Source organism: Arachis hypogaea, chromosome 14 (genome assembly GCF_003086295.3).
Source record: "Arachis hypogaea cultivar Tifrunner chromosome 14, arahy.Tifrunner.gnm2.J5K5, whole genome shotgun sequence".
In the NCBI taxonomy this organism is placed as follows: Eukaryota; Viridiplantae; Streptophyta; class Magnoliopsida; order Fabales; family Fabaceae; genus Arachis; species Arachis hypogaea.
In genome coordinates, this window is record NC_092049.1 from 22,635,803 (window position 1) to 22,706,801 (window position 70,999).

Consider the following 70,999-nt stretch of genomic DNA (forward strand, 5'->3'; position numbering starts at 1 on the left):
TCCTGAATGGATGCATTCCCCCACTTCATAACCTCTGATCTGTGCCTTCTGGACTTGGATTTGGGCCAAAAAAGGCTTCAGAAATCGCTGGGAGCATTTTCTATAATTTCTGGTGTGTGGCCTCTGTCACGCGACCGCATGGGTGACGCGGTCGCGTCAATTGGAGTTTTCCTTGTCGCGCGCTCGCGTCAAGCACGCGGTCGCGTCGCTGTTAATTCGCGCTGGCATGCGGCCGCGTCGTCCATGTGATCGCGTCGCTACCTGTTTCTTCAAAAACTCTATTTTATGCTTTCCTTCCAATTTTGTATGTTTCCTTTCCATCCTTTAAGTCATTCCTGCCTTAGAAGATCTGAAATTACTCAATACACGAATCACGGCATCGAATCGAAATAAAGGGTAATAAAAAATAATTATTTTTAAGCATAGGAAACATGTTTTTCACATACATCACATAATAAGGAAGGGAAAGTAAAACCATGCAATTAATATGAATAAGTGGGTGAAGGGTTGAATAAATCACTCAACTTAAGCACAAAATATATCATAAAATATGGGTTTATCAACCTCCCCACACTTAAACAATAGCATGTCCTCATGCTAAGTCCAAGATAAAGAGTAAGGTAAGGTTAAAGTGGTGGAATCTCATGCAATGCAATCTACTCTAAATGCAACTACCTACATGCATCATGCAATTCTTAATTGTTATTTACTTGTATATAAAGCTTACATGTAGTTGAATTAATTCACATTCTCAAGGAATCACATATATATAGCCAAACCTTAGATAATGATAAAGCACTTTTACAATTGAGATGGGAGAGAAAAACATTTTATAAACTTGCAAGACAATTAGTAATTCAAGCAGAGATATATGTTAATGAGCTATTGAACCCTCACTGGATTTTGTGTTTACTCTCTAGTCACTCAGTGTTTATTGGGTTAATCACTCTATTCTTCTTTTTATCCTTTCTTTCTACAACTTTGTTCTTCATCTAACCAATCAACAATTATAGAATATAGACATACCAAAAATCATGAGGTCTTTAATTAAGGTTGTAATGAGGGCCAAGGTAAAGGTAAGGGTATATGTATAAGGCTAAGTGAGCTAATTAAGCGAATTCTTGATTAGTCTAAGATCTCACCTAACATACATAACTTTGTAAAGCAGAGCTTCTTTACCTATTTTCCCATATTTTTCCCACTTTTGATACATGCTCATATTTTAATTTTTATCTTGTCCCATGTGCATTGTTTTATTTTGCATGTGGGGAATTCTTTTGTATCCCCTTTATTTAAATACTGAAAAATAAATATTTTTTTTTTGCACATGGTAATTCAATTATTTTGATTTCATATGGGCGTGCTTCCCAAAAATTTTTATTTTGAATTATTTTATTCTTTTCAACTTTCTACCCTTTGTTTTTATCATCCATGTTCCCAATAGGTTTCCCACACTTAAACAATTACACACTTTCTATCTTAAGCTAACCAAGGATTCAACTTGGGATTTTTATTTTGTTTTTCTGCTTAAGGCTAGTATTGTGGTTTGTAGAATAAGAGGGGATTTAAAGGCTCAAGGGGGCTAACAAGGGTGATGTAAAAGGTAGGCTAATTTGGGATAAGTGAGCTAAAATCAAACAATGGCCTCAATCACTCTCTTGGTATGTATTTCTATTCTATAATCGGACATATAGATTAAAACAAAGTAAAGAACACCAGAATAAATAAGAAGGGTGGAACACACAGGAATAAAAATTATGGTTTGAATGTAACCATACAATTAAGCTCAAAACTTACAGGCTGTATGTTTTCTAACTCAGAAATCATATATCAGTTATATATGTCATGCAAGTAAAAATCAAGAGTTCCCATTTCAATGTAAAATTTACTTTGAGTGGCTTTAAAGTTTGTGTCTCTCCTTGATGAAATGTTGTTAACTAACTAACATGGAATGCTATATATACAAGGTGTGGGTTGTTTCTATTATGTTCAAGTCTCTAGTTTACTTCCTTTTTATATTTTCAAATTAAACTAAGTTATCTTATGCTAAAAAAAGGGTAAACTATACTAATCAATCCACAATTTCTATAACTAATAAGTTAGAATTGCAACTAAACTAAATAGCTAAAATATGAACTAAGGTGCAACATGCAGAAATAGGGTAAAAATATATGAAAATAGCAATGTATAAGTGCTGGGAAAATAAAAATAAAAATAAAAGAGAAAAATACAGAAAAATAGCAAAATAAAATGAAAGAGTCTGTAGTGGTTCACCAAAAAAAATGCCAGAGATGGCGACCTCCCCACACTTAAAATGAAGCATCGTCCCTGATGCTCACTCAAGCAGGGTGTGAAGGGGTGTCATCACTGGAAGGGTGGGTAGCTAGAGTCTCTGTGGTGGTGGTCTGAGGGTCTGCCTGCTGCAGAGGAGGTGCTGACTGAATAGGGATCTCAGGGTCGGAAACCTGAATCTGATGTGGGGCCTCTTGCTGTGATGCATCCTGCTCTGTGCCTGCCTGCTCAGCCTCTCTCTGGGGGTGGGTATCTGCCTCGTGATCATCCGCCTCCTCCTCAGATGGCTCTGATGGTGTGTCAGGCTCGGAGGGGATATCGCCAGATCGTATCATTAGCTTCAGGTGCTCCTAGCATCGCTTGCTGCGACGCTCAGCTCTCTCATATCGGCGCCGGTTGCGGCGCTCCATCTGGTCTAGCTGTCGAAACAGGTGGTGCACTAGGTGATAAACCGGCTCTGAGGCAGGTGGAGGTGCAGTGGTGGTATCAGGGGTAGCTGTGGAGGAAGAGGGGCCGGCAGATGGTGTGGCTGTCTCATCAGTAGGAGTGAGGAATGGAGGTATGTAGCCCAAAGCCAGAAAGTTCCTGCTGTGAGGACTGATTTTCTTACATTCTGCAGCAGGTGGCCTCTCATCAGCATCCTCCCAAGGCACGTCAGCTCGACGGCCTAGCTGTGTAATCAGATATGGGAAGGAGAAAGTGCCTCAGACGTGGACCCTGACCATGTAGTACCGAATGAAGCGTGGCAGGTACAGGTCCTTACCCTCCATCACACACCATATGAGGGTGATCAAAGCGGCAGGTAGCTCCGTCTCGTGAGTACTCGGCATAATAAAGTTGCTTAGGATCTGATGCCATAGCCGAGCCTCATCGTTCAAGTATGCCCGCTTGATTCCCTCAGACATGGTGGTGTTCTGACCCATGACCCATGGAACAGTCGGGTCAAGGGCTATCCTAGCCTTGACTGCATCCCAGTCAAATTTCATGAAGCGCATGTCCTCCTCAGTCTTTTGATATCCATCTGGCTGATCGGATTTAGGCAGAAGCTTCAAAACATCCTCTATAGCCTCTTCAGTAACCAGAATCTGCTTCCCCCTTAGGTTCACTGCATCTAGGGAGGTTTTGAAGTAATTGCAGTAGAATTCCCTTACCCAAGATGCATTAACCTCAGTCAGGTTTCTCTCCAGGAAGAACCAGCCTCTTTGTTTGATCTAATCAGAGGTGTATTGCTGGAGTTCTTCTGGGATCTTCAGAGTCCTTTCCAGGTACAGGTTCCTGGAGTTTGCAAACACCGGATACTTCAGCTCGCAGTATCGGTTTGCAAATTTAATGGGATCAGTAGCAGAGAGTAGTTGGTCAGCCTTCTCCTGCGGGGTAAAGTGTTTCTCCCGCCAGGAGTCATCATGCATGAGGTCCAGGATGGACATGGAGGCTTCTCCTCTTTTCCATTTGCCAGTTGTTGCCTTGCCTTTTCGTTTTCTTTGGGTGTCAAACATCCTGAAAAACAGAAAACCAGGATATAATAAAAATAGGAAAGCAGGTCGACAAATAATCGAAAGAAGCATATAATAGCAAAGGAGCAATAGAATAAGGAAAATGAGTTAAGTAAATGTGCATTAAGGATTGTATAGGAGTGAAAAGTCCGAGAATAAAAATTCACAATCCACAATGTAAAAGGAGTCATGTTAAGTAGGAAAAACATCCGTCATGCCTTGGTTAGAATGTTAGAGAGAATAGTGAAAAACTAGAAGAGATGTTTTGAAAGGTAAGTGGGTTAGGAATGAAAAAGAGGTTAGGCAGTGAAAATTGGTGAATTAGTAAAAAGTGGATTTGAGTAAGTGGCATGAAGAGCATTTCCTAAATAACGAGAATTCACAAATTAAAGCAACAGATAACTCAAATTCAAACAAGAAAGTTAAGGATGAATCAAATGAATATAGCAAAGAGTGGAATTGAATCATCCAAGATGCAATTTATAAACCAGGAAATGAAAAAGAATAAGGAAGCTTGCCCTGTCATTCAAGAATTGGTTTGGTAAAAGCTGAGTAAAACAGAGTGCAAGTTTGCCAAAACCAAAACAGGAATGAAAATCAAAACAGTTTACAGAAATTTGGACAGCATTCCGGCTAAAATTGGATTGTCCCGAAAAATAAACAGCAGTCATGAGAGTTCATATGAGTTAAAAATATAGGTGCAATTACATATAAGGAATATGAACATGGAAAAGCAGTGTAAAGAGCAGCATGAAACAAGAAATTACAGCATATGAACAATAACAACATCACAGCAGCAGCAGAATTGCGAATTGAATAAAATAGGTAGCAAGAACAGCGCAATTAATCAGGCCTAAATCCACTAACCACATCCTAGGCTACCTAACAACCTGGAATCCACTACAACATGCATATCTAACTAGCCTAATGATGAACAGAAATAGAAAAATAGAAAATTAACGATGAATGGAAAGAAGGGTGACGTTCAGCAAAACCTGGAAGGCGAAGGAAAGAAAGTAGGGCAGAGAGGTGGCTGGGGGATGGCGGTAGTGGCGGCAGACGCGGCGGTTGAGGGTGGCACGGCGGCGGTGGCGGCTGTTCGAAGGTAGGGTGTCGGTAGGTAATGGGGGAAAAAGGGGAAGGGAGGGAAGAGGGTCTGGGTGGTGGTGGGTGGCGCGGCTGGGACAGAGCGGCGGCGGTGGCAGTGCGGCGGAGGGGGCTGCGGTGGTGGAGGGAAGAGAAAGAGAGAAGAAGGAGAAAGAGGGGGAGAATGGGGGAGGGGGTGGTGGTACGGTGAGGTCCGGGGGGTGGTTGGCGGTGCAACGGCGGCGTAGGGTGGCTGGGTGGTGGCTAAAAGTTGTGGGTGGTGGTTGTGGAGAGAAGAGAGGAAGGAGAGGGGGCTGGGGGGCGCGAATGGGTAGGGTTTCGCATGGCTGGGGGTTATTAATTTGAATCCACGCGATCGAGTGGGGCACGCGGTCGCGTGTCTGGGGTGAAATTGGGGTCGACGCGATCGCATGGGTGGCGCAATCGCATGGAATGGTTAAAAGAGTGAATGACGCGATCGCCTGGGACATGCGATCGCGTCGCTGGAAATTGTGCTAAACGCACGATTCCAGCGTCGTTTCAGCACAACTCTCTGTCTTCTCTGGGGTGGTGGTGCAATCCATGAGACGCGATCGCGTCGCTCACGCTGTCGCGTGGGATTGGTGTTGTGCAAGTGACGCGATCGCGTCAGGGACGCGACCGCGTGGGTCGTTTTGTGTGAAACGCACAATGGCCGCACGATTCCAGCCTAACTCTCTGGACGTTGGGGATTTACGCCGATCTCCAGATCACGCGGCCGCGTGAATGACGCGGACGCGTGTGTAGTATTTTTCGTAAGTGACGCGATCGCATGAGTGATGCGGTCGCGTCGCGCACCCTCTCTTTTTTTTTATATGCAGGTATGCAAGTATGTAGTATGCAATGCGAATGAATAATATTCAGGTTCAATTGAAAAATGAAATAAAAATAAAAATAAATAACACGAAATAAAACTGAAAAAGAAACGACCATACCATGGTGGGTTGTCTCCCACCTAGCACTTTTAGTTAAAGTCCTTAAGTTGGACATTGGATGAGCTTCCTGTTATGGTGGCTTGCGCTTAAATTCATCCAAAAATCTCCACCAATGCTTGGAATGCCAATAGCCTCCGAGGTCCCAAACTAGGCATGTGAAGCTTCTGAGCAGCTTCAAACATATTCTCAGGCTCCCGAGGTGACGAATGTCAGAATAGATTCCAGGATCCCAAACCTTGCTTTTAAATTCGTCTTCGTCTTGATCTATATTTTTCCATTCGGGCGGTTTAGAAAGTAGATTTTCACCAAGGTGACCAAACGTTTTCCGAGATCTATTCGATAGATCATGATGCCAATCCGCACACTTCAAGTTGAAGCATGGAACCTTATTGAACCTTGTGCACCATCTCTGAGGACGAGCCACTTCCCTCTTACTCTTAAAGCCGCAGAGAGCTCTAAGCTGGCCATCTGTTTCAAGCAAACCATATTCAAGCGGAAAAGTAAAGATAAAGGTTAAGGATTGTACCCACTTGAAGCTTGTATTAGGTGGTAATGGCCTTGGGATAGGCGTTTCCAGTGGTTCTGTGAGTTCTACTCCCTTATGCTCTTCTGTGAATTTCTTCACTGCCTTGCAGACTTCTTCAATTGCATCCATGTCCTGATCAAAGCCTTCTATGTCTTCCTCGTCACTTAAGTCATAAACGGGAGGTTGAGAGAAATCTACCTCTGCATCATCTTCGTATTCACTTGGGGAAGATTCTGTGATCTCAAAGAATTCACTTGCAGGTGCAAGTTCACTACTGGGAGAACTTGACTTGAGATCATCATCATCAAGGAAACTTGCTTCTTGGATTATTCCATCCAGTTCTTCATAAAAGACTTGCCTTGGGGGCTGTGTACTATCCTCCTCAGCATCAATTGTAACGTCCTTGACAGAATTCTCTACAACTCTGGATTCCCATGGAGGCTCAGCATCTCCTAGGTCTTCAACCAACTATTCTTCTTGCGTAATGACAGCTTCCTCTACTTGCTCCAGTACGAAGTCATGCTCTGTTCTGTCCACTGGAGTTTCTAGTATCTCCTTCATGCTACGCTCATCATTAGATTGTCCACACAGAGTTGTGGGAGGTCCTAGAATGTTCGAACGTCTAGAAGATAATTGACTTATTGCTTGCTCCAGTTGATGAAGGGTGGTTTGAAGTTGATCTACTGTTTCCTTAAGGCGAACCTCTGATTCTCGGGGTGCTGGATTTGCACGTGGTACATTGGGAAATGGTGGTGTTTGGGAGTAATTGGATTGGAATCGGGGTAAATGAGGATCATATGGTAGCGAAGGGTGAAAAGAAGCTTGTGAGTGTGGTGGTTCGAAGTTATGTTGAGAGGATGGCCTATAAGCACAGGGTGGGACTTGTTGGTAACTACAAGGTTGTCCACCATGTCTATTTGCTTGGTATGCATTGTAAAATGGTCTTTGTCCATGATATCTTGGAGGGTGTTGTTGCCTAAAGGGTTGATCAGATCCTCTTGGCTCCATCCATCTTTGATTGCTCTGACCTTGATGCATGTTCCTGTTATAACTTTCACTCCTTTCAACAATATTAGAACCAAACTCGAAGCGAGAGGGGTGAGAATTCATAGTAGCTAATGGAAATAAAAAGGGAAAATAAAGACAAATAAACAAGTAAAAGAAAAATATTTACAATAACCAATAATAAGGCACACAATTGCAGTTCTCCGGCAACGGCGCCATTTTTTTGACGTTAGGATTTTTGCCAGTAAAGAATTTTATAAAAACAGTCGCGTTGTAGGTATAGTTTCTAAACCAACAGAAATCCCTTCGTACAAACATTTTGGTTGTCACAAGTAACAAACCCCTAAATAAATTGATAACCGAAGTATTTAAACCTCGGGTCGTCTTCTCAAGGAACTGCAGGAAAGTATGTTCTTATTATCGGTTATGGAGATTGTAAATCGGGGTTTTGAAGATGAGGAGCAAGTAATTTAAATTGCAATTGAAATAAGTAAAAGACTGTAAAGTAAATAAATAACTATAAAATAAACTTTTGGTAAGGTATGAGAAATTAGAAGTCCTATCCTAGTTATCCTTATCAATGATGATGAAGATTGAATCTTAATTCCACTCAGTTAGTCTTTACTTAAAGTAAAGAAAAGTCAAGTGACTAATTAGTTAGATCCTCAAATCCTAGTTAATCCCTAAGGAAAGATTGGGATTATTGAAGTTCAATTCAATTAGCAAAGATAACAATTATCAATCATGTTTGAGTTTGATAACTCCTGAGTTACTGATTTCTTAACCAAGACCAAAAGGAAAAAAGTAAATCTACCGGAATAAAAATATCTTCAAATTGGAAGCAACAGTAATATAAATAAAGGAGGGCAATAATAAACTGAAATACCTCAATTAACATTAATTCAAAAGAGTGATCTGTAACATAGAAGAATTCATAAATTAAATTGAAAAGATAAATAAAAAAGAATGTTGAACCTGATAGAAAGAGATAATCCTGAAAGCAAATAAAATCCTAAATCTAAATCCTAATCCTAAAGAGAGAGAGGAGAGAACCTCCCTCAAAACTAAATCTAAATCATGAATAGTAACTAATTGGAGACTCCTCCTGAATGGATGCATTCCCCCACTTCATAACCTCTTATCTATGCCTTCTGGACTTGGATTTGGGCCAAAAAGGGCTTCAGAAATCGCTGGGAGTATTTTCTGTAATTTCTGGTGTGTGGCCTCTGTCACGTGGCCGCGTGGGTCACGCGGTCGTGTCAATTGGAGTTTTCCTTGTCGCGCGACCGCGTCAAGCACGCGGTCGCGTCGCTGTTAATTCGCGCTGGCATGCGGCCGCATTGCCCATGCGATCGCGTCGCTGCCTGTTTCTTCAAAAACTCCGTTTTATGCTTTCCTTCCAATTTTGTATGTTTCCTTTCCATCCTTTAAGTCATTCCTGCCTTAGAAGATCTGAAATTACTCAACACACGAATCACGGCATCGAATGGAAATAAAGGGTAATAAAAAATAATTATTTTTAAGCATAGGAAACATGTTTTTCACATACATCACATAATAAGGAAGGGAAAGTAAAACCATGCAATTAATATGAATAAATGGGTGAAGGGTTGAATAAATCACTCAAATTAAGCACAAAATATATCATAAAATATGGGTTTATCAGATATTCCAAATCAGAATATATTCCACAACAAATTCCACAACAAAATTTAGATTATGTAAGACAAATAAGAAATTCAGTTCACAAAGAAGGGAAGAAGAAGAAGAAGGAGGAGGATGAGGAGGAGGAGGAGGAGGAGGAGGAGAAGAAGAAGAAGAAGAAGAGGATCGTGGAGAGGATGCGGGGAGCAATGATGAGCGGCGAGTAAGGAAGAACAACAGCGAGCGGTGAGGGGAGAGGATCGGCGGCAGTGGCGGCAGCTGCTGCAGTGGAGGACGCAAATCTTTCAGCTCGCGCATCCCTCTCTCCCTTTGGGGTTAGCGACGGTGGCTCAACGGCAGCGACGGTGGCGCATCCCTCTTCCCCCCTTCCCCCTTCCCCCTTCCCCCTTCCCCCTCGTGATCTCTTCCCCTTCCCCTTTCCTCTTTCCTCTTCCCCTGCCCCTTATTCCTTCTCCCATGTAACCCTTTTTCTTTTTCTTTTTTAACAGAAAATTAAAATCCAGCTAAACAAACCCATAATCAAATCAAGGGGCTAGAGGGAGGGTAACAGGAAGTGGTGGCTCTAATTCCTTCTGCGACAGGGACTGAGGGAGGGAAAGCAGGGAGGTTCGCTGGCGGTGGTGAAACAGAGGAGGCTCCACGTTGCTGCGCCATGGTGAAGCAGGAGAGGCTCGCCGGTGGTGAGCTCTGGTTCGAGGTGATCCGAAATAGGGAAGAAGAGAAGGAGGAGAAAGGGTCGCGGTTGATCTGAATAGGAAAAAGGCAGCGGTGACGACGATGGGATGGCGGGATGGCGGCTTCCCTTCCCCCTTCTTCCCTTCCCTCCCCCTCCCCCCTCCCCCCCCCCCCCCGTTTCTCGCGCCCCCACCCCCCTTCTTTCTCCCCCCCTTCTCTCTGTATCCCTTTCTTTCTTTCTTTTTTATTTATTTTATATTTATTTTATTTTATAATTTTTTAATGAGGGGTAATTCGGTAATAAAAAATAAAATTGGTAAAAATGACGATTTTAAAACAAACTGAAACTTTGGGGACAATTTTGTAGCAAAAAACAAAGTTAGGGACGAAACAAATTTTCGACCCCTACGTTAGGGACCAAAATCAAACTTAACCCAAAATAATAGAAGTCAAAAACCAGGCATTAATTTTGAAGGTTTGGCTCAAAGTTAGGCCAAACGGGTTAAAAATGCTAACGGGTTGGATCGGGCCCAAGTTGGGCCCAAGACCAATACTATATAAGTCCATTTAAGTGGCCATTTCAGCCACTTTGACACCACACAACCAGCAGCAACGTGAAAAGAGAAAAGAGACGTAGGGTTCCAAAAGTTTACTATTCATCGTCTTCTTCTTGGAGCCATATCTCACTCTCCGGAGCTCCGATTTGTGTGCCGTCAGTTGCCACGCGAGTTCTCGTCGAGCTCTTCGATTTCATCTTAACAAAGTGGTAAGGAACTTCCAATTTCTTACCCAGTTCTTCATTCTATAACAGATTCAGTTTTTGGCTATGGCGAATGAGTGGTTCTTGTTATTTTGATTAATTAGGTACAATCTAGCATCGGGTACTTAGTGGGGTTTGTCTTAATCAAATGTGGGTAAGGTAAGCTCACCCTTATCCCTTCTGAAATTGAATAATTAAGAACCCTAGGTACTAATTTATTGCACATTAATGTGTATAGCTTGGAATATTGATGGTTGGTGCTTATTGGAGATTAATTGATGGCTTGATTGAGTTTGAGAACTTGTGGAAGCTTGGTTGAGGTCAATTTGGTTATTTTAGCGCATATTGGGAATCGGCCAAGGTATGGTTTCGATTTCCTCTATGTAGTATATAATATTCAGGGGTGTGCGTACGCACAGGTATGTGTGCGTACGCACACTAGGCGGAAAAGGGGTTATGCGCGCGCACATCAGGGTGCGGACGCTGCGAACAGAATGAACATAAGGCCTGTGCGCACGCACAAAGGCGTGTGTGGGCGCACAGAAGGGGAAAAGAGGGGTGTTCCGAAGCACAAGAGGTGCGTGTGCTGCGAGCAGAGGGGGTTCCCAAGGTTGTGCGTGCGCACAGAGCTATGCGCATGCATAGGTGTGGTTTTTTTTTTTTGACATGATCATGTGTGCGCTCGCACACAGATCCGTGCACACGCACAAAAGCATAAGAGGGCAGGGGTTCATACGCACAGGCTGTGCCAACGCTCCCACCAGAAGGGAAGCAAGTTGGCGTGCGAGCGCACAAGCTTGTGCGTTCGCACAAAGAGTGCAAAAAAGGGCATGTGTGCGTACGCATAGGTACGTGCGCATGCACAGGTCGCAGAAAACAGAAGGACGCGCGCACACAAAGCGTGCTGGCGCTGCGAACAGAGGGCATAAAGGCTTGTGTGCGTACGCATAGTTGGGTGCGTACGCACAGAAGGTGAAATTTCGTTGCTGTGTGCGTGCACACGCGAGTATGTGCACGCACATGCCCTGTTTTTCCCAAAAAAATTTCTTTCAAAATCTAAGGCTCTAAGCCTTAACTCAATCAAAATGCAACACCAAAACATGCAAAAACCCATAAATTTATGATCCAAACCAAAATTAACCTATCTAATCTCAAAATTAAATTAATTCTAAGCTAACCAAAACAAGCAAACATGCAATTAAGCCAAAGTATATACAAAAAGAGAAGAGTTAGAACAATGTTATCAAGCACTTTTATTTAATGTCTTTAAGTTAGACAATTGGGAGAGCCCTTGCTATGATGGCTTGTTCTTGACTTCTCCACCAATGGCTTGAATCTCCAATGTCCTCCGGAATCCCAATCCTAACCATAAACAAAGACAACCAACAAGCAAGCTATTTACATATTAACATATTTACAATAGCCAATAACAACACCATTGAAACTCCCCGGCAACGGCACCAAATTTGACAATGCCCAAAAGCATGGGTTTGGATTTTCACACTAAAAATAGGAATGACGTTGCAAGTATAGTCCAAACCCAATAATTGATCATCAATCAAATGTTATCACAATACAAACCCAAATATATAAACCGAGAGTATTTCACTCTCGGGTCGTTCTTCCCTAGGAGTTGCAATGAAATGTCATGTCATTGGCTATGAGGGAGCATGGGGAAATTGGGAATGAAATCAAGAGAGCAAAAAATGTAAATAGCAAGAAAGTAAATGAGCATGCAAGGAATGTAAATGGCAACTCTTGGCAAGAATCGGGGAATTTAGGATTTCTATCCTAGTTATGGACCACAAACATGGCAATTGTGTGAAATCAATCTAAATCAATCAATCCTCCTTGAGAATTAGTCAAAAGGCGTAATTGATCTCAATCCATAAGTCCTAGTTAACTCACTAATTACTTAGTGAAAGACTAGCGTTAATGGAAACCAAACCAATTAACCATTCTCACACAATGCGGAATGGACATTCACAACTCAATTCCATCCAAACACCCAATTTCTCAACCAAGAGTGTGAAAATTAAACATGTAAGAAATTAAACATCAAAGAAATTAAATAAACATGCAAGGAATTAAAAGTCAAAGCAATAAAAGTCAAAGCAATTAAAAGTAAGGAAAGGAAACTTAAAATGCAAGAAAACCTCTTGGCAAGCAATTGAGAGTTAAGGTTACCTATCTTAGCCATTGACCACAAACATATGATGATTATGAAGAGTTAATCTTACTTAGTCAATCTTATATCGAAGATAAGTCAAATAGGCATAGTTAATTTCAATCCCTAAGTCCTATGTCAACACTAAGGGGTCACATAGAGTCAAGGGAGACCAAATCAACTAACTACTCTAATATATCAAACAAGAATGGACATCAATGACTCAAGGATCACCAAAGTCACCAATTTCAAGCCAAGGGTTAAGAAAAACTAAGTAAAATCTAAGCCAAGCATTTTATCAAACACTTGGTATGCATGAAAATAAAATAATATTAAAAATGCATTAAAATAAATTCTAAAGCTACCAAAGCAAGAAAATCATAACAACAACTAAAGAAAATAATAAATAAATATAAAACATAAATTGCATTAAATGTAAATTAAAATAACAAAGAGTTCTCATAACATGAAAAGTGACATAAAAGAGAAATTAACAAAAGAGATGAAGAAGATAAAGACAAGAAAGCATAGACGCATAAATGAAACTACATTAAAACAAGAATTAAAAGTAGAAATTACAAGGAAATTAAACTAAGAAACCCTAATTCTAGAGAGAGGGGGGAGCTTCTCTCTCTAGAATATAACCTACATAATGCTAATCTAACCCTAATTCTCCCCCCCCCCCCCTCACATGGAGTGAGGTCTTCCTTCATATAGCACTCAATCAGCTTCAGAAAGTCCCAAAATTGGGCCATGGAGGCCCAAAAATCGCCCCAGCGATTTGCAATAAATGAGTCACGCGCTGGGACGTGTGCGTGCGCACAGGTGTGTGCGTACGCACACATGCTGATTTTCTTCTTGTGTGTACGCACAGGCGGTTGTGTGCACGCACACTCCAATGTGTGCTTCTCCTTTGTTTTCTTCATGTTTTCTCCCTTTGTTCATGCTTCCTTCCACTTTTGCCTTGCCAAACTTGCCTTTAGGACCTAAAATCACTCATCAAACATGTTATGGCATTGAATGGCATAAAAGTGGGATAAAGTGATTAAAATAAGCACAAAATAGCATGTTTTCACAATTAGGCTCAATTAAGGGAGAGAACACAAAAGTATGCTAGTTAGATGAATAAATGTGGGTTTATGTGATGAAATCCATTCAAATCAAAGCAAAATATATCGTCAAATATGGATTCATCAGTTGGCAGTTGAACCGACAATGTGATATCACAGCCAATAGGGTAGGCATTCATCATATGCATTTTCTATCTGCTTGTATGCTTTGACTACTTGAAATGGCTTGCCTATTTGTATAACATGCCTATTTGCTATGTGAATTATTTGCCTTATATGCTTCTACTTGTGCTTTACTTGTATTGTAATTATCTGTGTTTTCTACTGGGATTGAGGAGGTTTGAAAGGCGGTGACAATGGGATCGCATGGAGGATAGGTTGGTGGAGGCTGTGGGACAGCGGTGTTTGGTTAGAATAGAAATCCCCTAGGATAGAGTACCCTGTTTATTTATGATAAGATTTATATATATTTATGCTTATCTGTTTTAGTATGCCTTAAGATTGAATTCTTGTGATGGATATGAAGTCTAGGATTGCCTTTGGCGTCCCGGGGTCTTATATCCTACATCACTGGGCACTGTTACCATACTTAGAACCTCTGGTTCTCATACCATATTTCTGTTGTGTTTTTCAGATGCAGGTCACAACCCACCTCGGTGAGTTGACAGAAGCGGAGGATCCTGTTACTCTTGGAGTCTTTTGATTTATTTTTATTATACATCTCTCAGTTTTGTATTTTGTTTTTGGCCTAGAGGCATATATTGAGAGAATAAAACTTGTATAAGCTGATTTTACTGTCTGGTTTCTATTTGTCTGTATATATGACTAGCCGGCTTAAACTCCGTGAGTCGTGGCTAGAATTTTATGATATTATACTACTATCTTTTGCTATATCTTATCTATATCTTGTGCTTTAGGTTAGTAGATTCGACGATACATTTTGCGCTTTTCAAATTCTGTCTTTGAGCTATATCCTTCATCAGGCTTCTAGATTATACTATTCTCTCTCTCTCTCTCTCTCTCTCTCTCTCTCTCTCTCTCTCTCTCTCTCTCTCTCTCTCTCTCTCTCTCTCTCTCTCTCTCTCTATATATATATATATATATATATATATATATATATATATATATATATATATTATGAATGAGTTTAGAACTGACGTAATCTCTAATTACCCTTTGCTTTACGACGCGAGGTAAAGCTTAGGCTAATTAGGGTCTTACACCGGTTACCTTTGCAAACCGAGTCTTGAGCTTTGTTATCTGTATTTTGGCACTCTTTGGTATATATATCCGTGTTAGCTTATCTTTTATCCTGTTTCGCTTACGTTATTGAATTCGTGAGCTTTGCGCTTTTCAATTTTAACGATTTTGTTTTATCGTCTTCTTCAAAGGCTCCTAGTTACAAATCTTTTTTACTATTACTATATATATAATTTTACTTTTAGAGGTCGTAATACCTCACCACCTCTATCTTATGACTTAAGCATAAGGCTCTGTGTGTTAGGGTGTTACATAATCAATTAAATCATGTTATTTTTGTCAAAATTAGGCTAGACAAATTAATTTGATTGAAAAAATAGTGAATCAAATCTTGAATTATTATTTTTTATAAAAAATTTCTACAATACTCTTATTATAGAAAATAACTAAAATATTCCTATTATATATATATATATATATATATTTTTAAAAACTCTAAATCATAACCCTATGACCACACAAATTAATTTGATTAAAAAAATAGTGAATCAAATCTTGAATTGGACTAACTTAATATTATTTTTTATAAAAAAATTACTACAATACTTTTATTATAGAAAATTACTAAAATATTTCTATTATATATATTATTTTTGAATATATATTAATTTTAGAAACTCTAAATCCTAACCCTATGACTACAGAAAAATAAAAAGCTAGAATTTAGGATTTTTAAAATTAATATATATAATAGGAGTATTTTAATCATTTTCTATAATAAGGGTATTGTATCAATTTTCATAAAAAATAATATTAATTTAGATCGGTTTAATATTTGATTCACCATTTTTCGGTTAAATTAATTTGTCTGACCTAATTTTGACAAAAATAATATGCTTTAATCAATTATATGTGTTAAATTTTAATTACTAGAAAACATATTTAAAAAGAGACGTTTTAGACTATCTGAGTGACTCTCGTAAAAAAGACACTCGACTAAATTCCCATTTTGGTCCCTAAAATTCACACGATTACCCATTTTGGTCCTCGAAATTCAAAGTTACCTATACTGGTCCTCCAAATTCAAGTCCGGGCACCAATATAGTCCCTTGACTCTTTCCGACAATGACTAGGCAAATGAAATGCTGAAATGGCACCCTCCTTGTCATGCTGGATGACGAGTAAACAACGTCGTTTACCCTTGGCGCCCAAACAAGTCAAAAATGAAGAATAGTGGAGGTAGGGAAGAAGAAGAAGAAGAAGAAAAAGAATACTTTATTCTGGGTCTCTATCGTTTCTTCTCCCTTCATATACAAAGCAACCACGTTTCTTACTTGTTTGGGTGCCAAAGATAAACAACGTAGTTTACTCGTCATCTAGCGTGGCAGTTAGGGAGGGTGTCATCTCAACACTCCGTTTACCTAGTCATCGTCAGAAAGAGTCGAGAGACCACATTAGTGCTTAGACTTGAATTTGAAAGACTAATATAGATCATTTTAAATTTCAAAAACCAAAATAAATAATCACGTAAATCTTCAAAACCAAAATAAAAATTTAGTCAAGATATTCTAATATTCAAATCATGGAATAAGTTAAATACTCCTAACCTTAAATCTAAACCAAATTAGTTTGCCGGGATTGTTAGAAGGCAAACACAGTGACAATTAGTTATAGTTAGTTACGCCAGCTGGCAGTACTGGTAGCCAACTACTAACAGAAACGGTTGTTAGTCTTCACTCTTAGTTCACGTGTAAAACAAACATGGTAATTTTGTGTAAATCAATGGAGTTCAATTCATTCAATTTTCACAATATTAATTTCTCATGCTTCCACGACCATAAGCTTATTTAAGAGCTATTAATGTTATTAATATGCCCTCAAATCACTACCAAAGTTTGATATACAAAGGCAAAACTTATATATGGTCAGCATCGGATTCTTTGGTTAATAATCAAGATTTACAAAACATGAATACGCAATTCCTTTGGCTTCTAATTAAGTATGTAAGATCCCTTGCATTAGTTTAAAGAATGTTCTCTACCTGAAACACTGCCATATGCAAAAATTTACCAATGTCAGCAGCACTAAGACGAATTTGGAAAATTGAAAAATGGGTACACGCCTCCCAAAATTAGTACACAGCAACACCCAACACTACAATTGGGTGTTTTGAGTCATTCAATAAAATACAATATTATTATTACTTTAGCATCTCAATGAAATTAAATGAATAAATATACTAAAAAATAATTCGATGATTAAAAAATAATTTGGAGGGAACAGACCAAACATGATGCTAGTGTTTTGGATAGATACAAATGAGGGAGATTTTGGTCATATCACGAGCCTAGAAACCGAGGAAGAGTTGCAAAAAGAGACAAAACACAACACTACCCACATAACATGATTTTGGTTTGGGAAGTGCTAGGAACTAGGGGTGCACAGACCCGGCCCGGCCCGAAGGCCCGGTCCGGTCCCGAACACTTTAGGGACTAATTTGGTGTGATTTCATCGGGTTTAGGGTCGGGTACGGGTCTTAAAAATAGACCCGGTCATTATTTCGGGTCGGGTCCGGACCATAGCTCGGTCACCCGAAGTCGGCCCGGTGGCCCGGTCATCATACACAATTAATATTTTGTGTTATTAGTGATGGATCATGACTATTCTTATGTGGAATTTAAGTATTGTAAACCTTAATATTTTGTGTTATTAGTTATAAGACTATAAGTTAATGTTTTATGTTTAGAATGCATAAGACTTTAGACTAATACATAAGATTGTGTTATTTGTATTGATTTAAATATTTGGTATTATTAGACAATATTAGTATTGATTGTGGTTATGTTTTAATATTGAAGAAGGGTTGGTTCTTGTTATATTTTTCTAAGTGAATTTTACCATGTTAACTAATGGTTGGAGTCTTGGAAATTTGGATATTTTTACATGCTAGCTTACAAGAAGGTATCAACGTAATGTAATGTTAACGGCTCAGTTTTCATCACCCGGTTTTCACCCGGTATAATTGTGGCCCGAAAGTGTATTAGTTTCATCGGGTCTAGGGCCGAGTTCGGGTCTAATAAATAGACCCGGTGTATATTTCGGGTCGGGTCTAGGTCACATCAAACCCGGCTTCACCCGGCCCATGTGCACCCCTACTAGGAACAATAAAAATTTTGAATAACATGAATAATTATTAATTAAATAAAAATATATTACACTTTAATTTAATACTATTAATTAAATTTATTCTTTTAACTTTATTAATTCACATTATTTATATATTATTTAAAAATATTGTTAGTTACCTATACTTTTACTTTTTGATTTATATCTTGATTGGAAAGATGAGAAATTATGTGAATTATATACGATTTTGGCTGGATGATCGGTTGAATTTGTAAATACTTTAATAGTTTGCAAAGGTGTATATAAATTTTTTTAATATCAACAAAAATTTATACATTCGAGACAAGGAAAAAAATTAGTTATCATTCCTACAGAAAAATAAATAAATTATATTGATTTATTTTGAAATTAGGAAGAAAGATATTATCGGTTACTTCTTTTAGATATTAAATAAATTTTGATATAACACTTAATTATTAAATTTTATGATATTTTTAAATTTTAAAGACAATATAATTCGCAAAAATTATTATACTTTTAAATATGTAATATGTAGAAAAACAGCATATTATATATCTTAATATCGAATACGCAAGATATGTATTGTCAATACATAAAAAACGTATTGTCTCATTTTTTAAATTTTAAAAATATTATAAAATTTAATAATTAAATATTACATTAAAATTAGATTAATATCTACGAAAATTTACTGATATTGTTGGAGTATTATTTAATTTGACATATTTAAACTCATATTCCTAATGTTATAATAAAAGAATTTGAATCTTTTAAATTGTTTAATATCTACAAAGGTTCAGGTCTTGTTGTTTCTTTTTTTTTTTTTTTTTCTTTTTTTCCTTAAGAGAAGTCATTTTCATATTGATCGTGTCCCCTGATGTCTTCTCACTTCTGGAGGAATTTCGTAGTTGGTGTAATGCAATTAATAGAGTAGCATTAATTTGGTTTCCTATGTTGGCGTGGCTATCCTAAATTGTTAAGGGTATGCTTGGTTTGAAAACATAATATTTTATTTTAATATTTTTGCTTTTAAATTTTTACAAAAAAAAAAAAAAAGACAGTAATAATTAATAACATTTACTTCGTTCTTGTTTTCATTTAATAAATTGTTATTTTGTAAAAAGATATTAATTCAATGTAAGATTGACTAAAATTTATGTTATTAACTCTTGTTTTCATTTTACCTTTTTCTATTCAAATTTCTAACTATTTCTGATTCTAATAAAAATACTTATATATTAAATATGAGTAATGTTAAGCAGCTAAAATATTATAGATAATAAATAAAAATATATGAATAATAACATTTGTATTTATAAGAGAGTGTGAATTATTTTTTGGAGTTAATTGACACAAATAATTTTTTTATAATTATTTTCTTTCATTTAATTATACTAAAAGTCAATTCTAAATTTAATGTGAATTAAATCTGATACAAAAAAAAAAGATAAACAAAATGACATAAATTGAAATTGAATAAGAAATATACATCAAAATTGAAATAGAAATAAAAAAATATGTTAAAATTAAATATAAAGATAATTACTCTACTTTCTATTCCATTTTTTTGTTGTAACAAGAAATGGACTCCTCAACCTAATTTATCTACATCATAGTTTAAAAATTAAATTGAACGAACTTCTCAACCTTTTACCCAATTTTCTGTGTAACAAGAGAATGACTGAGGTGTGTTTGGCAAACACATTGTAGAGAATAAAAATGCGTTTAAGTTCTTTAAAAGCTATTTTTTGATGTTTAGTAACTTCTTTATTCTCTGAGAGCAGACATGATTTTGCATCCTAAAAGTGCATTCACTTAAAGTAAGAAATGATAACTTCTATGTTCACTTAACTGCCTTTACGTTTGTTGTTGGTTATTATTGGTTTTCTCCATAACTTTTTAAAAAAATTGTCAATTTTTATATGTTATTTTTAATTTAATAAATAAATATTAATTTTATTATAATAATAAAAAATTATAACATACAAAAAAGAGGACTATAAAAAATATACTAAAAAGAAGTATAAAAAAAATTAAATATATTTAAAAAATAACATTATAATTTAATATTATATTTTTTTATTAATTAACTAATTATCTATTTAAAAGTGATTTTAACTAGTATTATCCAAATAATATTCATTTTATCAAAATCAATTTTAGTATAGAATTGTCAAACATAAATAATGTTGGTAAAAACTCACTTCTATCCAAAATTATATCAATTCTACAAAATCACTTTCATTCGGACTTTAGTTTAACAAAGTCAATCCAAACATGACTACAATAGTTAAAGAGGTATTTATAACCTCTTATTAGGTTAAAACAAAGAAAATCCTAAAATCCACAAACATAAATTAAATAAATTTATAAAATTATAAAAAATACATTTAATTTATAATTAAAAATAATTTTATAATATTATTCATATTAAAAAAATATTATTATTATATACATACTTAAAAATATATTATTATTATATATATACTTTTTTAATTTTTTATTTAATTTTAAATTTTTATTATTTATTTTATAATTTATATTTTTATTTTTTAAAATATTTATTACATATAATTTAGAGAAGATACTAATATTATAATTAATAATTAGAATCAAGATTCAATTGTTAAAAAAAATTAATTTTAAATTAATTTTATAACTATCAATATAATTTTTTGTATTAATATCTAATTATATTTTTATATAAGATAAAATATTGTTTTGGTCTCCAATATTTGGGATAAATTCTATTTTTGTCCCTAACGTTTTAATCATCCTATTTTATCCCAAAACATTTAAAATAATATCATTGTTATTTTACCATCAAATCCTTCACTAACAATTAATATAATTGATGTATTGTTAATAATATTTTTATTAAAATTACATTTGTTCAACTCCTTTCTCCTATCTTCACCTTCTCAACAATCTCAAATCTCATTTTTTTCTATTTTCTTTTTCCTCCTACAATCTTTTGTACTATTAATTCTTCAAGAGAAAGAAAAGAAATAAGAGAATGAGATTTGAGTTTGTTGAGAGTGTAAAAGTAGAAGAGAAAAGTTTAGCATACGTAATTTTAACAAAAATATTATTAACTGTACATCAATTTCGTTAAGTTTTAGAGAGGGATTTGACCATAAGATAATATTAATGCTATTTTAAATATTAGAAACCAAGATAAATTCACTCCAAATATTGAGAATCAAAAGAGTATTTTACCTGCCAATGAGTTATAGCTCAAATGGCATAATCTTTCCATACTCAATTATGAGGTTGCGGATTCGAGTCTTTTATCTTTGGTAAAAAAAAAGTTATTTACCTTTTTATATAAGAGAGAAAAACATATTACTTTTAAATAACAAGTATGAAAATTAATTATTTTTATTTGTACAAATAGACTTAACATTTAATTAAATATAAAAATATATATATTAAATTCTTTTAAATTTTAAATAATTAATGTTAAAATTAATTATTAATAAAAAATTAAATTCTTATATAAAAATAATAACAAAATTTTATTATTTAATTTTTTTATTTATAAAAATTCTGATCTTTTCAACTAATGAAAATTATTATTTTTATTATTTTTTATAAAAGTTATTTAATTATATAAATTTTTTGTATCATAATTTATAATATTAAAAAATACTAATATAATTTTAAAAAATTTATATTTTATTAATATTATTATGCGTTATTATTAATTTAATTTTGTAATCCCAGTATCTTGATAATTTTAAATGATGGATGGATGCATGATACCTTCCAAGGGGAGAATGTGAACTTTTGAAGGCATTGAATAAATATGATTTACAATTTGACCAGCATGATTGATTGGACAGTACAGACCATATTTTGCCAAGATCTTTTGAAAGATCAAACTCAATTTACTGTACATTGGTAAAAAAGAAACTGTACTTGTTTCTTTTTATTTTTCTAAATTAAAAAACTCTAATTCGAACTTCGGAAGCCAATCATTACAACACTGCTCAACAAGGTTTATACTATTCGGTTTGGCCTAGCTAGTTTCAATTGAGCGATTAACTGTATAAAATGTATTACTTCTCAGTTTCTAAACAGGCTATTGTTTTTATATTGAAATGTTATCTGATTTTGGTTAATATTACGCTATAATATAATGAGACAAAAAGCACGTAGGATAAAAATAAGTGTAATAATTTTAAATAAGATAAAAAATTAAAAAAGATAATTAAAAATGATAAATTATGATTTTAAATAAAATAAAAAATAATTAAAAATTGTAAGTCATAATTTAAATCTTTTGATTTAAAAAAATTATAATTTATAAAATCATAAATTATAAATTTTTTTGTTATATAAATTGATACTCGGTATTGTATATTATCTTTGTGGAATACACCAATTTAAATTGATATTAATGTATTACATAATTTCATCACTAATACAAAAAATAATTAACATCCTAAACATGTTATATTATTGTTTGAATATTATAAACAAAATAATAAACAAATATTATAAATAAAATATTTTTAACTTAAAATTAATCAATTGTCTTAATCTAAAGTTTGATATATCTATATCTTGATTTATTTTTATATAATTCATTGCAAATTAGTACGAAATGAGTTTTTAAACTTAATTTGTTAAATTTTATATCATATTATTTAAATCAACAAATCACAAATAATTTTTTAAAGCTAAAAATAATTTAGTAGGGTTATAATTATTAACCACATCCAGTCACAAATTAGTATAGAAGAAAAAGAGTAATCTATGGCAGGCTCCTACTACTTACGTGAAGCTATAATTTCTTTCTACTTTCAACTCACTAACTTGAGAAGGGGTTACATTAATTCACCTAACTTTGTATTAAACTAATAGGAGGACAAAGCTTTAAGTTTATGGTTCTTAGCACGAACTACCATTTCAAGTATTTTCTTTAGAAAAATTTTAAAAGAATTTATACGATTATCGTGTGAAAGTAGGATCTTAAACAAAATAGATCGTCTTTATTGACTAGACGATTTTATTTATTTTAATGGACACATTAATAAGAAGGTTAATTCATTAATTTTTACTTAATTTAAAAAATTTCATGTTAGATTAGAAATGAAAGTATTATTGTTGTTTATTATTAGATTTTGAATAGTAATATTATTTGTTAGAAATAAACTTTAAATGATAATAATATTCTTAATTAATATTGATGAATATAATTTAAAGTAAAATAATAAGAATAATAATGATTAGAATTAGATAAAAATAAATTAAGATATGTGATGGACACTGGATTAAAATAACATTTAAAATAATGAGGGTGTGAATTACAAAAAAAAATTTGCTTGGATTTTTAGAATTTATTATTTAATTATTATTTTTATTTTGATTATATTTTTTTTATTAATTATGTTATTATTTAATTTATATCTATATTTTGTTATGTTTTAAATGTATCAACTCTTTTCTTTTGTGATATAATCCGCTCACTGTATTACTAGTATTATGAGATAATAGATAAAATATATCTTTGCATTATAATATTATTTTGTATCTAAAGGTCACAAATTTATACTATTTAGCCAAGTTAATAATATTAGTTTAAATTAGTTATTGAACCTCTTATTAGCATATTTATTAAAAGGTGATACCAGAAAAAATATACCTTTTATATGTTATTTAGTGAGTACAGTACTGTTATAGTACTGTTACGCTGCAAAGCATAACATACCAATTGGATTTGCCAATTAATGATAAGAAAGTGTTTTAGCAATAATTTTTTTATAAGAATTCAGTGTGGATTTATGGTAAACATAATCTAATGAATAATAATACATAAAAAAATTGTGTCTATAAAAAGAGTACACAATAAAATCTAACAAATAAAATAGGATATCTTATATCTTCAAATTTTATTGTGCCCTAAAATTTGATAAATGAAACAAAGAAATACAAATAGTACATATAAATAATTTTAAAAAAATAGTATTATATTTACAGGATAAAATATGAGACTACAAATTTATAGATATGAATTTAAATTTGGTATAATATTTTAAAATTAGATAAAATACAAAAATTTAGGCTTTTTGCAATTTATGAAAAAATTTTATTTATATTTTTTTTGTTAATCTAAAAGAAGTGTTTTTGGTATTTTATAATTTGTGAGAAGCTGTCTTTTGTTAGTATGTAAAAAAGTTGAAAAAATAAAGGGCAAGTTACTTAAATAAATAGAATAGAAAAAATATTTACCTAAATGTGCAAAACTGGTTCTTGTTACCTGCATGTGCAAAAAGTCATTTCTATGTAATCCGTGGCAACCGACCACGGTTTCAAAACGTGCATAAACCGTGGCAGGTCCCAGCGGATTATGGCCAAAAGATATAGAGTGTAAACCGTGGTAGGTCACCACGGTTTACTAAGGAGAGATGGCGTGCATAAACCGTGGAGAGTCACCACGGTTTATGAAGAAACTTGTTTGCACATAAAACCTTGTGGGTCACCACGGTTTATGTGTGGTAAATAATGGTCAGAAAACCTTGTTAATTTTATGTCTAATAGAAAATGAATTTATTAGCACAATAAATTTATGAGCAGAATCTTAAATTATGTCTTATCAACAACAGCTTTTTATAATAGAAAGAGTACAATAGAAAAAAAAAAATCAGATAATACTAAGAAAATGATTTTTATAGTGCTTAAAAAATTGATGTCTATTTACTAAAAAATAAAAAATTAATATTTAATTTAAAATGATGAAATTTAATAAATTTAAAATATTTAAAATTTTTTATGTAAAATAAATTAGAAAAAAATTAGACTCCAATAATAAACACCATGAAATTTTTGGATTTTTTTCTATTATAAAATAAAAAAATATTTTTAAAAATAAATTACACTAACATTAATGTTTGGAATCTGTGTTTTTATTTTTTATTTTGAATTTTTATGAAGTTTTCAAAATCTTAGGCGAACTAATAAAAACTACTCAAAAGTTCGTTTAAGCTTAAGGTGACCTCTCTCATTATATTCATCTTTATTTTTTCATTTATAAAATAAAGATTCATTACACTATAACATATTAATGAGTACAATAAAATAATTACTTGTTAATATTGGTATATTAATATTCATTAACATGCTTATTGATTAAATCTTTTATATAGATTTAATAAATTCACATATAAGTGTATATTGATACATTAGTATTTGTTAAATTTAAAATAAAAAATATTTATTATATTATAAGAATATTAATGAGTACTCTAAAAATTATTAATAAGTAATTATTTTATTATGTTCATTAATATTTTTTATAGTATAATAAATATTTAAATATAGTGTAAAATGAAAAATAGGGATAAACATAATGAAAAAATAATTGATAATACATGTAAAAATTTTATAGTATATATTAGTCAATAATACATAAAGAGAACGAAAAAATTTTATTATAAATATTCAATAGAAATAGATGATTTTTTTTTCTTTATAAAATGTACTATATAGTGTGTATTTATTAGGCTGTCTTTGTTTTCAACAACAAAATAGGATAAGACACTGAAAATAGGATAGGACAAGACACTGATGGACAGAGACACAAAATTTTGTGTTCTTGAAATTCTGCTTGGTGATAAACTAGAACAAATTATGAAAATCTAATTTATTCTCATTTTTTTATTAAAAAAATTTGAGATGAAAAATATAATAATAAAAAATATAATTATAAAAAATTAACAAGAATAATAAAAAAAATAAAAAATAAGTTGTGTTTCTTGGACATAAAATTAACAAGATTTTCTGGCCATTATTTACCACACATAAACCGTGGTGACCCACAAGGTTTTATGTGCAAACAAGTTTCTTCATAAACCGTGGTGACTCTCCACGGTTTATGCACGTCATCTCTCCTTAATAAACCGTGGTGACCTACCACGGTTTACACTCTATATCTTTTTGCCATAATCCGCTGGGACCTGCCACGGTTTATGCACGTTTTGAAACCGTGGTGGGTTGCCACGGATTACATAGAAATGACTTTTTGCACATGCAGGTAACAAGAACCAATTTTGCACATTTGGGTAAATATTTTCTCTATTCTATTTATTTAAGTAACTTGCCCAAAAATAAACATCCTGCCAAAAGTAGTTATGGTGCGAAGTAGCTGATTTATACTTGCTTAAATAGTTAAATCACTTGTGAGTCTCATTTTAGTACATTATACTACGAAATAATTTCATTTTAAAATTAATTTTTTGATAATATATGTACTCTTACCAACTATATTTTAGATAATTAATATTATATATATTGTTTTTATGTATATTCACATGTAATATATTATTTTTAATATTAAAAATAATTGATAAAAATAAAAACAAATGTTTAAAAAATGATAAATAATACAATATAGTTTTTTTATAGGATTTTTTATATATAAATAAATTAAATATTTTATTTATTAATTTATATTTAATTTAAAAAATATTTACATTTTTATATCATTTTACATATTTCGTTTATAGTACAAATAAAATAAATATACACTTATCATATTTATACTGTAAATAAAAAATATATATTTATTTTGTTTATAGAATAAATAAAATATATATATATATATATATATATTTATAAATACAAAAATATATTTTTTATAAATAATAAAAAATATTTATAATATGATTTAAATATTACACCCTTATTGTATTATTTCTTATAAAAGAATTATTACTCGCTTCATCAATCATCGTTTTGTTTAATTAATTATAGTTTTACGCTAACATCACCACAACATTGTTAAAAAGCTTGAATAATTAGATTGTGTATGAAGGCAACAAAAAGACTATGTAAAGCAATTGCTCTTTAACTTGTATGCATTTTTATCTAGGCAACTTCATGCTCATGATACTGAAATCATTGAGATTTTAAATTGTTACAACCTTTATATGTAAAATTACTGTGTATATAACTAGCTATGACAGTTATAATAATTACATATGTTGTACACAAAATATTTTTAAAATTTATGAATTATGCTCACACTTTTTCGCGCGAAAGCACCAAAAAAAAATATACCACACAGAGCTTTTAGAAAATAGTTATATAAAAAAGTTAAAATTTAACATAGTAATATTAACTGAATTTAAAACCTTTGTGTGGAAACCACTGTATAGTAGATTAGAAATTCAACAAAACTTCCTTAAAAAGAATACCAGTGTTCCACTATTTGATAAACTGCTCACACGTGAAGCCAATATGAAACTTGGCTGAACCTCTGAGCTATGAAAATGGTAGACAAAAACTAACAAAAAAACTGAAGCTGAAATATGAGGATAAAAGAAACAGATCTATAATAGCAATGATTCTATATTTCTATGACAGATCTATATTTCGGATGAAGTACTTTTTACTATTGTTTTTACTTTTTAACAAATAATTATGTGAAAAGTCCAAATAACTAATTAGTCTTTGTTTAAAGATCAATTGTATTCATTATTTTTAATGAATAAAATATCGGTTTTTTTTTTACCAAAGATAAGAGATTCGAATTCACAAACTATGCCATTTGAACTATAATTCATTGGCAATATCGGTCTTTGATAAAAAAAAATATTAACTAAATTTAATTCTAGTATATTAACGGTATAATTTTTTTTATATAAATATCTAATTATATAATATTATAGTACCAACATTTAATTAATTTTTAAATTCAACACTTTAAAAACTATCTAAACTCATAAAATTAAAAAATCCACATAAAATTCTTTATCATGTTAGTATGTCACTATTAAACTTATATTAATTTAGCAACCGAATCTACTATATATATCATCAAATATTATTAATAGTTAAGATGGGGGAACAATTCAAATTAAAACGTTAAGTTGTATATGTATAATATTATTATCTCAAACAAAATAATATATTTTAGTTAAACATCTTACTATTTAAAAATATTTTATTAATTTTAATATTTTTTAAATTAATTATAAAATTTAAAACAGTATAAAATTTAATTAAAAACTTTTAAATTATAAAAATTTTATTATAAATTTAATAAAATTAAAAAAATAGAGTAATTTAACCTATATTTGAAGTTGTACTAATAGATATATAGATATATAGTAGTACAAGGGAATCAAAATGAATAAAAGGTAGCTAAAAAAAAGAAAAAAGAAAAAAGGAGGAAAGGGAAAATGATTTGAGTAGTTGGTAAAGAGGGAGAAGGGGGTGGGGTAAAGACATTTGGTCAAATGTGAAGGTGGGAGACCTTAATAAATGAAGAGAGTGAGTGGGGTGCTCAGATCAGATGACTGATGACGCCAAAAATTGTTAGTATCCACAGACAGTACACATTGGTGGGCTGTCTTCCCCGCCATTAAACACCACCCCTAATTGCATTCCCACACACACTCTCTTCAAATACAATATCAATTTATTATTTATACCTCGTTTTATAAAATTATTTCATTATATATCTATAATCATCTACACATTTCTCTTATTGTTATATAATTAACATATTTAATTATCAAAGTTAATTGTAGGGTGAAGTACTTTTTTTTTTGTTCATAAGTTCGCGTTTGTTTATTTAGGTAGCGTTTGGTGGAGAGACAGAGACGGAAAGACTGAGACCGAGAGACAGAGACTAAGAGACAGGGATTGAAATAAATATCAGTATTCAGTTTGGTACAAAATGGGAGACAGGAATTGAAACAAGAATAAAACTCTAATTTAATTTGCACAAAGGGTAAAATTGGAATTAATTAATTGAAATGAAAGTATTTTCGGTATAAAATGTTATTAAAATTTCAGTCTCCATCTCTAAAAATTTCAGTCCCCAGTGTCCCTACTTTTTGGAGGTACTGAAATACTGAAATTTTAGAGACAGAGACAGAAATTTTAGTACCAGTCTCTGAACTAACAAACACGATACTGAATCTCAGTCTCTCAGTCTCTGTCTCAGTATCTCAAAACAAACGCTACCTTATGAAAACGGGATAAAATAAGATATTCTGTTTATATTTTATCCATTAAATATAATTTTGTGTTTCTGTCAGTATTCTGTCTTTACAAATAAATATAGATCTGAGGTCAAAATTAAAATTATCTTCATCATTTTTTTCGTATTAAAATCATTCTTAACATTATAAAATGTTATAAAATCGTCCTTTTGTCTATAAACAATATTTTTCATTCAATTTTATCCTTAAACAAAAATAAAAAAATCCTCTTCACCCTGGATTTGGATCCTCTAAAGTTTGATTTTACTTTAGAGAGTAAAGTGTGATCACTCACCATTGATTTTATAGATGGGACCAAGAATAAATATGAAAGAGAAACTATTTAAGAGTAGAAGATCACACTTTACTCTCTAAAGTGAAATTCAAACTTTAGAGGATCCAAATCCCTTCACCCTCACCACTAACATCTGCATCATCATCATCGCTACACATCTCTCTTCCTTTTTCTCTTCTTTTTCTCATCGCCATCACCACTGCCACCATAACTATCACACTTTCTCTCTCTCTATTACCCGTTCATATCCTAAATCACTATCACCCACCCACAAACTACCCCCAACCCTTTTCTTTCAGCAATAGCAAATTCAGTAACAGCAACAACCATAAAATAAATCAACAGCAATATCCACAAAATAAATTAACAAAAATTGCAAATTAAACAACAATTCAACAATCATCAACCGCAACTTTAGGTCCAAAATTAGCAACAGAAATTAAAAAAATTCAAAAAACCAAAAAAAAAAGAAAAACAAAAATAGGAACATAAAACTCAAAAGAGGGGTGGTATTGCTGCCGTCTATTGTCGTCGCAGTTGAGGAAAAGAGCAGGAAAAAGCAACGGTGCGGGAAGCTACTGCTGCTGGTGCTGTCGCAGCTGTGACTGAGGATTGGAAGAGATCGAGAAAAGGAGAAGAGTAGATTTCCTCACCACCAGAAGTTCGATGATGATGATAGATCTCGACGCCGACAAAGCAACTCCCACCTCAATCACGACGCAATGGCGGCGGTCACACTGGAATAGGAGACCCAAATCGGCGGCTTGAGTTGAAACGACGTCGTTGAGATCAATGCCGATATGGTTGTCATTGAGGGATAAGGAGGGGTCGGTATCACCGAGGGAGTGGTCGTAGTGGGAGATGAAGAAAGCGAAGCCGACGCTAATAGAGGAAGAGTTGAGATTGGTGATGCAGAGAGAGAAGAAGATAGACAAAGAGATGAGGTCAAAGATGGTAGAATGACAGAAATGGAGAGAAGAAGAATTGAGGTTTTGGGAAAGAGAAAGTTCGAAGAGAGTAGGAAAAAGAAAATTAAGAAAAAAAAGAGTAAAAAAATATAGAGAGTGGGGGTGTTTTGTTTTTGTTTTTTAATATTATTTTTATTAATTGTTAAAAATAATTTGGTCAAAAAATTAAAATTAAAATAAAAAAGAATAATTTTATAACATTAAAGATGATTTTAATACTAAAAAAGATTGAAAACGATTTTAATTTTAATCTTAGACTTTAAAGGCAAAAAAAAAATACTTAACTCTTAATTATATATACACAATCCTTTTTGTTTTTTCACTTTCTTGCTTCGTAGCTACTTTTTATTATTATTATTATTTGTCACAACAAAAATATCTAAATTACTATTTGAATTTTATTTTTCATTTGATAGTTTTCATAATTTCTGTCCAAAACTTTGGCAAAACTATAATATGAAAGTTATTTTTGAGGCATAAGTAAAAATATACGTAAATTTGTCAATGAACTATAATTCAAATGGTATAATCTTTTCATCTTCACTTAAAAATTTTGAATTTAAATTTTACTCCTAATTTAAAAAAAATATATATAAATTTATTTATATAATATCACATTAAAAAAATAATTATATTTTATATTAATTATATAAATAATTATCTAAAAAATAATATAATTAAATAATAGTGTAATTTCTAAATTATATAGAATAAGACAAAAATATATAAATATTAAAAAATTTTATGTATATATAATTAGATATTGTTATATTAATAAAAATAATTATTTTTTATAATTAATATGTAAATAATTATATAAATAATAATAATACTAAGTATATATTAAAATTAAATACTAAAATTAATTATTAACATAAAAAATATATTAAAATATAAATATATATTAAAAATAAAATATATTATTAATAATTGATTTTAATATAATTAAAAATTAAAATTTTTATTATAAATAAATAGAAATGTACAACCGGCAGTGAATAGAAATAAAACTCAAATGTATAATTATTAAAAAGATGGATGTATGGATGTATGTATGTGTAAATTGTAATTATCAGGTTTGTACGGTCACCGCTAGCTTTACCACTTGAGCAAATAAATTTTGAAAGAGCATGTAAAAAATGAAGAATAGAATTATAAAATAAAATAAAATAGTTTTGGTGCTGGAGTCTACTGTGTGTCTGGAAAGGTCCAATGTTCTATAAATAGAGAGGTGCAAAGTCCAAAGCTGTAGCTAGCTAGGGTTAGTTCTCATCATCATCAACAAGAACAGCAGAAGAAAAAGAAGAGTCCGTAAAGGAATAAAAATCAACAACAGAAGAAGAAGAAGAAGAAAAAGAAGAAGATGATGGGGAGATACAGGTGGTCATCATGGGGAGAAGGAGAAGGAGGAGGAGGAGGAGAGGGGAAGGTCGGACCTGCATGGCTTGAAGGGCTGATGAGGGAGACATTCTTTGGTGGGTGTGGGGCCCACCAGAATCAACGCAAGAACGAGAAGAACGTCTTCTGCTTGCACTGTTGCCTTAGCATCTGCCCCCACTGCCTCCCCTTCCACCGCCTTCACCCTCTTCTCCAGGTATCTACTACCTTTTTCTTTCATCACAATTCAACTTAATTAGGATCCTTTTACTTCCTTAAATTCATTATCTCTTTTCAATTCACTCCAAATTCACACAATCTAATTATTCCAAAATTCAATCTTTTAATTCCTTTCTTCTAGATTCTTTTCAGCTATTTTTATTTTGTTTTTTCCAAGACAATTACTAAAATTGAGATTTGAGAGTTCAATTCAATCTCAAAAGCTAGCTCAGGAGACGATGTTACAGACGAGAGATGCGGTACTCGTAATAAAAATTGAATTGAGTAGTTTTGTTATTGTTTTTGTATAATTAAAGAAGCATACATGTAGTTGTTGTCGTTGAGTAAAATACTAAAATGTCCAATTGAACCCACCAAATATGAACACATATATTACTGTCTCATTGTATTTGGGTGTTTCCACATATCTATGTTTATGCATATTTATATATATTTTTTTTCTTCAATTTTTTTTCCTCATGGGTTAACCGTGTCTTCCTGGATTCCCACTTTTGGTTTTGGTCTCTTTCCCATTAATGGAAGATCTCTTTTTTATCCATTTCTCCCTGCAAACGTTTTTCTCAGCTGTTCCTTTCATTGAAAGCGAAAGTTTGACCCATTGCTTCCAAATCCATGCTCTTGTCTCTTTATTTAATTGTTATTTGCATACCAACCCCACCACTTCTCCTAATTTATTCTCCCCTCCTTCCCTCTTCATTTAATTTCCTTCTTCCCTTTCTCTTTGATTTGGTACAAAGGTACACACACCTAAGATTGGTATTCTCATGTCTAGCTGTCTATATGCTCTTTATTTAATTTTCCCTCCCTTTCCTTTTATGTATTTATTTTTCTATATCTTTAATTAATTAAACATTTATTTAATAACATGCCAAAACATATTTTATATTTAAAAATTAATGTATTTTTAATGAATCTAAAAATATAACATGACAAATATTATAAAAGATAAAAAAATTTGTTTACTACCTCAAGGATCAACTCAATTCGCCCTAAAAAAAAAGTAATCACATTTCATTAATTATGGTAGTAAGTAGTACAGTTAAGTTTACCCCAGAAGGAGGGAAAAGATGAATTGTCGATACTATAATTTTGTTGATATATAAATGGAAAGTGGTAGCTTTTTTCACCTGTTTACTCTTAACCTCAATTTTTTGGTGTCTACTCTTAACCTCAATTGTATAAATAAAAATGTTATCTGTACACAAAATAATAGTCATTAAATTAATTTTATATATTTATATTAAAAATATATATTAGTTAATTTATTTTTAATATATATTTTATATTGATATTTTATGTTAATAACTAATTTAATTACTAATTTTTAGCGTATACATGGATGTATAAAATCATATTAGAAATTAACCAATGGTGAGAGTATGTCATCACAGGTGCGAAGGTATGTTTACCACGATGTGGTTCGATTGGATGACTTGGAAAAGCTCATTGATTGTTCCAATATTCAGGTCAGACAAAAGTTCTCTACATAATAATATTAAAAAGGAAAATATATTGGGGTACATTTATATTTTTTTTCTTGGCAAACTGAAATATATTTTTGTGTATGCATGAAAATACGTTATTAAATAAAAGAGGATGAGATCTGAGCTTGATTTTGGTTTTGGGTTTTTCTTGGTCACGTTATATATTCTTTAATTGATTAGTAGTAGTACTAGTTTAACGTACTAGTCATGTAATAAATATCTTATGAAACATCATAATAATGTTACTGGAAAAGATATACGCAATAGTACTCTCTCAATTATTTAGTTTGCCATAGATGTTGCTCTCGCAACTTAGCCAAATAGAACATTTTGGGACTCGATTTTCTGTCTGTTGTTACGAAGAATGCTTGAAGGCTTTTAGAATTTATTATTTTTCGTTGTTAATTAGTTATTAATATTTAAAAATATGAACTAAAAATATAATGTTGAGTTATTATTTATTAGATTAAAAAAATTGAGTTAATAGTTAAAAATAATAAAAAATAAATTTTGATGATATCATCTAATTTGTATATAGAAAAGTATATGAAACCAATAGGTGATTAGTCAAAAAGTAAACAATTTAATTAATTTATAATTATATTTAAATAATTTTATTTGTTTTTAATTTATAATATTTGATATTAATTATTTTTCACCCCAAATTAAAATTCTGAATGATATGTTGGAAAAATAGGGGCGGGGATCATGGAATTTCCAACAATTCCGATTCTTAGTATATACAATTTTTTTTAAAATATATAAAAGAATATCCATTTAGTATGAAAAAGAAACATTCTAATATTTAGTAGAAGAAACATCTTAATGTCTAGTATAAGTACTATTCACGTAGAGATTTTAGATTCGTCCAAAAGTATTTGGCTAGTTTTTGGCTAGTACCCTCTTGGTTCCTAGCATTGTTATAAGCCGCCTAGCCATCGCTTGTTTTCCAGCGTCTTTGACCAGGTGTTATTTCTACATAATAGTAAGAGAAAATATAGAACAATAGACTCTTAATTAGTTAATATTAGTTAATTTTTTTAATTTTATTTTTTAAAAATTTAAGATTTATGATTTAATATTTAAAATTTAAAATAGACAAAATAATTTTAAAAAATTGACTGATGTTAATGGAAAAAAAAGTTAATTTTTTAACGTTATTCTAATAATAAATAATAATAATAGATCAATTATATGTTGCAATGGACCCCGACATTAATCTGCCAACTTACCAAGCCCTAGTGCAAATTATTATGAACGGTCTGTTTGGTGCCAAACAAAATGAGAAGTATAAACAATTATTTATGGTTATCATATCTTACATCTTTATGTAAAGATAATATTGTATTGTAGACCTTTAAATAATTCAGTCAAAAGACGATTAGTTAAATATGTTAAACTATATTTATAATAGATGTCTTGGTGCATCTATCTTGCTTTATATGATGATGATAAGAGTGATGAAGTTGTGGATATTATTATTGGATGTAATGGCAGCCTTACACTATAAACAGTGCGAAGGTGATATTCTTAAATCAGAGGCCACAATCAAGGTCATGCAAAGGGAGTGCCAATGCTTGCTTCACTTGTGATAGGATTCTTCAGGAGCCATTTCACTTTTGTTCTCTTTCATGCAAGGTAATTTCACTTATTCATCCCACAAATTCTTACGTGCTACTTATTTTAGACCACAATTTTTGCATTTACTCGATTTTTATTTATATTAGTAAAAATTATCCAAAATATAAATATTAAAAAATTGGTTGTAGATGTTGTAAGATGTCAAAATACATAATGTGTTCTAACAATATGAAAATATTTAATTTGATGGGGATTTCTAACGTGTTGCGGTATCACTTTGGTTTTTAACGTGTTCTGTCGCCCAAGTTTTTTATTTTTATTTTTTTTGTATTTGTATTTGTGTGAATTTTGTTAAGTTTTTTTTTTATTTTTTTATTTTTATCAATAAGGATTAAATTTTTAAATTTTTAAATCATGAATTCATTTTTTTCAATAGTAAAAAAAGTTACATGAATAATTATATCTTTAATCGTAATAAAAAAAATTTTTTAAGCAAGAAAAAACAACAGATCTTGCTAATCCACTTTGATATTATGCCATAATGCAACATCGTTTTTTTTTTTCGTTTTTGGATTAATATTGAAGTGAGTTAAAAAGTTCTATTGAATCTATTTTTCTTTCAAATGATTTTTTAGTGCACTAAGAATTGGATAAAAGTAGACCAAAGTCTAACAATCAAACGGTCTAAATACCCTATCACATGTTGCACCCTATTCACAAAAACATATTTAAGTATTTAACCATAAACATGTTAGAAACTTGCTAAAAACTTGCTAATTTGATATATGATTAACCTATTATAAAAAAAGTGTAGCACCTAATATGAGTGAAGCACATGTCAAATAGTGAAAAAGTGATATATCGACGTACATGTAGTGATATAGTGCAATAATTGTTCTGTTAAAGTTAACAAACTTTCTTTATTTCACATTTTCTCTTCTACATTGCTTTGGCCTTGATTTACGCTATATAGGTAGCATAATACTGGTCAAGAGTCAAGACCCATGTTATACTGTTAGTAACAATCAAATTTAATTTTGAGAGTAAAAGTGAACTTATTTTGTTTCAATAATATCGTTATCTATAGTTAAATTAAAGCGTGATAATAGGGAACATGATGTGTAAGAGCATCTCTTCTTGAGTTTATCGAGGCATTTCTAATTAATCTTTTGTTAATTTAATTATCATAGGCAATATGTTTATTTAAGTCACCAAAATGTTTCTCTTTTAGATGACAATAATTTATGTTTATATTAGTCGACAGTATTAAACGTAAACGGGACAAAAATTTGGATTGTGTCAATTAAAGGGCATCTGTGACAAGACATACACACAAATTATTCGTCTTTCGGATATCATAATCAAGCTGAAAAGGAACTTCTTTTATTATATTCTTTTATAGAAATAGTAATCTAGGGTAGTAGTGTAGAGTTAATACTCAATTTGATTTTTAAAATTTGAGTTTGAATTCAAATTAACTCTTAAAATTATAATCGACTCAATATGGCCCTAAAATTTATAACAGTAACTCATGTTAGTTTTTGAGTTGATTTTTGTAAATGGCGTATGATTTCTATAAATGGCGTATTGATTTTGCATGTTAACTTAATGAGTTTTGGACTTCTTGCTTAGATTCCATGTATCCAACACCTAATAGATCTTCTAGAAGTTTGATCGGCTCATGAACATCCGTTGTGAAGACGATAATAATAAGTTCAATTTGAAAATAATTTTGCGATTTTGGAAGCAACAATCAAATTTCTGGAGTTTTAATAAATCTTGATCACATGGATCTTGGGTGAGGAATCTAAATCACAAGTTAATATATCAAATTAATACGTCGTCTACGGAGATTATTTCAAGGGTTAATGTGAGTCGTGATTATAAATTTCGGGTTCTAATTTGAGTCCATTGAAATTTTAAGGGTCAAATTGAATCCAACTTCAAATTTTACAAGCCAAATTGAGTATTAAGATAATAGTGTAGCATTGCTTGATTTTGTCATTAAAAAATTTCATGGATTTATTTTTCTTTTGCACATCTTCAAGGTCGTTTTCAAGAACTTTCGTTCCTGAAATTAATTAGATAGTCATTTTTTTTAATTTTTAATTTTAATTTTTTAAAAATTCTAAATTCTTTAAAAAATTATTAAAAAATAATTTTACAATTCCTTACCATTAGAAGAAACTAAACAGGATAATGTGAGCAACATAACAAAATTTGTTGTTAGCACAATTAATAATTTAGCAGATGAACATCGATGTTGTTGCAAATGAAAGATTCACAATTATTTAAAAAGTTTGCATATTGTTCTTAGTCAAAACTAAGTGACAGAAAGCAGATCTGAGTAGTAGGGGTGTCCGTAGAACAAATAATGCAACCCTTTATTGTCAGTGTGTAAACCCTAATTATCCATGGTATAACAGTGTAAAGGATTATGCATAGAATCTTATACTTGCACATTCTATTGTGTAAAATCTTTTAAATTGAGTGGTGAGTAAATCTGTTTATTAGACCCTTTTCAACAATACATTAATAGCATATGGAATTAATTTTTTTAACTGTTTTATACTTAATTTACACATAAATAATTATTCATAGGTTCTCCGTCATAAAATTTAAGTTAATAGAAAATAACATGATTATTTACCTTTTACATCAAATATTTTAGTCATAGAAATTTTGGTATTTGATATTGAATTATAATAAGATGCCTACATGCTTTTACAAATTTAAATTGATAGAAAAATTTAAGTTGTTAGAAGAAGATATTTAAATTGTTTGAAATTTTTTTTTGAAGGTCAATAAATATCAAATTCTATATCTTCAGATTATAAAAATTCTAATCCTGACATAACAAAACCATATTTTTTGAAAACTTAAACCGATAAGAAGAGATAGTATATATTCTAACAATGATTATTATGTATCTGTAATATATATAATCTGAAATAGTAATGTTGTGAAACACAGCTACTAATATTATTTGCAGGTGAACTACATGGTGTACGAGGGTGAAAGCTTGTCCACCATTTTACATCGATTCGATGAATCTGACTTCGCAATTTCGCAGTTCGAGGGTCTAAGAGTTGATGGCTCAGAGGTCATAGACGAAGATTCCCATTTTGCCCCTACTTCTTCCTACTCCAACACCACCGAGGCTACCAGCAATTCCGTAATTTCATGTGAACCCAACAACACTTCGAAGAAGAACAAGGGCAAGGCCACTAGGTTCCTCCCTGGAATTGTTCTCTCTCTTGGCAATCGAAGAAAGGGTGCTCCTCATAGGGCACCTCTCTCCTAAGTCTTCGATCCAATATCATTATTATATATATAATATAATAATAAGCCTTTATTACATTCTTAATAATATCTTACTATTAATTAGACTAGAGTATGCCCAAATAAAAAAGTTAAAAAAAAGAACGTAACATCTGCTATGATTGTTATTTATGTGTTTGGGGCAGGGGCAAATTTGTAATATGTGCTCTTGTATTATAAGTAGCATTGTGATTAAGGTAAGGTATGTGCGCATGCAAGGCTAGGATGTTTCCATCATCATCTTAGGTGGTTGTTGAAACCTACCAATTTTGTATAATGGATGCTATAGATGGAAAGCGTTGGAATTATGTAATATTTATTAATTATGTGCTTTTAGTGAGTAGAACGTACAATTTCTTCCTTCTCTTTATCTTCCTCCTTGTGATTTTTTATTTTTTTTATTAATAATTTAATCTCTATAGATTCCTGTCGGTGATGCTGGATAATTATGGTAAGTCATTATTAAAAGTTGAAACTTCTTATAGCTGAATTTGACAATGGAAAGTGACAACTTCCTCTCCATTATTTAAGCTTTCTAATAAAAACAGGTAAATGTATGACCCATGGTTTAGGATTTGGTTTGATTCGATTAATCGGAAATTGATCATCAAATCAGTTTGGTTTATAATAATTCGTTTAATAGTAAATCGATTAAAAATTAAAAAAAATGGTCAAAAATTGATCAATTGGTCGAACCATTATAAATTTTTTACTTATTAACCAGTTTAACATAATAAATTTTTTTTAAATTCTATATTTTATATATAAATATATAATTTTATTATATTTAATTTAATTTCAGTAAATTTCAATTGAATATTCAAATTTAAATCTTTAACTCTATTTATTTAGTGACGCATTCGAGTTTTAAAATCTTAGTTTTATCTCACATGGAAAATAATTCTTTATCTGAAATATTTTTGAATTTTGAGGATGAGTCTTGTACCATCAATTATGTAATTCGAATCCTTTCTTTAGTCACAAAAAAAAAAAAAATTATGTAATTCGAAGACAAGTAGATCAATAATATAATACAAAGAAAATAATATTATCAATCAACCATATGATAAGAGGTTGACCTAGCTAGAAAATCTAAATTTAGGTTACGGTGGCCGTCCCCCACAGTTGACCTATTTTTTATTATTATTTTTGAACTGATGACCTATTTATTTACCATAAAGATCATGGAGGAAATAAATAAATTGGATCTTTTATTGGTCATAGGCACATAACTAAGCTCGTTTTTCATGAAGGGGCTGTGGAAAGTTATTGCAGAAATGACCAGGCCAACCAATAATTTTAAAATTTTGTTCGAATAAACGCATTATACTACAATTAAATGACATGATTAAATAAAATAAATTTTTAAAGTATATAAATATAACATTAGAGATTTAGTTATATTAAAGTCAATTTTTATATTTATACAAATCGTCATCAGTTGTAAGATTTTAATTTTTTTATATAACCTGACATAAATCGTCGCGGTTTATGAGTTGAAAAGTTATTGCAAAAATGAACAGGACAACCAATAATAATTTTAGGATTTTGCTCGAATAAACGCATTATACTGCGACTAAATGATATGATTAAATAAAATAGATTATTAAAGTATATAAATGTAACATTAGAGATTTGGTTATATTAAAGTCAATTTTCATATTTATACAAAGGGTTCATCTAGTGTACAGATGCACTTTGGTACAGATTTACAGATTTTTGTTTTTATTTGGTTTAAAAGTGTATCACTAAAAGTGTTGCTTAAGGAGAAAGTGTTACCCTTAATCGTTAACTTGGCTCTGATACCAATTTTGCAATCTTTTACTAGTCCTTGTATATTGTAATTTCATTTTTATAGTTTAGTTTTCAATCTTGTTTTAGTTTATAATATTCTTTTTTGCATGGATTATTGTATATAAAATCTTTTATCTGTTTGTCTTTTTCTTTAATATAATTTCTTAAATCCTCAAAAACTTCTTTTATTTCTACACTTTCTGTTGTTTCTAAATACCTTCTTAATTTTTCAACTTCATTTTCCATTTTTTCTTTCAACAGCTTTAATTCTTTTAAGTCATAATATGGTTTTCCAGGCATTTATGAATTTTTTAAGTTTAATTCTAACTTGTTTATATTTATTCTTATTTCTATCCTTTTTATTATAAGGTCATCAATTTCGATCTGAAGGTTATTTAATTCCCTTTTATACTCTTTTATTTTACTTTTTAATTTTTCTGCCCTTTTTCTTTTTATTTTATTTTCTGGTTTTTCAATCTTTTTATGCTTCATTATTTATTTTAAAATTTCTGCAAACTCTATCATTGATTCATCACTATTTTCTAGAGATTCTATTAATTTTTCTAGCTCTTCAACTTCTCTTTTTAACTTGTCATAGATTATTTTTAGAGCTTCAAATGCTCTTTGATTTATTTCAGAAAACTGTAAATAATTCAAACGACTTTCTCTTTCAAAAAGCTCTTGTTTCTTGTCTTGATAGGTTACGTATATTTCTTCTTTATTTATTGTCATAATTTAGTGTTTAGGGTTTTATTTAATTTTTCGACCTTTTTTGTTAATTCTTTTATTTCAGAATTTTCTTCTTTAATCTTCAACTTAGATAGACTTAAAGGGCTATTAATTTTAGATTCTCTAATTTGAAAATTCGATGAAACTAATTTTCCTGACGGTTCTTTTATTAATAGAACTGGGTTTTCAATAGCTTTATATTTTGGTATTTCTGTTTTTACAATTTTCTGAAATAATTCATCGACATAAATTCTTTCTCTGTTTTTAAATATTATACTATGATGGCTATTTGTTAAAGCATAATTTATTGCATATGTAATTGAAAATGGTTCATCATCTTGTTCCATTAGATTCTTTCTGTGAAATTTATAAGCCAGACTTATAGATCTTCCAAGATTTTCAGTTGATAAAGGTATAGCATATCCCAGATGGGCATTAAATTTAACATTTACATTTGCCAAGTTTCCATGAACAATTCCAATTATTTGATCTATTGGGTCATCAGTAATTCTTTTGTCACAGATTGCTAAGCTTATTGGTGAATTAATTCCTTTCATATATGTAGATTTGATTAAGACTTGTATAGTACTAATATGAATCCATCCAATTTTAGATCTTTTTTGTTGATCCTTAATTTTCTCAATCTGTTTACTTAATTCTTCATCATTTATCAAAGCTATTTCAAGTTCTCCATTGGCGGATTTTATCTTTATAGGGGCTTCAAGTTGAATTTTTCCATAGTATATTATATTTTTTCTATTAAAAACTTCTTTTAAAAGGTTTTGTTTATTAAAATTTTCGTTTGATTTGAGATTTAATTCTGTTTTTAAAACAGCCTGTTTTTCATTATCTAATAAAGCAGTTAATCTATAATAATCAGATTCTTCTGTTAATTCTAAACTTTCTAAATAATTCATAATTGAAAGACTAGAATGAATACATACCTTTCTGGAGAAAAACTTCCTTTATTTAATATATTTTACATAAGGTGTTTTTATCTCCAGAGGGGAGATTGTAAATACTAACTCCAGAGGGGAGTTTAGAACTATTTTTCCCTAATGGGAATTTTTCTTCAGATCATAGAATCGCCTCGGCAGCTTCCTCCTTGCTCTCCTAGCATTTGAGTACTCTTTGCCTCCTGCTTTCTATTTTCTGATGCCTTGTACAATTGCCTAAGCAACCTATTTATAATAGTTGGGTCTGATGGACAATTCCCATCCTTTCCCTTCTTATGACGTCATTGCTTACGTCATTGTTTATTATCTTGCACCAGCTACATTGTTGGTGCTCTATGACCTAAGCGCTTACGTCACTATGCAATAATGTTGAGAGATGCTTCAGATGTGCTGTCTTCCTCTTTCATTATGTGTCCTTCAGATGCGTTGTCTTCTTCCTTTATCATGTGGGTTGATTCCGTTTTATCATTGCTTTCTTCAGATAACTCTGAGACGCATAGCTGGCACTTGTGGTCTTCTCTCTCTTTTATCAGATAGCAGAGATTCCTCTTTATCCCTTCAGGGAGCTTTTCTAAGAGTCCAGACAAGTTGTAGAATGCTGATTCAAATTCCACTAAGAGTCTCATCTCTCTTTCTTCAATTTCATTCCTTTTACTAGACACAAGCAAAATATTTCTGCTTTTATAATTAATTCTTGTGTGAGATTCCCTTGTTATCTTTTGAGTTCTTTCGAAGACCCTTGCTAGTGTGCTGGCTAGCCTTCCTTCATGACTGTAGATTGTTAAATCTTGAACTTGATCAATTGGTTGAAAATTTCCTGGGAAGACGGACATGAATATTACTTGGTGTGCTGGAACCAAGCATTCTTCTTCTTCATTAAAAATAGGTTGACTGTTCGTAAATTTTAGGGATATATCCCTTGGATTTACGTTGTCAATCATATTTTTAAATCTCTTCACTGCATCAACGAATCCTGCAGGAAACTCACTAATAATTTTTAGATCATTAAAAATTAAAATTGTATCAATTAATCCATACTGGAAAAACTGATAGGTGTCCGATGGGGATGCATCTGGAAATATAACCAGCTTTGTTAGCTGTTCTTTGGCAATAGGATAATATCCTAAAATTGCTCTTTTTTCTTCAGTCCAGTTCAGGACTATATTAAGGGTTTCTCTGAGATTTGATCTACAGACCCTTTTCTTTTCTTTGATTTCAGCCCTTGTAGGAATGTTTCTTATTATCCATGTTCTCTGGGTTTGAATTGGAGCTTTATCTGCTCTTTTTAGGGTTTGCTCTGGATGAAGAGCTTCATATTCCCTGAAAGATTCCTTTGCTTCTTCCAGTGTTAAAAACCCTCCTTTATGAATTATCCTTGATTGATGTGTAAATGGAGCTGCTTTTTCCCAGGCATCATATACTCCTTTCATGGGGCCATTATAAATTACATAATATTTTTTATCTTGGGTAGATTTTTTGATAATTTCAGCAATTGTTTTATTTTCTGGAATTTTTTCTTCACCTGATTTGTCCACCACGCTTAGCTGGCTGAGCTCTGATGGTTTTGGTTGTTGTGTTGATTTCATTGCTTCGACGGCCTTCTTGAGGGATTGGATCTGTGTCCTTATTTGCTGACAATGCTTGCATTTTTCGAGTTCTTGTTCGTATTTCTGAATTTCTTGATCTAATGCGTTGTAGACGAACTCCATTCTCTTGTTAATGTATCTGCAATAACATTTTTGTCACCCTTAATATATTCAATTTTTATTGGATATTGTAACAAAAATAATTGCCATCTTACCAATCGTCCATGATTATAATCAACTTTTAAATTATATCGTATGAAACCTGTTAGGTAGCTTGAATCTGTCCTTAATGTAAATTCTCTGGGTAGTAAATCAATTTTCCATTTCTTAAGAGATTTAATTGCTGCTAGAGTTTCCTTTTCATGAGTGGTATATCTCTGTTCTGTTGGAGTAAAAGTCCCTGAAATATACCTGCAAAGTAATTCCTTTGGAGAATTTTTAGAATCTAGTGATTCTTTTCCTTGCTCCAAACTTTTTATAGCTTTCTTAGCTTTTAGACATCCTGACCAGGTTATGTCTGAAGCATCTGTTTCTACTATTAAGTAGTCATTTTCTTCTGGAATATAAAGTTTTGGAAGTTTTTCACATAATTCTTTAATCTTTTGAATTTGCATACTATCTTTTTCATCCCATTTCTATTCTTTTTTAGTACTTATTTTTGGAAATAAGCTTTTAGTGTATTCTGTTATATTCTTTAAGAATCCTTGATCAGAAATATAATTTATACACCCTAAAAATCTTTGTAATTGTTTTCTATCTTCTATTTTATTAGGAAATAAATTTACCTTTTCTAGGATATTTGGCTGAAGTTTTAGTTTTCCTTGAGTGGATAGAATTAATCCAAGAAACTCTATTTCTTGTTTTGCTATTCTTGCTTTCTTTTTGCTAAGAACTAATCCTTTTTCTTTACATCTTTCTAAAACTATTAATAATTTTTGAAGATGATCTTCTTTATCCTGTTTTGTAAAAATTAGTATATCATCAATGTATACTAAAACAAATTCATTTAACTCTTTTAGATTTTCTTCCATAAATCTTTGATAAATACCTGGAGCTTGTTTTAATCCGAATGGCAATACATTCCATTCATAGAGCAACACACTTGTTGATTCTTTTGTTGGACAAGTAAAAGCAGTTAATTTCTTTGTTTCTTCGTCTAAACGAAGTTGCCAATATCCTGATTTTGCATCAAGAGATGAAAACCAAGTTGCTCCTTTGATTTTTTCTAAAATTGAATCTTTTCTTGGAAGTTTATGAGCATCACCAATAGTTGCTTCATTCATCTTCTTATAGTTAATAACCATTCTTCGTTTTCCCCTTTTAATTTCATTATTGTTTTCGACATAAAAGGCTGGAGCCGCATGAGGACTTTTACTTAATCTTATAATTCCTTTTTCCAAAAGATCTCTACATTCTAATGAAAACTCTTCTCTATCTCTTGCGGAATAAGGGATTTTATTTGGAACATTTATCTCTTTTGTCGGATCTTTTAATTTAATGTTTACTAATTCGTTATTTGTATTTTTAATATCTAAAGGATTTTCAGCACAAATTTCATTCAAAAGTTCTTCTATCTTTATTTCAAGATTATTTTTTGGGATATTTATTTGAAAGTATAAATTTAAATAACATGTCTCCAATATAGAAAATATTTTAAATTTTAAGATCTTATCTATAGTAGTAGTCGGTATTTTTATACGTTTTGATTTTTGATTTATTGAAGAATCGTGTGGAGCTTTTAAAACTATATATGTTAGTTCTTGAATGAATGGATGATATAGCTTTAAAAAGTTATTTCCTATGATAAAATCCATTCCAGAATCTAACATGTATATAGATGGAACAATGAACCTATAATTTTGAATAAAAATTTCAACCATCTCTGCTTTTTGGTCAATTTTATGTATTGATTTGTCAGCTATTCTAACTCTTAATGGTTTCTTTAATTTTTTCCAATCAAATTTTGTATTTGAACTAGCAAAGCATTGTGTTGCTCCAGAATCTATGAAAGCATTTATAAATTTTTCTGTTATTTTTATAGTAATAAATGTAGCATTATTACTCAGTCTCTGAGTCTGTTTCCGAGACATATTCAAAAATATAGTCTAAGTTATCATCAGATTCTTCTAAAGGTTCCATGAAACAAGACTTAGCGATTTCTATTTGTTTAGTAAGATCCTTTTTATCCTTCTTTTTCGGACATTCATTTGCATAGTGTCCTTCTTCTTGGCAATACCAACACTTACAATTTTCTTTTTTATTTGGGCAATAATCACTTTTTTGTCTCTTATTTTTATTGTTATTTCTTTTTCTAAAATACCTCTTTTTTCTCCAGTTTGGATAGTATTTTCTTTTTCTAAATTGATATTTTCTTTTTCTTTGAAAATTTTTATTAAGACCATATTTTTGAGGTATCTCTTCATTATCCTGACAGCAAATTCTAATTATATTTGTAAATCTTTTTTGAGTTGCTTCTTGCATACAACGTTCTTTTATTTCCTCTCTTATTGCAGAGGTTGCTCCACCAAAATTATTTTCAATTGTTCCTCTATTTATTTCTCTTATAAATCTTCCCATAATAAATTCGTTAGCAGGATATGGAAGTTTTGTTATATACATATTAAGATAATGATTTTTATCTTCTTCTTTTAATTTGTAATAATGTATTCTATATTCACATATATAAGACTCCACATTACATAGATCATATATGTGAATGTTAGCTAAATGGTTTTTTGCTTCTTGATATTCTTTATTATAGACTTCTTGTTTATGATCTATAATATTTTTTCCAAAAAATTCTTTATATAGAATCATCATTATATATAATATCTTATCATAAGCTGTTATTTTTGTTGCTAATTCTTCTATTATTTGGTTTTCTATTGATGTCATATAATCTCTTATAGCTCCTTTAGTATGAAACCCTATGTAATTCCAAATGTCTCTTCCAGATAATTCATTAAGTTTTGGATTAGTAAAGGCTTCTAATAAGAAGGAATTCAACCAGTTTTCGAAAATTTCTTTTTCATTCGTTTTACAATCTAAATCGAGCATTCTTTCTCCTTCCATTTCCTGGATTTTAGGAACGTATTTTGATGGTATTTTTGTATATTTTGAATCTTTATTTATAAACCCCTTTTTAAAAGCATAATTATCAAAACCTGTTTCCCATTTAAATTGAGATTGATTATCCCAAGATGTTCCAGCTTCATTTTTTACTTGTATTGGAATTGCTGGTTCTTCGTCACTTGAATAATCTAGGATGTGTTCTTCATTTTCTATATTTTCAGAATTTACTATTTCTTCTTCTATCTGAAATCCCTGTTCCATAATATTATTTTCTTGAGCCATTTTTAATTGTTTAAAAAGCATTGTAACTTCTTCTAATTTTTCTTCAATATTCATAATTTTAGTGGTGGTTTTACTTTTAAATCTGTTATGTTGATTATATTTTGAAATTTTTCTTCTTTTGGATTTTCTTTTTCCTTATTTCTTTGAAATTTTATGGATACTAGTATTTCTTCAAGCATATCTACTATAGAATTTAATTGTGGGTTAAAAGTATGATAAAGATGTGGGGAATCATTTCCATGATAACATTTCTTAGAAATTCCGTGTGAAAAATAAGTTTTTTCAGGTTTTTGAAGTCCTTCAATAAAGCTTATAGTAAAATAAAGATTTTGAGAAAAATCATTTTGTATTGATTTTAAGAATTCGGTGTCATTACAGTTAACATTAGTTAAAATCATTAATTTTTGATCTATTAATTTTGATAACTTAATTATTTCTTCTCTTAAATCTTCTAATTTACTTTTTTCCATTAGGTGACGCTTTTCTTTGTGAAGAGCTACGGTTTTAAGTGAAAAGTGTGGCTTTAAAAAGTATGGTTTAAGTAAGCAAATCTTTAAATCTGTACAGATTTAGATCTGTACCATATAATTTTCTTTATACAAATCGTCATCTGTTGTAAGATTTGAACTTTTTTTTATATAACCTGTCATAAATCGTCGCGGTTTATGAATTGAAAAGTTATTGCAGAAATGAACAGACCAACCAATAATTTTAAGATTTTGTTCGGATAAACACATTATACTGCGACTAAATGACATGATTAAATAAAATAGATTTTTAAAGTATATAAATGTAACATTAGAGATTTTTAAAAATCATTATAAACCATAGCGATTTATGAAAAAGAATAGAATAAAATTTAAGTATAATCAAATCTCAAATGTTACCTTTATATAACTTAAAATCTCATTTTATTTTTTTTTTTTGGTTTCCCACGGTATCCCCCAACCCGACAGGTCAAGGACTAATCCGTCGCGGTACTGAGCTCCATTTAAGGGTTTGCCGCTGGCCAATGGGTTGCTGCATAAAATCTCATTTTATTTAATCATGTCATTTTGCCTTATGTTGCAGAAACGAACAATGCAACCAATACTGATGTGTTTGGAGCTTTTCTCTTTTCTAATGTATAGTTATCAAATGGTATTATCGAAATAATAATTTACAGTTATTTTATTTAATTTAATATTTATAATTATATATATTTAATTATTCTAACTAATAATTAAAAAATATAAAATAAAATAAATAATAATTAAAAATATAAGATAAAATAATTTTAAATTATTTTAGATTTTTTTTATAATCGCTCAAAATATCGTTGTTAACTTGTTATTTTCATAGATTTGTTAAGAACTTTTATTTTTTAATTAAATATGCATATATCTCAATCAAATTGGATTAAATGATGTCACGATACTATTTATCTTAAAAGTTTAAGTTAATAAAAATATTTTTTATCATTTAAAATTTTTTTAAGTTTATTTATGTAAATTTTTATATAGGTCTTTTTTATTTTTCAATTTAATTTATGCTAGTTTTTTTTTAAATTAATAATAATTGAATTTTTAATTTTTAGATTATAGAAACTATTTTGATATCATAACAAGATATTATTTTTTGGGCAATTTACGCATCTAAATTGTTTGACCCTCAATATTACGCAAATACATTGTTTCCAAATTTAATACGCAAATGCATTGTTTCACTATTTTATGTAAACCGCTACTGGCAGTAGCGGTTTACAGGTGTGCATAAACCGCTACAACCAGCCGCAGTTTATGTGTGTGAGTGTGTGAGTGTAAACCGCTGCTGCCAGCAGCGGTTTACGTGCGTGTGTGTGAGAGTGTAAACCGCTACTACCAGTAGCAGTTTACGTGCATGTGTGTATACTATTTAAATAATATTATAAATAAAAAATTTAATTTATCATTTCACAATATAATTTAAAAAATATAAATATGCATGTAATAAATTTTTTATTTGTATTTATTATTAAAATGAGATTAAATAGCAAATCAAAGAGTGAGTACTCACAGAGTACTAAAATATATAAACTAAGACTAAATTTTTTTTTATCTTCATCCCTTCTAAAACTCATGAATGATAAACTAATTTATTTTTAATAAAAAATTCACTAAAGCATACACTTTTTTTTTTAAAATTACTTCATTTTTTATCCATATAAATCATATGATTGCAAAAAATATATACTCCGTTTTATTTAATTTAGCGGTTTCTGTGTTCCTCTAGCAGTTTACGTTAATTAGAAAAAATGTTTGTTTATGCTAAATTAAGTTACAAAAAAATTGAGAGAAAGAAAACGGAGTATATATTTTTTGCAATCATATGATTTATATGGATAAAAAATGAAGTAATTTTTAAAGAAAAAGTGTATGCTTTAGTGAATTTTTTACTAAAAATAAATTATTTTATCATTCATGAGTTTTAGAAGGGATGAAGATAAAAAAAGATTTAGTCTTAGTTTATATATTTTAGTACTCTGTGAGTACTCACTCTTTGATTTGCTATTTAATCTCATTTTAATAATAAATACAAATAAAAAATTATTACATGCATATTTATATTTTTTATTTTATTCATCAAAATTATGATGCTATCACTATTATTTATCTAATTAATCAACTGTAAAATACAAATAATTTTTATTTTTTGGTATAAGACAACAAAGTTGCACAAATAAAAAAATCATTTAGCTAGAACCTCAAATACAAATCAGCAGCAAAGAACACAACCCATTTTTCAAACTCTCCAATCTTCTTTGTATGGTTGATATAAATAAAAGAGAATGAAGTGATTTTTAAAGAGTAAAATATATAATTTAGTAAACTTTTGGCTAAAAATAAATTATTTTATTATTTATAAATTTTAAAAGAGATGAGAATAAAAAAAATTAGTCTTGCTTTATATAATTCAATACTTTGAAGACTGTATTTTTTTATTTGTAATTTGGTCTCACTTCTAATAATAAATACAAATAAAAAATTTATTACATGTATATTTATATTTTTTAAATTATATTGTGAAATGATAAATTAAATTTTTTATTTATAATATTATTTAAATAGTATACACATATATACGTAAACCGCTACTGGCAGTAGCGGTTTACACTTACACACGCACGTAAACCGCTACTGCCAATAGTGGTTTATACTCACATGTACACGCACGTAAACCGCGGCTGGTTGTAGCGGTTTATGCACATCTGTAAACCGCTACTGCCAGTAGCGGTTTACATAAAATAGTGAAACAATACATTTGCGTATTAAATTTGGAAACAATATATTTGCGTAATATTAGGAATCAAACAATTTAGATGCGTAAATTGTCCTTACTTTTTTAAACATTTACATTGTTAGAATATTTTTTTGGTGAACTTTAAATTGTCAGAACTAAACGTGTAAATAATGATATTTTTAATAAATAATTTAATATTATATTAAATTAAATAAGCTCAAATTGATTCTAAATATTAGTTGATATTCTTGATAAACGTGATAGATACTGTATAGATGCAGATAAATAACACGTCTACATCTAAATGATCTAATAGACCAAAGTCTAATTTTCTGAAGAGGGGGCTTCACAAGTGACATGGACCCTTCATGACACAAATATCACAGCAGATATCCCATCGTAGCTAGACTTGTGTTGAAAAAAGGGCAATATAATAATAATGAATTCTCATAGCTTGTTCATGGAATTTATTATTAGGGTAGCAAAAATTCGAACCCTATGCATCGTGGATTGTGACAAACTATACTATATTACATACATTACATTCATGTTTGGTGGTCTCGGAACTTGAGATATATAGTATAGTATAGGTGTAGTATTATTGTAGCATATTTAGGCATTTAGGCTTTTTATTGAAGGAGACTTAGTTTGTTACAACTCAGACACAATTCATGGTATCTTAAGGCGGCCTATAATATAATAATATTCACACTACTTGCTTTAGCTGCAAATTAGATTTTCTGCCTATCTACCTATATATATTCTATTACGACAGTAGTTATATTATTTTAAAAAATACTTTTAAAATTTAAATAATCATTTTTTATTATTTAATAATATTTTTAAAAAATGTTAGTAAAAATATATTGTCAAAATATATAAAAAATATCATTTTAATTTTAAAAAAATTATTTTATATATATATTCAGCGTATTGTTAAAATATATAAAAATATTAATTTTAATAATATTTATATAACTACTATAATTATTATAAATATAGGCACATTATATATATTCGGCGTATTGTTAACCAAATTTCATCCAAATTTGCTCGTAAATTTGTGATCTGTAGTGCAAATAGTAATATATAAATAATAGCAGAAATGATTTTAATTCAAATGTGAATTACATGAGTTCTAAGCTAAGGTTATTATGATCTTTAGAAAGTAATAACTTTTTGTTTCTGAGAATAGTAAATGTATATTATTAGTATGTAATAAATTTGTTATTGAAAAAAATAAACGCGGGATAATAATAATAATAATAATAATAATATCCCTATTTTGATAATGTCACTCTTTTTTCTCAAATTCACGAAAAAATACAGTACAAAAAATTATATTTAGTGGTATTATAAAAACGGAGTGAAATTAAATTATCATTTTTCTTAATAATAACGCGTGTTTTAGGGTAATTTGATTTGAATTTGATTTAAACAAAAAAAAACATATATTTCTATATATCTTTAGTAAGCAGCTGTTTGATTTTTCTTTTTCATTTTTTTTATATTTTTTATTTTTAATAAGACTAATGCAATAAATAAGTAATGAAATGCTTTAAAATTTTAGTTTATTTATTAATATATCCTTAAAAAGTGTTTATATTCTCTTGAAATTTTAAAATAGTAAATGACTTTCTTACTCTTGATATATTAAATAATTTTTTAATTAAATAATATGAATAATTAGAAGAATATGAAATAAGGACATTTTTATTTATTACATAGTATAAATTATTTGTTCCTGTTATATTTATCTATAATTTATTATTTTTCTATTTTTTTTAATTTTGTTGTAATAAATGGATCATATATTGGCTCATTTTTTTGTAATGAATTTTCATTACGTGTTATACGTTGTTATGGGTTGTTGGAGTGTATCGTATTGATATGGAGTTAAATTTTTTTTTAAACAATAATACACAAATCGGAGAGTAGATATTGTGAAGGAGAGAAAATCTAGCCTTCGATTTATTTTCAAACTTGATTGATGAACAAATTGGACCTTAAGTATTGTGTGTGCAAAAATTTTTTTGTCAAGTGTGTAACAAATTGGAGAGTAGGTTTTGTAGTTAAAAAAATAAAAAAATTTAAAAACCCAAATTAATGAGTCAGAATTGAGGATTTAAAAAAATCTAGCTACTATTTGTGTCATACTAAATCGGATTCTCTGATTTGTTAATAATCATCTTTCACATTCCTGAATAACACTCGAAACTTTAATAATCATGAATAACACATTAATTTTTTCGATAACAAACTTAAAAAGTGTCATATATCACTATAGAATAGTGAGTTAAGCCAAATTTGATCCTCCAAAAACCCTAAAACTCAATAATAGAGAAAGAATGGCTTATGAAATAATTATGGGGCTTCTTGTTTGTCATTTTTTTGGTCATGGCTTCTTAGTCTCTTTGGGCAAAGTCCAAACAACGGCTAAGTATAGTGCCACGACCAAAAACAAGAAAGCCTAAGTGTTGTGAGGCTTGTTGGCTTCAAAATTGGGCGGCTTATTGAGCCTATTGGGCTGAAAAGACTAGAAAACAATCATTTTAGATTTTGTTTGGTTTCAGATAAAAAATAAATAAAAATTTCATTTAAGATAATTTTTTCCGATAATAAATATACCTGGCTCGGTACTTTTTTTCATTAAAAATGGAAAAAAAAACTTGTTTCATACTCTTGCACACATAACAGTAAATCCTTTTTAAAATTTAACAATATGCAGTGAGAAACGGAAAAAAAAAAAATACAATTGATTTGCTAATCGATTGAACAAAACAAAAGGGTGTATTTTTTTTATTAAAGAAAGGTTCTATATTGAGATTAATAAAAATCTCTCTTGAGAGTGGCATTAAATTCAGAGATTTTTTTTTTTTAAAAAAATAACCTCTAATCCCGCAGGTCAGACTAACTTGTTGGGAATCTAAGTTTTATTTAAAGATTTTTCGTTGGCTAATAAATTACCGCTAAACTAACTACTTAATCAACCCAAGTTGACTGAATTGAAAGAATCCATCCCTAATCTGCACCAAGGCAAATTCATATCTAGTTGAGGACCTCTTTGATAGTTTGAAATGAAATTTTTTTGGCTTAAATAATCAAGGAAAATTTTGATACAACATAAACTTTTACAATATATCTTATTTTGCATCTATGTATATAATTATAATTACAAATCAATAAACTTCATACAGTTTTATAAAGAATAAACATCTGACCAACACAATGATGCATCACAAAATGAGAATAATAACACAAGTGAGCTCATTGAAATTCTTAGTTCTGGATCTTGAATTAATCAGCTCCAAAATTACGTAAATACATCAAGTCCTAGAAACAACTATATCTTCCAATAGTTCAAAAACCTAAACGAACTACATTTTTTATCCCTTATCAGTAATGACTAGACACTGACCATTGATTTACTAATAGTTTTTTTTTTTTTTTGGGGTATCATTTACCAATAGTGTTAAAAATTAAAATTGTTCACAAAGAAAATCAGGCACTTGAGCTTTGTTTCTCCGAGAGCCCAAAAAAGAAGGGCCTTATTTTTTAAACTAGAATAAGATAACCGCAAAAATCAAAAGGAGCATAAATTAGTTAAAACATTAAAACTAACTCAGAAGATTATAGCAGATGTGAATTTGGAAACATTAAATTACAGAATCTTACATGAGAGAAAGCAACTCAACACAATTTACACGTTAACCGCACCAGCATTGTAAAGCTCAACATCCAGAATACTGGTACAGTCGAGTACACTGTATTAAAGGGAGAAAAATATTTAATTGGCCCAATGCCAATGTTTACAGGCATATCACAAAAATCCTGAGCAAAACCACATCCAGAACTACTCACCTACGGCTAGAACATACGACAAATCCACTCCACCCATCACATCAAATGCCAAATATATACTTTATATAAGATCAGCAACATTCATTGGCATTTCATCTATCTGAGTACTGTAATATTGCTCAATATCTCTCAAGATCTTGATGTCATCACTTTTGACAAAATTTATTGCAACACCCTGCAAACCATGATCAAGCCTAAGTATAACTGTATAAGTAAATGTGTATGCATATGCATACAATATACATAGTTGCCGCATTAGAGGACAGAAAACAAAATGGGAGAAGTGGAGTGTAAGGTTGATGAAAGCAACCAAAAACCTCTCAAACCTGGGTGTAAATTGAAGATTTTGACATGAAAATAGGACTGGGTGAGGGTAACCACTCAGTTAAAGCACAAAATGTTTAATAAGTTTAAACAAGTGGAATACCTTGCGTCCAAATCGTCCAGATCGGCCAATTCGATGAATGTAGAGCTCTCGATTATTTGGAAGGTCATAGTTGATAACTAGAGAAACCTGAAGCAGATGCATGGATCAATATTAGCAATTAGACAATTACTGTTCTTCTACATTACATCCAAATGCAAGGAATAGACAGCAAATCTCATCAATTTTTGTGGTATGTTATTTGAAATAAACTAAAATTTCATTATAGTCAATATATTCAAAACATTGACATCTTGGGGTTTTTGTTAACCAAAATCAATGCCCCTCCATGACACCTAAGACCTACAAACCAAGAATTAAAATCCATATTTTTTAACCGGGGAAATAGCAAGATATAAACTATGAAATTTAATAGTAAGTTATAACAGGACTATTAATCCTTGGATGAGGTCCAAAATTTAAATGTTTCACCACCATATAAGAACAATTAGCTACTTCTCTGCAAGGTGAGTGAGAGAAACCAAGAAACAAAAACACAGAAAACGGCCTAGGATGTAATCATGGGTGAAACCCCATCTCCCCAAATCCATCAGTAATACATTCGACCGTTACAGCTAATGGTTTATTTGATTTATTCTGTTCTAGCTAATATTCAAAAGGGATTGGCATGTATTGTTATATAGTCTATCCCTTTAAGTCCTAGCCATATCTTCTGTATCTATATGATGAGGATGAGGACAAAGATTTCTTGTCCTCTTTTGCAAACTAATATTAATATAATTTCATTTTCTATCAAGAAAGAAGATAAGACTGACTGTAAAACGTACTCCAAATACTGAAGAGGGAAGCAGATACGTGAATTCATGAAAGAAAATAAAAGAGAGGTAAAGGACAGGAAAAACAACTCGCCTGCTGCACATCAAGGCCACGAGCCCAAACATCTGTTGTTATTAGTACACGAGTTGTACCAGAGCGAAACTCTGCCATGATTGCATCTCTTTCTCTCTGTGGCATGTCGCCATGCATTGCTGAGACGGTGAAATTATTGTTACGCATTTTCTCAGTTAACCAATCCACCTGTCCCAAATGAACACAAATATTAGAATGTGATGGACAATAAATGAATAAACTAAAAGATCATCAACACCAAACTCATTAGTACAGAGAGTAGATATATATTATAGCACAGCATTTAATAATCTACTTTTTACAATGCACTCGATCGGGAAGAGAAATGGGATGCCCATCCTACAAAACTGGAACTTCTTATTTACCTTTCGCTTAGTGTTGCAGAATATAACAGCTTGAGTAATAGTGAGTGTATCATAAAGATCACACAGGGTATCAAATTTCCATTCTTCCCTTTCAACGGCAACAAAAAATTGCTTGATGCCCTGTTGTTCAGGAGTAGGGAAGTTGTATCAGTGATCAATATCCTCCAGTTAAAAGGGAAAAGGTAGTCGGCAATGGAAAAAAAGCTACTCACCTCTAATGTCAACTCATCACGTTTTACAAGAATCCTTATAGGATCTGTCATGAACTTGTTTGTCATTTCCAGTATTTCATGAGGAAGGGTAGCAGAAATCAAGACAACCTACATCATAAAAACAGATTAAATACAGTATACTTCATGGTGCTAATAAGGCTCTGGTCAATTACAACACAGGATGAAATGGAGAAAAAGATACAGACGAGACTGTTCCACAAGATCTGCAGCATGGGCAATATTCATATGATACCCATATGTAACTGCCAAGCGAGGACCCTAAAAGACACCTACGGTAAATCAATATAGCAACCTCAGAAATAGACATTTGGGTCACTGGACCAGCATAAGTTTGTCAACCAGAAATCATCTGGAACTAAAATTAGAGTAAAGAATATCTTCCTCACCTAAAGTGCTTCAGTTTTTTTAGCTAAGAAAACAAAAGCAATGTTTATCTAAAATTTGTATGTCCTTTATTACTTAAACAAAGCATATTTTCTCAAAAAACTAATCAGAGTCTATCTTTTGGTCATAACATCAAACTGAACTCTCAAGTCTCATGCCACTGACTTTTAAGTTCTAATTTTTACTAAACAGATTGTACACACTACACAAACAAGTCTACAAATGCCTTTAAGAACCTTCACACTTCCATAATCTCTACCCAAATTTTTATTACTTGAAATGACAGTATTGTTCAATATAATATCTGTTTATTTTAATATCATACCTCAAACTATATTCAGCCACTATCCACTTGCCAAAGACTTACTATAAATATGCATCTTTGATTGAACGATAAACATATAACATTTGCACCTGTATAAATTTCTTTTGAATAATATTAGGCAACATCAGGGCATCAAGAAAGAGAGAACCTGAAGATCTGGGGGGAGATATCTATACACATCATAAATCTGATCTTTAAACCCTCTGCTCAACATTTCATCAGATTCATCCTGTCAATGAAATGAAAATCATAAGATACTCCATGACAATATAAGCACAACTATTTATAATATAAATACAATCAAGTACAGGCAAATGAGAAGCAATGAACTCACAAGAACTAGCATCTTTATATCTCTTGTACGCAATGTTCTCCTCTTGATCATGTCACAGACACGACCAGGAGTTCCCGACACCACGTGAACTCCATACTCAAGCTTCCTTATATCTTCTCCCACACTTTTACCCCCAATGCAAGCATGTGCTTGTATGTTTATGAAATCCCCAATAGCCAATATAACCTTTTCAGTCTGTGAGGCCAGTTCCCTTGTTGGAGACAATATTAAGGCCTGGACTCTGTTCAGAAATTACAAAACCCAAACCAAAATAAGTAAACAAACAACACACATGCAAAAGACGATAATAATCGCATAAATCTCGCAAAAAATCACCTAATGAAATTACTTCGGGATAGAATTATGCTCCTAGCTTTACTAACATAATAACATTACATGACAGAAGAGAATAGAGAAAAGTTTCTTAGGAGATAGCTATCAGGTTCACTCAATTACCATGCATACCATATACAGAATTCTCTATACTGCTGCTGCATATTACACACGTGATTGCACCCAACAAGGTGCTTATAATCAAATCAGGAATAACTAAGGAACTGAGTACCAAAACGAATCTTGTAAGCATTAACATTTAAAACAGATATTCAATTTCTCCTCATTATCCTTCAATAGAATTCCTAAATTCATACCACCACATAACCTATCGTTATAAAATATTTGAAAACCCTAATCTATAAATTAAAACCCAACTTAAACAAATTTGTGTGTGCATTAAGCAGTAGAATTCTTTTCCTTTTTTTAAATTCGTAATAATGCTTAAACAAATGCAGTAAAACAGAAACAAAATAAAAACGAAAAGTGAAATTGAAGGTGCGTACTCTCTCTTGGAGGTATCAACGAACTGGCAAACGGTGAGTGCAATCATGGAGGTCTTGCCGGTTCCAGATTGAGCCTGAGCGATGACGTCACGGCCCTGTATGATTGGCGTCACGGCACGCTGTTGGATTGCGGAGGGTTTCTCGAATCCGTACTGGTAGATCCCTCTGAGCAGATCGTCCTTTATTCCCATCTCCTCGAAGCTCGCTATCGCCTTTACCCCCTCCGTCGTCTCGAACTCCAGCTCCTCCGCAGCGTTCGCCGCACGCCGCCGGTTGGCCGGCACCACCGACGTCGTCGCCATCACCTCCAGAAAACTCAAATTAAAAAAGAAAAAAGGCTTTTTTTGGGGTATGTTTCAAGGTTTTGGCGATTTTGGTTCGTGGGAGCTGGGAAGTAGGAGGAGAGAGAAAGAGAGAAGGTAACGGGAGTGTTGTTCGTGTTTGTGTTGGTTGTTTCTGTGCCCTAAACCAGATAGAAAAAATTTAAAAGGGTTAGTCGATAAGTTTGGATGTTCAGCCCAATAAGGCCCATAATGTTTGGGCGTTTGCTAATTTGGACCTCTTATTCTTTTCTCATTGGAAATGAACGGATTACCCAAGAGCTTGAAATTATCTAACAATCTTATTTTTCTCCGACCCAAATGTGGATGAAATGTATAATTAAATTCTATAAGAACCATGACCAAAAAAATAAAAAATCTATAAGAACCAAGAAGAATGAGCCAAGCTTAAATGGTATAGTCTTTTCATCTTCATCTAAAAATCTTGAGTTTGAATCTCACTCCTAACTTAAAAAAAAAAAAAAAAGAGAAATAGAGAATGAGAAAGAAAACGCACAAAACTGGGGAACAACTGAAAAGGAAAAAGGAAATGCAGGTTTCTATATTGTGGAGTTAGCAAGTGATGATGAGAAAGACAACACTATGAAAGACATTCAGAAAGAAATCAAGATAGGCAATTAGGAGGAGTTAGGGAGATATGACAAAAATAAAAACCTATGCAAACGGGTAAAGCCTGCCATCTTTTTTCTTTTGGAAACTAGAGCTAAGAAAAATTATGTAAACAAGATAGAAGAAAGCTTAAATTTAATATGGCTTTTTTTTATTAAACTTAGGGGTTGTCCGGAGGTCTGTGCATTTTGTAGAATAGTAATATTAATGTTAATGTTTATTCGTGGTGTGATAACTTTATAAAGGCAACAATTAAATATAAAAATAATGTTGAATGGGAAGAAAATTTTATTTATGGCCATCCTAATCCAAAAAAAAGGAAAGAATTATGGGATCAACTCACTGCAGGAAATATTAATTCTGAAAAACCAAAATTATACATTAGTGATTTGAATGAAATCCTCAACCAAGAAGAAAAAATTGAATTACACCCGAAGTCTAGAAGTCAAGTGCAATGCTTTTGAAATTTTGTGGACAAGAACGCACTTATAGACATATATTTAAAAGGTTTAAAATTTATATGGTTCAGTAATTCTAGAAATGAATTTATGACTAGGAAAAGAATAGGTAGGACGTTAACAAATTAGAAATGGAGAAGATTTTTTCAGAGTGCTTCTCTTACAGCCTGGCCAATAGTAAGTTCAGATCATTCTCTTTTAGTATTAGATCTTGAGCTAAAGGTAAGAGCAAGTAAGTTTTTTAAATTTGAAGCATATTGGGCTAAACATAAAAAATGCAAGGAGATCATTGAAAATGGTTGAAAAAGAGGGAATGGGACTGAATCGGAGGATTGGAACAAGATTCAGAGAAGGATGGAGAGCTGTAAAAAGGAGTTAAAAAATTGGAGTGGAACCACTTTTAAAAGAGCATATAAGGAAATTGAAAAGCTGAAGATTAAGTTACAAACTTGACAGGATTCAGAATTTATAGAGGAGCAACAAAAGAAAATACTATCAACTAAAGAGAGACTAACTCAATTTTAGAGATAAGAGAAGATGTTTTAGGGATAAAGAGTTAGAGTGAAGTGGTTGAGATTCAGAGATATGAATACTGCCTTTTTTTATGCTTTCACTATCCAAAGGAGAGATGAAAATCGTATTGAAAAACTGGGAGACTCATGGGGCGAATGGATTAGTGGTGAAAAAGAGATAATAAATCTCATTGTTAATTATTATGAAAAGTTGTTAATGACTAAAAGAAGATTAAATGTAACACCACATATTTTTAGAAAATAAATAATAAATTATTTATGTTTATATATATGATTTTATTTATAGAAAACAATCTTTACAAAAAAAAAATAAATAATAATAAATAAATTAAAGTTATAAGACTTTGAGTTTTAAATTAATTCGGATTTATATAAATTTTAATTATAATTAGATATTTTTTATTTATTGAAATTAATGGTTCTTACTTAATTAAAATTCAAAGTTTTAGTAATTAGAGATAAAAGAGAGTTTTATATATAATTTAAATTGAATAATTAAAATTTTTTATTAATATTATGAACTAAAAAAAATTTACTTATTTATCTCTAATTTTAAATTAGAGTATTTAATTAAAAATAATTTGTAATTTAAAAAATAAGTAGTATTCTTAAAATTAATTATATTGATTAAATTTGGTTTTAAATTCAAACTCTACTCAAATCCTAAATTCCCAATTCTAAACCCAAATTCCTAATTCACTAATCCTAACCCTAATTTCTAAAACACAGACACGTATCTCCACACCTGTTTGTTTCTCAATGAGCCACGCTCACTTCCTCCCCACTCACCCACCGCCAACCCCTCACCCCATATACAAATAACACATAGCTTCAGCAAACAAAAAAGAGAAAGAAAAGAAAAAAAATCAGAAGGAGAGAAATGAGAGATGGAGATCGAGAGAGTTGAGAGGAGCGATCGGAGCCTGAGGGAGAAGAAGAAGAGAGGGGAAGGGATGGCGCTGTGGGGTTTGCTACCGCGCTGTCGCGTCCAGCTCGCCCCTCGCGTCTCACTGCCGTCGGCATCGTCATCAGGAGAGTCAGGAGAGAGAGAGAAGGACGAACTCGCGAGGGAAAGAAAGGAGGTTGTGCCCGCAGCCGTCGAAGCCATCGTCGCGCCAGTCGACGCCACTGCCGATGATGGAGCCGTCACCGAAGCCCGTGTCACCATCATTCTTGCCAACTTGCCTGAGAGAAGCTCGTGGATGGAGGAAGGATGGCGGAGAGAAGAACGCCATTGAGAGAGGGAAGACGCCGCTGTCATGCTTCACGATCACGGTGATGGAGCCCGCACCGCCGTCACCCATGGCTGCCGCTCTTACCGCCACTCTATTTGGTTCTATTTTGAGCCACGCCACTAATGAGCGGATAATTTATACGCTTTTTGGCATTATTTTTATATAGTTTTCAATATGATTTAGTTAGTTTTTAGTATATTTTTATTAGTTTTTAATTAAAATTCACATTTCTGGACTTTACTATGAGTTTGTGTATTTTTCTATGATTTCAAGTATTTTCTGGCTGAAATTGAGAGACTTGAGCAAAAATCAGATTCAGAGGTTGAAGAAGGACTGCAGATGCTGTTGGATTCTGACCTTCCTGCACTCAAAGTGGATTTTCTGGAGCTACAGAACTCTAAATGGCGCGCTATTAATTGCGTTGGAAAGTAGACATCCAGGGCTTTCCAGCAATATATAATAGTTTATGCTTTGATTAAGGATAGATGACATAAACTGGCGTTGAACGTTAGTTCCATGCTGCATTCTGGAGTCAAACGCCAGAAACAGGTTGCAAAGTGGAGTTAAATGCCAGAAACAGGTTACAAACTGGCGTTCAACTCCAAGAAAGACCTCTACACGTGTAAAGCTCAATACTCAGCCCAAGCACACACCAAGTGAGCCCCAGAAGTGGATTTCTGCATCATTTACTCAATTCTGCAAACCCTAGTAACTAGTTTAGTATAAATAGGACTTTTTACTATTATGTTTATATCTTTGGATTATCTTTGGAACATTTTTAGTTTGATCCTTTGATCACATTTTGGGGGCTGGCCATTCGGCCATGCCTGGACCTTCATCACTTATGTATTTTCAACGGTAGAGTTTCTACACTCCATAGATTAAGGTGTAGAGCTCTGGTGTTCCTCAAGGATTAATGCAAAGTACTACTGTTTTTCTATTCAATTCAACTTATTCTGGTTCTAAGATATTCATTCGCACTTCAATATGATGGATGTGATGATCGTGACAGTCATCATCATTCTCAACTTATGAAGGCGTGCCTAACAACCACTTCCGTTCTACCTTAGATTGAATGGATATCTCTTGGATATCTAATACAGGGGACCGAGTCCGAGTTATTAGTGTCTTCGTGGTATAAGTTAGAACCCATGGACGGCCATTCTTGAGAATCCGGAAAGTCTAAACCTTGTTTGTGGTATTCCAAGTAGGATTCAGGGATTGAATGACTGTGACGAGCTTCAAACTTGCGAGTGCTGGGCATAGTGACAGACGCAAAAGAATCAATAGATCCTATTCCAATATGATCGAGAACCGACAGATGATTAGCCATGCAGTGACAGTGCATTGGACCATTTTCACTGAGAGGATAGGTGGCCATTGACAACGGTGATGCCTAACATACAGCTTGCCATGGAAAGGAGTAGGAAGGATTGGATGAAGACAGCAGGAAAGCAGAGGTTCAGAGGGACGAAAGCATCTCTATACGCTTATCTGAAATTCTCACCAATGAATTACATAAGTACAACTATCCTATTTTATATCTTATTTATCTTTTACTTATCAATTCATAAAATCAGTTGAATCCGCCTGACTGAGATTTACAAGGTGACCATAGCTTGCTTCAAGCCGACAATCTCCGTGGGATCGACCCTTACTCACGTAAGGTTTATTACTTGGACGACCCAGTGCACTTGCTGGTTAGTTGTACGAAGTTGTGAAATAGAATTAAAGAATATGAACGTGCGTATTGAGTTTCTAGCGCCGTTACCAAAGAAGGAACAATCACGATTTCGCACACCAAGTTTTTGGCGCCGTTGCCGGGGATTGTTCGAGTTTGGACAACTGACGGTCCATCTTGTTACTCAGATTAGGTAAATTTATTTTATTTTTAAGCTTTTTGTTTTTACTACTCTTAATTTCAAAAAATTTTTTTTATTATTTTCAAAAATATATTTTTCTTCAGAATTTTCATGAATGAATTCTAGTGTTTCAATATGATTTGTTGAATTCTGGCTGGCTGTAAAGCCATGTCTAAATTCTTTTGGACTGAGGCTTCAACTAATCACTTCAATGCATGTAATGTCCTGCTAAAGCTTGGCTGGCCATTGGCCATGTCTAGTGTTTTGGACCGGAGCTTTCACTGAAAGCTTGGCTGGCTAGTGAGCCATGTCTAATTCCTGGACTGGAGCTTTAGACTAACAGTGCAAGATTCCTGGAATTTCTATTAAAAATTTTGAAATCCTTATTTTCTTTTTCAAAATAATTTTCGAAAAATACCAAAAAAATTTAATAAAATCTTAAAATCAAAATTATTTTTGTGTTTCTTGTTTGAGTCTTGTGTCAAGTTTTAAGTTTGGTGTCAATTGCATGTTTATCTCTTTCTTGCAATTTTTGAAAACTCATGCATATGTTCTTCATGATCTTCAAGTTGTTCTTGGTAAGTCTTCTTGTTTGATCTTTAAATTTTAATGTTTTGTGTCTTTTCTTGTTTTTCATATGCATTCTTGAAACATTAATGCCTAAAGAATAAAAAATTTTAAGTTTGGTGTCTTGCATATTTTCTTTTCTTGAAAACTTTTCAAAAATAAGTTCTTGGTGTTCATCTTGACATTCAAAGTGTTATTGGTGTTCATCTTGACAGTCAAAGTGTTCTTGCATGCATCATGTGTTTTGATTCATAATCTTCATGCATTGAGTCTTTTTGATATTTTTCTCTTTCATCATTAAAAATTCAAAAATAAAAAATATCTTTCCCTTATTTCACTCATAATTTTCGAAAATTTGATTTGATTTAGTCAACAATTTTTAAAATTTAGTTATTTCTTATGAGTCAAATCAAATTTTCAATTTAAAAATCTTATATTTTTCAAATCTTTTTCAAAAATCAAATCTTTTTCATTTTTCTTTCATAATTTTCGAAAATTCCAAAATGATTTTCAAAAATCTTTTTCTTATTTTGTTTCATAATTTCGAATCTTTACTAACAATTAATGTGATTGATTCAAAAATTTTTCAATTTGTTACTTGCCTATTAAGAAAGGTTTAATCTTTAATTTTCAAAATTATATCTTTTTAGTTTCTTGTTAGTCAAGTAATCAACTTTAATTTTCAAAATCAAATCTTTTTAAATCTCTTATTCAAATCTTTTTCAAAATAAGTTTCAATCACATCTTTTTCAAAATCAATTTCAAAATCTTTTCTAACTTCTCCCCTAATCTCTTATCTTTTTAAAATTGATTTTCAAATCTTTTTCAATCAATCTTATCTTTTTGTTTCAATCATATCTTTTTCAATTTCAATCATATCTTTTTCAAAACTGCCCAACTAACTCTCTACCTTTAATTTTTGAAAATCCCTTCCCTCTTTTTCAAAATTTTGTTTTAATTAACTAATTGTTTTAATTTTAATTTAATTTAATTTCAATTTTAATTTTCGAATTTTAAATTTAAATTTAAAATATTTTTATTTTATTTTGTTAAATTTTCGAATTCTTCTCTCATCTCTAATCTCCTTCTATTTATTTATTCATCCATTAACACTTCTATCCTCACCCTTGTGTTTGGATTCTCATCTTTTCCTTCTTCTATTCTTACCTTCTTCTACTCACATAAAGGAATCTCTATACTGTGACATAGAGGATTCCATATTTTCTTTTCTGCTTTCTTCTTCTTTTTCATATGAGCAGGAACAAGGATAAGAACATTCTTGTTGAAGCTGATCCTGAACCTAAAAGGACTCTGAAGAGGAAGCTAAGGGAAGCTAAAGCACAACTCTCTGGAGAAAATCTGACAGAAATTTTCGAAAAAGAAGAAGATATGGCCAAAAATAATAACAATGCAAGGAAGATTCTTGGTGACTTTACTGCACCCAATTCCAATTTACATGGAAGAAGCATCTCAATTCCTGCCATTGGAGCAAACAATTTTGAGCTGAAACCTCAATTAGTTTCTCTGATGCAACAGAACTGCAAGTTTCATGGACTTCCATATGAAGATCCTTTTCAATTCTTAACTGAATTCTTGCATATCTGTGATACTGTTAAGACCAATGGGGTTGATCCCGAGGTCTACAGGCTCATGTTTTTCCCATTTACTGTAAGAGACAGAGCTAGAATATGGTTGGACTCTCAACCTAAAGCTAGCCTGAACTCTTGGGAAAAGCTGGTCACGGCTTTCTTAGCCAAGTTCTTTCCTCCTCAAAAGCTTAGTAAGTTTAGAGTGGATGTTCAGACCTTCAAACAAAAAGAAGGTGAATCCCTCTATAAAGCTTGGGAGAGATACAAGGAACTGACCAAAAAGTGTCCTTCTGACATGCTTTCAGAATGGACCATCCTGGATATATTCTATGATGGTCTGTCTGAATTATCTAAAATGTCATTGGACCATTCTGCAGGTGGATCCATTCACCTAAAGAAAACACCTGCAGAAGCTCAAGAACTCATTGACATGGTTGCAAATAACCAGTTCATGTACACTTCTGAAAGGAATCTTGTGAGTAATGGGACGCCTATGAAGAAGGGAGTTCTTAAAATTGATACTCTGAATGCCATATTGGCTCAGAATAAAATATTGACTCAGCAAGTCAATATGATTTCTCAGAGTCTGAATGGATTGAAGGAATCATCCAACAGTACCCAAGAGGCATCTTCTGAAGAAGAAGCTTATGATCCTGAGAATCCTGCAATAGCAGAGGTGAATTACATAGGTGAACCCTATGGAAACACCTATAATCCCTCATGGAGAAATCATCCAAATTTCTCATGGAAGGATCAACAAAAGCCTCAACAAGGCTTTAATAATGGTGGAAGAAACAGGTTTAGCAATAGCAAGCCTTTTCCATCATCCACTTAGCAACAGAAAGAGAATTCTGAGCAGAATCCATCTAGCTTAGCAAATATAGTCTCTGATCTATCTAAGGCCACTTTAAGTTTCATGAATGAAACAAGGTCCTCTATTAGAATTTGGAGGCACAAGTGGGCCAGCTGAGTAAAAGAGTCACTGAAACTCCTCCTAGTACTCTCCCAAGCAATACAGAAGAAAATCCAAAGAGAGAGTGCAAGGTCATTGATTTAACCATCACGGCCGAACCTACAAGGGAGGGGGAGGACGTGAATCCTAGTGAGGAAGACCTCCTGGGACGTCCAGTGACCAATAAGGAGTATCCCTTTGAGGAACCAAAGGAATCTGAGACTCATCTAGAGACCATAGAGATTCCATTGAACCTCCTTCTGCCCTTCATGAGCTCTGATGAGTATTCTTCTTCTGAAGAGAATGAAGATGTTACTAAAGACCAAGTTGCCAAGTACCTTGGTGCAATCATGAAGCTGAATGCCAAATTATTTGGTAATGAGACTTGGGAAGATGAACCTCCCTTGCTCACCAATGAACTGAGCGATCTGGATCAACTGACATTGCCTCAGAAGAAATAGAATCCTGGAAAGTTCTTAATACCTTGTACCATAGGCACCATGACCTTTGAGAAGGCTCTATGTGACCTTGGATCAGGGATAAATCTCATGCCACTCTCTGTAATGGAGAAACTGGGAATCTTTGAGGTGCAAGCTGCTAGAATCTCATTAGAGATGACAGACAACTCAAGAAAACAGGCTTATGGACAAGTAGAGGATGTGTTAATAAAGGTTGAAGGCCTTTATATCCCTGCTGATTTCATAATCCTAGACACTGGGAAGAAAGAGGATGAATCCATCATCCTTGGAAGACCCTTCCTAGCCACAGCAAGAGCTGTGATTGATGTGGACAGAGGAGAATTGATCCTTCAACTGAATAAGGACAACCTTGTGTTTAAAACTCAAGGATCTCCTTCTGTAACCATGGAGAGGAAACATGAAAAGCTTCTCTCACTACAGAGTCAACTAGAGCCCCCACAGTTAAACTCTAAGTTTGGTGTTGGGAGGCCACAACCAAACTCTAAGTTTGATGTTGAACCCCCACATTCAAACTCTAAGTTTGGTGTTGGGAGGTTCCAACAATGCTCTGAACATCTGTGAGGCTCCATGAGAGCTCACTGTCAAGCTATTGACATTAAAAAAGCGCTTGTTGGGAGGCAACCCAATGTTATCTAATTATATTTATTTATTTTCCATTGTTATTTTATGTTTTCTTTAGGTTGATGATCATGTGAAGTCACAAAAACTACTGAAAAATCAAAAACAGAATGAAAAATAGAATGAAAAACAGCACACCCTGGAGGAGAACAGTCTGGCATTTAAACGCCAGAAACAAACATGTCTGGCGTTTAACGCCAGAAACAGGCACCAAGCTGGCGTTTAACGCCAAAAACAAGCATCTACCTGGCATTAAACGCCAGAACAGAGCATGGAAGTGGTGTTTAACGCCAGAAACAGGCAGCAGTCTGGCGTTAAACGCCAGGATTGCATGTATAGGGCGTTTTACACGTCTAAAGGGTTCAGGGATGAAAAATCCTTGACACCTCAGGATCTATGGACCCCACAGGATTCCCACATGATTGTGGACCCCACAGGATCCCCACCTAACCCTATTCTCTCCTCTTCACACCTTTTCATAACTCTCTTCCCCAAATGCCCTTCACCAATCACTTCAATCACTCTTTCCCATCACCTCCTCACCACTCACATCCATCTTCTCTTCCCCATAAACCCCACTACCTTCAAATTCAAAATATTTTCCCTCCCAAACCCAACCCTAAATGGCCGAACCCTAAACCCCTCCCCACTTCTATATAAACCCCTCATTCCTTCTTCTATTTCACACAACACAACCCTATCTTCTTCCACTTGGCCGAAACCTACTCTCTCTTCCTCTCCCCTATTTCTCTTCTTCTTCTACTTCTTTCTTTCTTCTTTTGCTCGGGGATGAGCAAACATTTTAAGTTTGGTGTGGTAAAAGTATTGCTTTTTATTTTTCCATAACCATTTATGGCACCTAAGGCCAGAGAAACCTCTAGAAAGAAGAAAGGGAAGGCAATTACTTCCACCTCTGAGTCATGGGAGATGGAAAGATTCATCTCAAAGGTCCATCAAGACCACTTCTATAAAGTTGTGGCCAAGAAAAAAGTGATCCCTGAGGTTCCTTTCAAGCTCAAAAGGAATGAGTATCCGGAGATCCGACTTGAGATTCAAAGAAGAGGTTGGGAAGTTCTCACCAACCCCATTCAACAAGTCGGGATCCTAATGGTTCAAGAGTTCTATGCAAACGCATGGATCACAAGGAACCATGATCAAAGTGTGAACCCAAATCCAAAGCATTGGCTTACTATGGTTCGGGGAAAATACTTAGATTTCAGTCCGAAAAATGTAAGGCTGGCGTTCAACTTGCCAATGATGGAAGAAAACGCACGCCCCTAGACAAGAAGGGTCAACTTTGATCAAAGGTTGGACCAAGTCCTTATGGACATATATGTGGAAGGAGCTCAATAAAAAATTGACTCAAAGGGCAAGCCGGTTCAACTAAGAAGGCTTAACCTCAAACTAGTGGCTAGAGGATGGCTAGAGTTCATTCAACGCTCAATTATTCCTACTAGTAACCGGTCTGAAGTTACTATAGACCGGGCCATCATAATCCATAGTATCATGATTGGAGAAGAGGTGGAAGTTCATGAGATTATACCTCAAGAACTCTACAAGGTGGCTGACAAGTCCTCCACTTGGGCAAGGTTAGCTTTTCCTCACCTAATTTTCTACCTCTGCAATTCGGCTGGAATTGACATAGAGGGAGACATCCTCATTGAAGAGGACAAGCCCATCACTAAGAAAAGGATGGAGCAAATAAGAGATCATGGACCTCAACATGAGCATGAAAAAATTCCTCACCATGAAATCCCTGAGATGCCTCAGGGGATGCACTTTCCTCCACAAAACTATTGGGAGCAAATCAACACCTCCCTAGGAGAATTAAGTTCCAATATGGGGCAACTAAGGGTGGAGCACCAAGAGCATTCCATCATCCTCCATGAAATTAGAGAAGATCAAAGAGCTATGAGGGAGGAGCAAGAAAGACAAGGAAGAAACATAGAGGAGCTCAAGAGCACCATTGGTTCTTCAATAAGAGGAAGACGCCACCCTCACTAAGGTGGACTCATTCCTTAATCTCCTTGTCTATTTATTTGCTATTTTTTGATTTTTGAGCTTTATGTTTTATTTATGTTTGTGTCTTTACTATATGATCACTAGTGTCTAAGTGTCTATGCCTTAAAGTTATGAATATGAATCCATCACCTCTCTTAAATGAAAACTGTTCTAAAAACAAAAGAACAAGAAGTACATGGTTTCGAATTCATCCTTGAAACTAGTTTAATTATTTTGATGTGGTGACAATACTTTTTTATTTTCTGAATGAATGCTTGAACAGTGCATATGTCTTTTGAAGTTGATGTTTGTGAATGTTAAATATGTTGGCTCTTGAAGAATAAGGAAAAAGGAGACATGTTATTTGATAATCTGAAAAATCATAAAAATGATTCTTGAAGCAAGAAAAAGCAGTGAATACAAAAGCTTGCAGAAAAAAAAATGGCGAAAAAAAAGAGAAAGAAAAAGAAAAAGAAAAAGCAAGCAGAAAAAGCCAAAAGCTCTTTAAACCAAAAGGCAAGAGCAAAAAGCCAATAGCCCTTAAAACCAAAAGGCAAGGGTAAATAAAAAGGATCCAAGGCTTTGAGCATCAGTGGATAGGAGGGCCTAAAGGAATAAAATTCTGGCCTAAGCGGCTAAACCAAGCTGTCCCTAACCATGTGCTTGTGGCGTGAAGGTGTCAAGTGAAAACTTGAGACTGAACGGTTAAAGTCAAGGTCCAAAGCAAAAATAAGAGTGTGCTTAAGAACCCTGGACACCTCTAATTGGGGACTTTAGCAAAGCTGAGTCACAATCTGAAAAGGTTCATCCAGTTATGTGTCTGTGGCATTTATGTATCCGGTGGTAATACTGGAAAACAAAGTGCTTAGGGCCACGGCCAAGACTCATAAAGTAGCTGTGTTCAAGAATCAACATACTGAACTAGGAGAATTAATAACACTATCTGAATTCTAAGTTCCTATAAGACGCCAATCATTCTGAACTTCAATGGATAAAGTGAGATGCCAAAACTATTCAAGAGGCAAAAAGCTACAAGTCCCGCTCATCTGATTGGAGCTAAGTTTCATTGATATTTTGGAATTTATAGTATATTCTCTTCTTTTTATCCTATTTGATTTTCAGTTGCTTGGGGACAAGCAACAATTTAAGTTTAGTGTTGTGATGAGCGGATAATTTATACGCTTTTTGGCATTGTTTTTATATAGTTTTCAGTATGATTTAGTTAGTTTTTAGTATATTTTTATTAGTTTTTAATTAAAATTCACATTTCTGGGCTTTACTATGAGTTTGTGTATTTTTCTGTGATTTCAGGTATTTTCTGGCTGAAATTGAAGGACTTGAGCAAAAATCAGATTCAGAGGTTGAAGAAGGACTGCAGATGCTGTTGGATTCTGACCTCCCTGCACTCAAAGTAGATTTTCTGGAGCTACAGAACTCCAAATGGCGCGCTCTTAATTGCGTTGGAAAGTAGACATCCAGGGATTTCCAGCAATATATAATAGTCTATACTTTGATTAAGGATAGATAACATAAATTGGCGTTAAACGCCAGTTCCATGCTACATTCTGGAGTCAAACGCCAGAAACAGGTTGCAAAGTGGAGTTAAACGCCAGAAACAGGTTACAAACTGGCGTTCAACTCCAAGAAAGACCTCTACACATGTAAAGCTCAATGCTCAGCCCAAGCACACACCAAGTGGGTCCCAGAAGTGGATTTCTGCATCATTTACTCAATTCTGCAAACCCTAGTAACTAGTTTAGTATAAATAGGACTTTTTACTATTATGTTTATATCTTTGGATTATCTTTGGAACATTTTTAGTTTGATCCTTTGATCACATTTTGGGGGCTGGCCATTTGGCCATGCCTGGACCTTCATCACTTATGTATTTTTAACGGTAGAGTTTCTACACTCCATAGATTAAGGTGTGGAGCTCTGCTGTTCCTCAAGGATTAATGCAAAGTACTACTATTTTTCTATTCAATTCAACTTATTCCGCTTCTAAGATATTTATTCGCACTTCAATATGATGGATGTGATGATCGTGACAGTCATCATCATTCTCAACTTATGAACGCGTGCCTGACAACCACTTCCGTTCTACCTTAGATTGAATGGATATC

At 32.0% G+C, this 70,999-nt stretch overlaps 2 protein-coding genes and 1 non-coding gene across 4 annotated transcripts; 1 reads left to right on the plus strand and 2 right to left on the minus strand.

Annotated features, from left to right (window-relative positions):
- Window positions 1-31,463: 31,463 nt before the first annotated feature.
- Window positions 31,464-38,689, plus strand: LOC112741825 (protein RGF1 INDUCIBLE TRANSCRIPTION FACTOR 1). 2 transcript variants are annotated; one of them, XM_072213930.1, is made up of 4 exons: window positions 31,464-31,911; window positions 33,326-33,400; window positions 34,916-35,056; window positions 38,073-38,689. In XM_072213930.1, the coding sequence occupies exons 1-4, from the start codon at window positions 31,681-31,683 to the stop codon at window positions 38,301-38,303; spliced, it is 678 nt and encodes a 225-aa protein (XP_072070031.1). In that variant the 5' UTR covers window positions 31,464-31,680; the 3' UTR covers window positions 38,304-38,689. The 2 variants fall into 2 exon arrangements, with proteins under 2 accessions (XP_072070031.1, XP_025646730.1); XM_025790945.3 differs by having other exon boundaries at window positions 31,466-31,911; window positions 37,992-38,689.
- Window positions 38,690-53,627: 14,938 nt separating this feature from the next.
- Window positions 53,628-58,106, minus strand: LOC112741826 (eukaryotic initiation factor 4A-3). The gene is made up of 8 exons (XM_025790948.3): window positions 57,633-58,106; window positions 56,794-57,034; window positions 56,608-56,688; window positions 55,730-55,837; window positions 55,518-55,637; window positions 55,153-55,320; window positions 54,286-54,372; window positions 53,628-54,033 (listed from the first exon to the last, which is right to left on the minus strand). The coding sequence occupies exons 1-8, from the start codon at window positions 57,932-57,934 to the stop codon at window positions 53,920-53,922; spliced, it is 1,221 nt and encodes a 406-aa protein (XP_025646733.1). The 5' UTR covers window positions 57,935-58,106; the 3' UTR covers window positions 53,628-53,919.
- Window positions 58,107-65,019: 6,913 nt separating this feature from the next.
- On the minus strand, window positions 65,020-65,123 carry LOC112745166 (small nucleolar RNA R71). Its single transcript, XR_003173108.1, has one exon. It is a non-coding gene; the product is annotated as a small nucleolar RNA R71 (small nucleolar RNA).
- Window positions 65,124-70,999: the final 5,876 nt, after the last annotated feature.

Excerpts from the sequence above, each read along its gene's own strand:
- LOC112741826 (XM_025790948.3), bottom strand. The coding sequence starts at position 57,934 with ATGGCGACGACGTCGGTGGTGCCGGCCAACCGGCGGCGTGCGGCGAAC. Across the intron at positions 55,638-55,729 it reads GTGATGAGTTGACATTAGAG|GGCATCAAGCAATTTTTTGT; the intron begins GTGAGTAGCTTT and ends CCTGAACAACAG. Across the intron at positions 54,034-54,285 it reads CTGGACGATTTGGACGCAAG|GGTGTTGCAATAAATTTTGT; the intron begins GTATTCCACTTG and ends CATGGTTTGCAG.
- LOC112741825 (XM_025790945.3), top strand. The coding sequence starts at position 31,681 with ATGATGGGGAGATACAGGTGGTCATCATGGGGAGAAGGAGAAGGAGGA. Across the intron at positions 33,401-34,915 it reads TTGATTGTTCCAATATTCAG|CCTTACACTATAAACAGTGC; the intron begins GTCAGACAAAAG and ends ATGTAATGGCAG. Across the intron at positions 35,057-37,991 it reads TTTGTTCTCTTTCATGCAAG|GTGAACTACATGGTGTACGA; the intron begins GTAATTTCACTT and ends TATTATTTGCAG.